The sequence below is a fragment of the Cucumis melo genome, chromosome 8 (genome assembly GCF_025177605.1).
Source record: "Cucumis melo cultivar AY chromosome 8, USDA_Cmelo_AY_1.0, whole genome shotgun sequence".
NCBI classification, from domain to species: Eukaryota; Viridiplantae; Streptophyta; class Magnoliopsida; order Cucurbitales; family Cucurbitaceae; genus Cucumis; species Cucumis melo.
This window is the reverse complement of record NC_066864.1, coordinates 22759459-22830284: the sequence shown is the minus strand read 5'-3', so window position 1 is coordinate 22830284 and position 70826 is coordinate 22759459. Positions and strand designations below refer to the sequence as shown.

Here is a 70826-nt window from a genome sequence, read left to right as displayed (position 1 = left end):
ACTAGTGAGTATTTCTAATTAAATTGAAGAATTTATCTTAATATGTTGTTGTTAATTAAATATCTATCTTTTGTTGTAGAAAATAACACATGATGTTTCCTATCGTTTAACTCTTTGGAAAGAAGCACGGAAAGGAAGAAATAATGATTATTTTGATGATGCTACTAGAGATTGTGCCTCTCGGATTGTAAGTATACTTATGATTACAATACATAATCTTTTGTTAACCTAACTGATGATGAAAATACTTGTATTGTTTTGTAGGATGAATTAGTTGCAACAAATAAAAATGAGGACATCTTGACCGACGCATTGGGTTCCAAGGAGCACGGTGAACGTGTAAGAGGTGTGGGTGGTTTTGTCTCTCAATCACAATATTTCAACACAGTAAAAGGGAAGGAGAAAATGTGTCATAAAGAAGAGGATGACTCGAGATGCAAAAGTGACAAGAAGAGAAGTAATCACTCGAGGTCATCCATTGGAAGTATTAATATAGATCTTGATGCCGATGAGGACACACCTACCAACAAAGGAGTGGAGGTAATTGACTTTGTTGTCACTTTTAGTTTTTTAACGATATAGCATCAATTGTTCTTAACTATGCTTTTAATATTTGTAAAGGGAACACCATGCCAATTGTCTATAGGATCCATTAATAATATTGTTGCAGTAGCCACGATAGTTGAGGATAACATTGGATGTCCCAATGTTAAAGTTCTAGTAGACGTGGTTACAGGAGAAAATTTGACTATACCCAATTCAGTGAAGGGAAAGATAGAGACTTTAAATCAAGCATTGGGTAACATTATAGAATGGCCTTGTCGGCTTGTTTCTACGATCAATGACAAACAACTGTGTATCTTTTTTTACTATTTAAGTTTTGATTTTATTTGTATATGTATTTTGAATTTAGAACCTTGGTTGTGATAGGAGCATTCAACTAGGAAGGATGTCGTATACCCTTCAAATTATACTGACGTTAACTGGATTATTAAGCTTTTAAATAGACATGCCATGAACAACATGAAGGATGTAGACATGATTCGCATCCCAATGAACGAGCTAATATTTGGAAGTGACAAATTTATTTATTTAGCTTGTGAAGATTTGTTGCATTACTGCGGCATGGTTGAAATCGGCTATATGTGTATACTAGCGTATATTACGTAAGTATAAGACAACTTATACTCATCTTTATCTCCAATACCACTGTTGTAGTTAGTTTGCTGATATTTTAACTATGGTTGCTTTTACTTAGATGTCTTTGGGATAAATGTGACTGTCCAAGGAATTTTTTTGTCATTGACCAATCAAAAATATCGTCACATATCAAAGATCGTGATCTTCGATCCAGAAATTTAGCCAACCAGCTAGAAGCAGTTAACTTGGAACAGAAAGTGCTAATTCCATATAATACCGGGTAAATAAAGAAGAGAAACACATTAATAAATTTCCATTGAGCTTAAATGTGTACTCACATTGAAGATGTTGTTTATTGTAGTTTTCATTGGATGTTGCATGTTATCGATCTTCGTGAAAATTGCGTTTATGTTTTGGACTCTCTTCGGAGTAAAGTCAATGAAGACATTCATGGAATCATAAATGTGTAAGTGTATTCACTTTATTACTTCTTATTTAACTTTATTGTCTTCTAATGTTTCAAAATATTTAGAGGGTTGAAGACATGGCAAGCGAAACACGATCTACAACACTATCGATCAACTCCAAAATGGAGACCTGTAAAGGTAATTTGCATTTACATGTAATTATTTTTTATGAAACATAAGATTAATTTGTATTCAATTTATATATATGCAGTGCCCTCGTCAATTGGATTCTGTAGGGTGTGGGTACTACGTGCAAAAGTACATACATGAGATAGTGCATAATTCTAGTACTTCTATTACTAGCCTTGTAAGTTTCTACTTTAACTTTTTACATATTACAATTTATGATCTAAACTCATACTTTCCATATCTTTCTCTTTGTGTGTAGTTCAATACCAAAAATGCATATAAGCAAGAGGAGATTGACGAGATTCGAACTGAATGGGCAACTTTTGTTAGCAGATTTGTGTAAGCTTTTAAATGTGTTTTTTGGTCGAGTTAAGTTAGTAGTTGCTTTTTGTAGTTAGGTTAGTAGTTGATTTTTGTAGTTAGGTTAGTAGTTGGTCGAGTTAAGTTTTTGTAGGGACGGGCAGTCCTATAGTTTTTTGAAGGGCAGGTGGTCCTGTACTAATTGTTGTTTGTTAGATAGTTTGTACGTATACTTTAGTTAGTGAAGGAACTTTCTATTGTACATATACATTGTTTATTAATCACGATCTTATATATTATCTTTATATTTTTGAGTTTTCACTTACAGTTGTTGGTTGTTTATTTAAATATGTGATTATATATAGGAGTTGGATGATTTTCTTTGTTGTAGTACTATATAGAAGGGTGGAAAGGTGTTCTGATATTTTAGGTGTTGGATGATCGTATTTGCTGTAGTACTATATGGAAGTGTGGAAAAGTGTGCTCGTATTTTAGTGTTGGATCTTATGCATTGTAGGTGTTTATTATTGGTTTGCCATGGATGGCAGGATGTGTTGTTTGATATGTGTGATTATATATATAAGTGGATATATTGGAGGATTTGGAGTAGTTGGACTTATAGTGTTGAATATAGTTGTGTTTATTGATATGTGATTATATGTAGGTGTTGGATGATGTGTATTTGTTGTAGTTTTATATGGAAGTGTATGCTGGAATTTTAGGTATTATTGTGTGCATTGCAGGTGAACTAGTTATAAGGCATTATAGTCAGTGTGCAAGCCATTTTTTTTTATTTTTTACAATATACGATGACGAACATTTTCGGACGTAATTCGACTCAAATAATATCGGTTTTGCCGTCATAAAAACTATTAAAAATACGACATTAAATGTGTCTTTAATGTAGGTTTAAAAACGACATTAAACGTGTTTAATGTCGGTTAAAAAAATTTAAAGACCTCTTTAATGTCGGTGGAAAAACGACATTAAAAATGTATCATAAGCGACATTAAAGACATCTTTAATGTTGGTTTATAAACGACATTAAAGACGGCTTTAATGTCGGTTCAAAAAATTAAAGACATCTTTAATGTCGGTTATCCACCGACATTAAATATGAACCGACATTAAAGGCCTTCAATAACACCTTCAAAGATGTCGGATCTTTGAAGGTGTTATTGAAGGCCTTTAATGTCGGTTAGGCCTTTAAACCGACATTAAAGACCTTTAATAACGCTTGCAAAGATGTCGGTCGCCAAGTGACATTAAAGGTCTTTAATGTCGGTTTTAAACCGACATTAAAGGCCAGATTTCTTGTAGTGTAAATGAATATATCTTAATTTTAATAAAGTGAGGTAAGTGATTGTTTTTGTTTTGTAATGCCAACAAGTTTACATGTGTGGTTCATAAATTTAAATACTTAGATCTATAACGTAACTAGTTGTTCCGCATAGTTTCTTAAAGTTTACTTGTATAGTTTTAATGTTTGTTACTAGCGAGAACTTCTATAGATTTTTAACTGAAATTTAAGTAAAAAGCTTGGAAATTATAACATATTCCCATTCTTTTTATTTGGTTATTTCTTTTATCGGGTATTTGAAAGAAAAAGAAATGAAGATAATAATGGAAACATTTTTAATTGACATTTGATTAATTATTGGTACTTAATTTTAGATATTGTTTTGTAAATGATATCTTTTAGGGATCTTTTCAAAAATATAACAAAACGGCACAGTATAAATACTATATAAAACAATTTCGAAAATAGAAAAAGCCTAGAGATTTATCGTGTAAAATACCAAAAATCTTGTCAACCACACGATCGTTTATTGTTTGGTACGCGATCGTTTAGATATGACTACAATTTATGCGATCGTTTAGATATGACTACAATTTATCTTTTCAATTCTATCGTTTAATTTTGTTACACGATCATTTAATTTGATTACGTTTAAATTTGGTTACACGATCGTTTAGATTTGGGGATCGATTTTTTTTTTTCAAAATTTGGTACACAATTTTTTTAGTTCTTTTAGTACACGATCGTTTAGATTTCTCTAAACAATAATTTATTTGTTTACACAATCGTTTACATTTGGCTACTCCATTCTAAATGTTTTTTTACTTTTTTTCTATACGATCGTTTACATTTGGTTACTCTAATCTAAATGATTTTTTTCAAGATTCTTTATATACGATATTTTATTATTTTTACACGATTGTTTACATTTGGCTACTCCAATCTAAATGATATTTTTTCAAAATTCTTTATACACGATCTTTTATTTTTTTACACGATCTTTTAGATTTTGCTATTTTTTGTATACGATCGTTTAAATTTAGTGATTCAAATTTAAACGACGTAAATAAAAGAGAAAATGAAGAAAGACGATGGAAAGAAATCACAGCAAAAAAAAAGGAAAAAAGAAGAAATAAGATGGAAAGATTAAACGACGTAAAAAAAGGAATCAGAAAAGAAGAAAGAAGATGGAAAGAAATCGCAACATAAAAAAAAAAAGAGGAAAAGAAGAAATACGATGGAAAGAAATCGTAGCAAAGAAAAAAAGAAGAGAAAAAGAAGAAAGACGATGGAAAAAAATCGCAGCAAAAAAAAAAGAAGGAAAAGAAGAAAGACGATGAAAGAAATCATAGGAAGAAGACGATGAAAGAAATCGCGAGGAAGAGAAGAAAGATGGAAGGATAAATATGGAATTTTTAAAAAATAGCTAATTTTATTGGCTTTGTTACACGAGCCGTAAATAGTTTGATTTTTTGTTACATTTATGAAAGTTTCCCTATCTTTCATCCATAACTCCTTATAACTTGAAAGTTAAATTATTTTAGTTCTAGGAATTTAATACGTGTTGGTTCTTTAAAGTTATATGATTATAAGTCTTCTATGCTCTAGTAGTTTGTGTAAATTAAATATAAGTTCTATACTTTGTTTAATTTCCTTTTGGTATGATTCATTTATTTTTAATTATTTATTTTATGTACTTAAGTGAGCATATCTTTCTTGCAGATAATTTTTGGACAACAACTCTATGATCCTTCATATTAGACAACAACTCTCTCGTTCGTTATATTTTGAAAACTTTGTGTATATATTGATCAAAGTAATTTGTTAATAGATTACTTAGCTAAACGATTTTCACTTTTTTTGTTGTGAATGAGATAACTTTTGTGTTTCTTGAGAGTTGTGTTGTATACAATAGAAGAAATATTATTGTTTATTGAAAAAAAAAAGATATTGTTGATTTGCACATGCGTAGACAATATATATCGATACATTTGATGTCGGTTTTTAAGTATTTGATCGTCATTAAAAATGGATTGGACAATGTGGTAGTTATTGAATAAAATTGGTGACAAATCGACTCAGAAGACATTGAAATGGTCTACAATGTTAGTTTTCAAATGACATTGTTGGGCATCTATAATGTCAGTTTAAAATCGACATCAAAGCAAAACCGACATTAAAAAGCATTAATAACATGTTCACAAATGTCAGTTAAGAATTGAAATCATACCTCTATAATGTTGGCTTTAAACTGATATTGTCTGCATCTTTAATGTCAGTTTAAAACCAACATCAAAGCATAATAACCGTTATTAAAACACTTTAATAACACGTTTATAGATGTCGATTGACAACCAACACCGTACCTCTATAAAGCCTAGTTTTGTTGTAGTGACTAAAGGTGGGATTCATTGTGCTTATGTGGAGAAGAATACAGTTAGAACTGTACCTATGTTGAGAGAAGTTCATCTTTTAACAATGCAGTATATCAATGCCAATGTTTCATGTTAAAAACGAGCTTAGTAGATGAATGTTGAAGTAAAGTTTATGCAATGTATTTCAAATACCTGAAAGTTTCAAGTTACATGTTCATGAAATGTCTTTCAATTACTTTAATATTTCTAAAAGCCAAGATCTATGCTAAACTATTTAGAAAAACATGTTTTATAAAATCATCACTCACTAAGTATTTCGACTTATTCTTTCAAATGTTTTTTCACTTTCTAGGTAGTGATCATTGTGCTAAGCTTGCCCTACATCTTTTATTCCGTATTGTGAGTTGAAGTTACTTTGCTTTTATAGTTATGAGTTAGGAATTATTGGCCTAGTCACTAAGTTGTTATCAACTTTACATTTCCACTGAGTTTCTGTTAAGGTTGTAGTTAGTAGTCTGAGTTGTTTGCAAAGCATATAGCTTGTGTTTTTTTCTTAAGTTATGTTGTGACTGCTGGTTGGATTAGTTAGATTAAATGGTTGGTGAGTGTTGTCAAACTATTGTAACCCTTGTTAACCATCGCACCCTGTTTTGGGATCAGGTTAGGAGTTAGAGAATGGGCTTCAAGAGGTGTTGCGACAGAAACTACTTAATAATTGATAAAAGCTAGAAGGTAATGAGATGATTAGATCGTATTTTGCATACTAATTATAAAAATAAAAATGTAAAGTCATTAGATAGCCACTAGTATCATTTGCAATTAAATAATAATCAATATTAAATTAAATAACAATGAGATGATAAATTGATATCATTAACAATTAGATAATAATGAACATCAAATAACAATCAGACATTAGTCAGACAATATTCAAATTACAATCGATATCATTGATAACTAGTGATAATCAAATGTCAATCTGATAACACAATTAGTCGATAATCAAATACAGTTCTCTGCATTTTTAACTATGAGAGCATTTTAACTATTCGATAGTTTTCAATGGGGTTAGGCTTTTCAATTTGTCATTTCTGCAAATTTTAAAACGTTGGTTGATGAAGTTAATTTTCATTTTATATTTTTGTTTTGAGTACAAGTGGTCCTAATTTTATTAATATCGTAGTTCTCCAACTTTTCTTTTTCCAATTAACTATTTATCACAATTTAGTTTTAGGATAAAAAGCAGTTGGATGTTGGTTGATGCAAATGAAATGTAAAAAAATGATAAAATTGTAACATCTCAGGTTCAAGCTAATTGGGTTTTACTTCGCTTTTAATTTGAAGAAAAATTGTATTAATTTGAGTAGGATAATTTTGTATGTGGTTGCAATGTCTTAAATGAAAAGGAATAAAAAAGGATAAAAAGAAAAGGAGATTTTAATGTTCTTATGAGTTGTGGAAGCTGAGGTTAGGTAAGTGGTCAGACCATCCATGCTTGAGGTGGGCCAGGGTTTCCTTTGCTGCAGACACACATGCATACATAAACACCCTTTTTCTCCTTACCTTCTACACTCTTTCTTAATCAATAAAGAAGCAAATTCCCACGTATGTATTCTATTTTATTTCAAATATTATTATGAAATTAAAATTTTCATTAAATATTTTCCTCATAAATTTGGTTCCCAATTAATTGAATTGCAGTGTAATAGGTGATTTTGGTTTTGATACATATATGTTAGTAGGCACAATAATAGTCCCCGCATGAATGAATGTACAGTAGATTAAAAGACAAATGGTGAAACCATCCCTATAATAGGAGGGTAGTTGTAACTATACTATTAAACTCTTTCACACATATTGTATAGAAATGAATGAATCAAAATAAAATGCGAAAAAATAAAATCACTTCCATGAATGCACAAATTGAAGATTAGAAAACAAAATTATACTATTCTCAAATACATTAAAAATTCAAAATTGGATGCTCATACTTATATAATTGTATAAATCGCATTGATTATATAAGTTGGAGGGTCCAATTTGAGAAGTCTAAATGCAACTATGGTGCAAACATTTTTGATATACGATATTATTAAAAGATACAATTTATTTAATTAGCATGTGACAAGTAGGTAGAGAGATGAGGGGTAATATTAGGGGTTGTAGTATGGGAGAAAAGGTTCAAAAGATTTGAATTCATACCTTATTCGGCAGCCTACGTAAAGCTCTAACAACTTGGCCACATATGTCCAATTAATTCCTTCTATGGTTTTAGCCTCCACCAAAAGATGATATAATATTCCTTCATGAGTACACCCAGGTTGAACAAAAACTTCACTTCTCAAACCATTCACCACATCCACAAACTCCAAATTCTCTCCTGTTTTCTTGTTATGGTCTTCAACAGCCAACTTTCCTATTATTGACTGCACTTGCAGATCATCATTTATATTCTCAATAGGTTTCGAAGTGTGATATGCTTCTTCAACACTCATTATACAGTACCTTTGGTGGCTAAACATTTTCTAATCCTTCATTAATTTACCTTTCAAATATGATATTAATATTCAGAAGTTTGGTATTTCTATATAATTGTTCGTTTCCAACGTCACATATATTGATAACATAGAATCTAATCCACATCTATGTAAACTCCCGATGGATGGATTAGGGGATAGTTTCGAATCAATTCATTTGTTTGGAGACAAAAGATTATTCTACCATCTTAGTCAAACAATTAATGCCTTTTTAGTGTGTCGGCATAAGTTCGAATCAAATTTTCATTTCTCTCTATGTCATCCATGATGTGATAACCATTTGGGTTATAATAAAGTTAATCTTGTAAACACTGTTTATACTCATAAGTTCTCTATGTTTTGTTATCTGATATTTTTCTAATAATTTAATTAATAGAAAAAAAATCAAGGCAAGTTTAGAAAACTGAGAAAACTAAAAAATAAAAAGGGTAGGAAATCAGGAAGAAAATAGACCGACAGCAAAATATCATAAATTTTGAAATAAGCATAAAATTTCCGTTGAAGTTTGATGAATTTAGAATTTAGTTTGAAATAGATAGTCCACTGTGAAATCTCCATTGATATGAGACAGCAAGTATTTGATAACCTTTTAGTTCAAATAGTTTTAGCTTGTGGGCTTGTTGTAGTATACTATCAAGTATGGGCGGATTTAAAAATTTTGTATGGGGCACTATATAATAAAAACACTAAAAAAAATGTAAAAAAAAATATTAATAGCTTCAAAAATTAATTAATTTAATACGTATTACAATTGTCCTCTACGAGTTTTTATGTTTTGAAATCGATCCATGATAAGTTTATTATCTAACTTATCCAAAAAAATCTTTCTCAATATAAGCTATAAGACAATCATTCATCCATTGATCTCCCATTTGATTGCAGTCGAGTTTTCACAATATCCATAGAAGAAAATATTCTCTCTACAGTAGCTGTTGCAACCGGTAAAATCAATGCCAATGTGAGCAACCGATAAACTAATGGGTAGACCTTATCTCTTTTCGTAACTACCATTTTTACTGCAAGATCACCAATGTTTTTTAGTTCAACAAACTCTGAATGCATATCAATAATGTAATTTTGAATTTGATCCTCAAGAGTAGAGAGTTCAATAGCTGAAAAGTCTCTTGGATAAAACTAAGCAAGTCAACTAAGTTTTTGTCTATCAAATGCAGCAAATGTATTAAATCGTCTTGACATTGCCCTAATTGAATGGAAAAGTATAATTTCGAGGTTGACTGACCTTTTTATAGATATGTTATACGAACTCTTGTTTACAAAGTCACTTATAAAGTTTTGACTACTACCATGCATCCAAAAGCTTTATTGTCTTCAACTAAAGGAAAAACTCTATTGATTGAAACAAATCTTAACAAATCATTTGTTGGTGTTCTAAAATTCCTTCTGTGGGACGAAGTTACAAAAAATTCCCACTGGGTTTTAGACAACGCTTTTGTCCCTCAAAGGAAAGAAAAAGAAGTTCTCATATCATTGAGCATCCTGATGGGAAAGTAGAAATCAAATTTGAAAATGAATCACATAGTTTCCATGTTGTTAAAGAAAACATGAGTTCTACAGATTTCATCGGTTCAAGACCAAGTATATCTAGTATTAGAAGTGAGTTGATTCCTAATCTCAAAATTAAATCTGTTAAAATAGATCAAGGAATACCAAATATTATTTATGAAGAAAATCTTTCAAATTCTTCAACCCAAACAGAAATGGATACTAGTTCTCAATTAAATATAATTATTTCAGAGTCAAAGTTTGAGCTTGACAAAAAAATCCCTTCAAAAGAAGTTTATGTCTAAAGAAAACCGTATTGAAAGAATTGCTTTTTTCAAAAACTACTTTGAAACAAAAAGGAAGCTGTTCAAAGAAGAGTATTTCAAAACACTTGAAATACTTCAAGAACATATTGCATTTTTTAGATGGTTTAACAAAAAAAAAAAAAAAAAAAAAAAAAAGAGTTTGACCATCTTTGTACAATAAAAAAAAAAGAATCATGGAAAACTCAAAGAGAAGAAATCAAAGCTGATTTTCCACCAATGGAAGATGTTGAGTTCAAAAGTTTTTATAACGAAAATGTTATAGCAAAACTCTTTCAAATTATCAAAGAATCCGAAGAGCATAAGACGCCTACAAATAAGGAAATAAAAAGTATCCAAGTTCAAAACAATTATTCTAACAGAATGCTTTCTTCAATTGCAAGCCAAGTTTTTAAATTAGAAGAAATTATCAATCCTCCTTCTCCAGAAGAAACACCTAGTCTCTTCCAATCCTCAGAAAAGGGTAAATAAAATCTAAAAAAAAAATCTAGATGAGATTAACAAACGCCTAGATAGTTTAAAGGGCGAAATTTCGATCAATGTCATTAATGAAGAAGATGCAGCCCAATTCATGGTTTTGAAAATCTCTCAATCAATAAAGAAGAAAAACAAATCAATAAAATAAATTTTAGAAGGTATATTAACAAAAGAAATCAAATTAATTTCTCTCCTTGACCTTCATTTCCAAGAGAAGGCATAAAGCAAAGACAAAGATATTCAATGAATACTGAGTTCAATGAAGAATCCACATATGTTTGGAACCTTGATGGAACTCCAAAATTTCATATCTATGACATAATAAATAATATGTTAACTTGTGTCATAGCCTATGAATCTAACGTTCATTCAAATAGAGAAGTTGTCATGCTTCTAATTAATGAATTTAGTGGAAGTCTCAAATTGTGGTGGGATCATGCCCTAACCACGGAACAAAAAGAAGCAATAAAAAGACATAAGACAAAGGTTAGAAGGACAATTAAAGTTGAAGAAGGAACTTTAGCAACTCAAGAGGTGGAAGAAGAAGTAGAGAACTCTGTAGAGACTCTTCTCTACGCAATTAACCTACACTTCGGTCTAAGAAGTGACATTGATGTAGAAAATCAAAGGAAAATAATACAAAATCTAAAGTGCTCCTCTGTGAAAAATTTTAGATGGTATAAGGATATGTTCTTATTAAGAATTTATATTTTCAAGGATTGCAATGCTAGACACTGGAAAGAAATGTTCATTGATGGACTTCCTAGCTTTATGGCAGAACGTGTCTAGAATTCTCTTAACAAAGCTTACCCCAAGCAAATACCTTGGGAGAACCTTACTTATGCTCAATTAACCTCTAAAATTATAGTGTGGTTTAGACATTTCCAACGAGATAAAGATTCAAACTAAAGTTCAAAAGCATTCCAATCTTCATAAGAAAGAAATGAAGACTTTTTGTTCTCAATATGGATTTGAGAAAGTCAAAGAACGAGGTTCTTCTTCAAGAAAAGTTCATCCAAAAAACTATAATATGAAACCCACACATATTAAAGAAAATCTCGAAGGTATAGCAAATCTTATACTCCCAAGAGGTATCACAAATATTCAAATTACAAGAAACCCGCTGAAAAACAATAAAATTAAGCTAAAAAAAGAGGAAAATCAAATGAAAATATTTTTTTGCTACAAATGTAGAAAAGAACATTATGCCAACAAGTGTCCATAAAGAGGTATCCATGAGATAAATGAAGAAGAATATTCTTCAAATACATCCTATATTTCTGAATTTAATTTGCAGGAAATTACAAATGAAACAAATTCAGAAGTTTCAAGCCAATCTTCCTCAGATGAGGTGCCAAGAGCATGCGGTTGTATCAAAGACCCATGCAAGTGTGTTTTATGAAATAAATGTTTTAACTTCCGAACATGATTTATTATTTCAAACTATTAACCATGTTTAATATGAAAAATTTAAAATAAATATTTTAGAAAAACTTAGAGATTCTTTAACAAATGAGTCATCTTCAAAACCATTTTAAAAAAAACAATTCCTTAAAAAAGTATTTCTGAAAATTTAAAAACTTCAAAAGAAGAAACACCAGTTTTTATTGATGATTGAAATTTGAAATCAATTGCTTAAAAAGAGAAATTTCTCAACATAAGTATGAAATTTTAGAAATTAAAAAAGAAATTTTTCAAATGAAACAAAATGATAATTTAGGAGATTTGGATTTAGGAAAAGATTTTTTAAGTAATTTAAATCATGAAATTAATTTAATTTCAAGAAAAAGTTTCAAGAATGGTATTGTATAATTACAATAAAGATAGAAGATTTCAAAATTACCTTAAAAGCACTAATTGACTTAGGTGCTGATCAAAATTGTATTTAAGAAGGTTTAATTCCTAAAAAATATTTTGAAAAAATCACATAAGTTCTTACTGGAGCAAATGGAAAAAGATTAAATATCAAATTTAAACATTCAAAAGTACATGTTTGTAATAAATAACATTATTTCAAAACACCTTTTCTTTTAGTTAAATATCTTCGCCAAGAATTAATTCTTTGACGATAACAGAAAAAGGATTAGTAACAAAGAAATTTAATGAAGAATTGATTTTTGAATTTATCACTCCAATTTTACCTCATAAACTTTTAGAAATTAATGTTTTTAAAAGAAAACAAAAACAAATTAGTTTTCTGAAAGAAGAAATTGATTACAAAAGGATTGAAGAAAATTTGAAAGAATTATCAATACAAAATAGAATAAAAGAAATTCAATTTACCAAATGCATTTTGAGAGAAAAAAACACATAGTTGATTTTCCATATTCCAAAGAATTCAAAGAATCGGATATTCCAACTAAGGCTAGACATAGTAGGAAAGAAATCTGATCTATTAGATAAACATCTAATAAGACCTTCAAAAAGTCCATGGTCATGTGCTGCCTTTTGTGTCAACAACGCTGCCAAAAGAAACGTGCAGTTCCAAGGTTAGTAATCAACTAAAAACCTTTAAATAAAGTTTTAGAATGGATTAGATATCCAATTCCGAATAAACAAGATTTACTCAAAAGAATTGCAAATGCAAAAATATTTTCAAAATTTGATATGAAATCTGGATTTTGGCAAATTCAAATTTCCTAAAAAAATAAATATAAAACTGCTTTTAATGTTCCGTTCAGACAATATGAATGGAATGTAATGTCTTTTGGGCTAAAAAATACCTCATCAGAATTTTAAAAAATTATGAATGATATTTTTAATAATTTTCAAGATTTTACAATTGTTTATATTGATGGTGTTTGGGTTTTTTCTCCAAGCATAGAAAAACATTTTAAGCATATCAATATTTTTATAGATATTATAAAAAGAAATGGTTTGACAGTCTCTCTACCAAAAGTTAAATTATTTGAAACAAAAATAAGTTTTTGGATTTTTAGATCCACTTAGGAAAAATTAAGCCTATTAAGAGATCGATTGAGTTTGCTTCAAATTTTCCTGACCAAATCCTAAAAAAACTCAACTTCAAAGGTTTTTTAGTTGTTTAAATTATGTATCTGATTTTATCCAAAACCTCAGGCCCATTTGTAAACCATTATACCAAAGGTTAAAGAAAAATCTAAAATCGTGGTCAGATAAACACACCCAAACTGTTCAAAAAATTAAGTCTTTAGTTAAATCAATCCCTTGCAATTTAATTAATTCAAAAGCAAATTTTATCGTTGAAATTGATGCCTCCGATATCGGATATGGAGGAATCCTAAAACAGTGTCTAGATAAGACTGAATCAATAATCCGATTCCATTTAGGAATTTGGAATGACACACAGAAAAATTACTGAACAGTAAAAAAGGAACTACTTGCAATAGTTCTTTATGTTTAAAAATTCCAAGGAGAATTGATTAATAAAAAATTCATTATCAAAACTGATTCTAGAGCCTCAAAGTTTGTGTTGGAAAAAAATGTAAAAAATCTTGTCTCAAAACAAATTTTTGCCAGATGGCAAGCCATACTATCTTGCTTTGATTTTGAAGTTGTGCCGATAAAAGGAGAACAAAACCCTTTAGCTGATTATCTATCAAAGGAGTTTCTAACTCCAAAACTTTCTCTCCTTTCTAAAAACTTTCTCTCGAAAGAAAATGAGTTCGGAAAAGGGAAGTGCTAGAGAAAGAACAAACTCTACCTCTTCAAAGGGCAATTGCCCATCTTCTTCTTCTAATTCTACACCTTCACCTATAAGTGTAGATCAATATGCAATGGATTTAGGGTTTACCACAGTAACCCAATCGAGATCAAGATCGTCCGACATATGGATTGGATCTCCCACAGAGTCATCAACTCCACTTAGGCCTTCACCCAATCTCATCCGTCGTTCAAATAAGGCATTCTGTCTCTCCTTCATCCAATAGAGAGTCTTCTACTCCTCCTACAACTTATTCTCAGGTTGTCACCCTCGATAAACAGTTTGTGCCAAGACCCAAGATCAAATCTTATTTTCAAAAACTTATCATTGTTTATGATCCTATCATAGAACCCAAACATCAAAGTCTCATTTTACAAGAGAGAGTTTCAAAAATCTTTCCTGAGGACTTTAATTTTCTTCTGGAAGACTTCAGAAAAACAAGAAAATTTTATGAGTTTATTCTAGTAGACACAAGTCTATAGAAATAGCTCATGTTCCAAACAAAAATGATCCTTCAAAAGTTGCTTATTCAAAATTTAAAATTTTCAAAGCAATTAATTCAACTCATTGGAATTAAGGAATTTTTACAGAAAAATCTCTTTCAAAACCACTTTCGTTCCTCGATCCTACCCCTACTAAGATTACATCAAAGCTTGGTATAGAGTATTTTTGTTTTCAAATCGGAACCACTCATGGTTTTTTTTTTTTTTTTTGGTCAAAATGACTACAAAATTAATTTTCCCGTATAAATTATTCAATGGTGGAATAATTTTGGTCTTACAAATGATATTCTACCAACTCCAATTCAAGAATCATCTTTTTATTTCTCAAAAATAATTCAAAAGAATTCTTTTCATAATTCAATGAGATTCTGCCTTTATTTTCAAATTCCATGGATATTTTGTTGGAGCTACTACACAGCATCATATCGTTAATATAAGATGTTGGTAAAATAATCTTAAAATCAAATGGTGGGAAAAATACAATTTTCAACGTGCCACCAACAAACACATAAAGGAATGATTCCCAGAGAACGAATATCTACAAGACATTGATCAAAGAAAGAATGCCGAGTTCTTAAATGAAAAATCAAAACTTTTTGCAACACTTGCTCAAGCCACAGCTGATGCAGATTTCCAGAGATTATTATCAACAACAGTAAATGCTTCAAAATCAAAAAGTGAGGACACAACCACTACACCAAAACCAGAGTTCAGTAAATATAGAGCATTATTTAATATATATTGTAATTTGACACTTCAAAATTAATATTAAAATACAAAAGTCGATAATGTGAGGGAGGCACGTGCCCCGCTGGTCCCTTAATAAATCTGCCACAGCTATGAAGTGACTATACAGATATTTGGTATACGATTGTTTATATTTGGCTACACGATCATTTAGATTTGCCTATACGATTGATTAGATTTGGGATTCCAAATCTAAAACAAAATCAAAATTTTGATATACGATCGTTTAGATTTGGCTACACGATCGTTTACATTTGCCTACACAATCGTTTAGATTTGACTACACGATCGTTTAGATTTGGGGTTCCAAATCTAAATTTTTTTTTCAAAATTTGGTATACGACCGTTTAGATTTGACTACACGATCGTTTAGATCTTTCTACATGATTGTTTAGATTTGGCTACCCCAAATTTAAACGATTTTTTTTTCAAAATTTAGTATAAACAATTTTTTTAATATTCTTTATACACAATCTTTTAGTTTTTGTTAATCTAATTTAAATGCCTAACCAATTTTTTCAAGATTCTTTATACACCATCTGCGTAAAAAGGAAAATAAGAAAGACGATTTTTTTCAATATTCTTTATACACAATCTTTTCGTTTTGGTTACTCTAATTTAAATGTCTAACCAATTTTTTCAAGATTATTTATACACCATCTGTTTAAAAAAGAAACGAAGAAAGGTGATAAATGCATGCAGTGAATGAAAAAAAAAGAAAAAGAAGAAATAGAAAGAAAAACATGCCTAAAAAAGACAAAAAAAACAAGAATGACGATAAAAAGAAATAGATTTGGTTACCCAAATCTAAAAAAAAAAATGGAAGAAATCGCATGAAGAGTACAGAGGAAGACAATAAAAAATCGCAGAGAGGAGAAAAGGATGAAAGGACAAATCTGGAATATTTAAAAAATGATTAAATTTATAGGCTTTCTTACACGGGCCGTAAATATTTCAATAGTTTGTTATATTTAGGAAAGATTTCCAATAATAAATGACAAAGCATAAAAAATAAATAAAAGAAAAAGAAGTGGATTTTGGTATTTGTCAAAGTAATTTATAAATAAAATGGACAAAAAAAAAGAAAAAGAAAAATAATAAATGGAAAGGGATTAAACGAGAAAGGAAAAAAGAAAGAGGAAGGAGAAAGGGAAAATTTTGTTTTTATTTCTTCGGTACGCTTTCTTCTCCATCGCCACATCAATTCCTATCTAATTTTTCCACCATTCTTTCGAAAACTGAGAGGAAGCAAGAAGAAGAAGATTTAGGGGTTTTCAGGTCGAAAAAGAGAGGGAAAACTCAAACAAGTGCAACCATGCCAGAAACTTGGTTCAATCTGCCCATCTCTGGTTTTTAATTCAGTTTAAGCTACACAAGAAGAACTAAAAGGTGAGGCTTGATTTATTTGAAATTTTACTCATAAAAAATTTCATGAAGAAAGCTTAAGTTAATTCTGATGTTAAGTTAACAATTTTTTAATAGAAAGATAGAGCACAGAATTTTCATGTAAATCTGAAGAGTCTAGTTTGTCGAATGTCTGAAAGTATACAGATTGAATTAGAAGCTCAATTAGTATGGTTGAAAAATTTATTCAATTTCCTATAACTTTCATGTGAAACTTGTGAGCCAAATATGACTAGAAGTAGGTTTAGTATCAGGAAAAAAAGTAAGAAGTAGTAGAAAACATGATTTTGAAGTAGCTGTATTTCGAGAGATTTTTGGATAAATTCATTGGAAATGTCATTTTCATTCCTCAAGTAAGTTGTGGAGGGTTCGAGAATGAAGAGTTTGATGTAAAGTACATTAATTTTGGTCAAGTATTGAGGAAGTTATGTGTGTTTGAAGTTAGGGTATTGAATTTGAAAGATTCTAGAAAAAGTGTGAAATGTGATTTTATTTCTAAAGTTTACAATTCATGAGTGATATCTTTGTACGTCATCTTAAGCTTATTATATACAGACAAGACTATTTAAGGTTCTGATGCTCGGTTTTAGTTTTGTTTGACAGGCCAAGAGGAAATATACATAGTTTACAGGCCAGGGAACTAGCTCAAAGTTGTGGTGACAAAACAAATTTTGAAAATGATTTATAAACTGTTATTTATGATTAAATGTTTTGCATGCTTGGATATGAATTTATGAATTATACATGATTTTTGTGAATAGTTTCAAGCATGAGTTTCAAGCTTAGATTTTCTAATGAAATATGAATCTATGTGTGAGCACGTGATTATTGGCTTTATGAAAAGTAGTTCAAACGATATCATTCTAAGCAAAGTATGTAAATATATTAGCGAGTATTGTTTAAGACTTTCATTTTTCCATTAACAACTTGAGTAAACTTCAATTTTATGAAAGATAAAGATAAGCAGACATGTTTTTATGTGATTTTTTTAGACTTCTATTGACTACATGACTAAGATATTTAGTCTGAGGTTGTATAGTACCGTGTGCAAACAAGTTATATTCCGTTGTTGACATTTTGTCTAGTCCATGACAACATGCTGTCGTGAGTGTTTGGCGAGCCTCACTACGACAAAGACAATGGGAGTGCTAGGCGGGTCCCATTACATCATAGAGCTAGTAAATGTTGGTTGTCCTAATTGTGCTTACACAATGTAGATTTGTCGTGTTAGTTAAAATGTTTAATATACTTGATATGTTTTACTAAATTTTATTGACATACTTGCTGAGTATTTGATAAAGTTGTTATCATTACACGTTTATATTTAATGTTTTGATTAAAAAGATTTATATATTTAAGGTCCATCATGTGTTCTGATTTGCAGATGAACAATTTTAAATTTAATCACTCACTAGACTATATAGCTCACCTTTTAAAAATATTTTCTCACTTTCCAGGTAGAGATCGAGCTCCCAATGCCTTATAGGCTGTTATAGTCTGGTAAAGCTCCCATATCGATTTCTAGTACGTGGGTGGAGTTGTACATCATGTCTGTTTATGTTGTAAATGTCTTTGTAAGAATTGAATAGTTATGGGTTATGTAAGCTCTAGATGTTATGGTTGTGTAAACCTCAATTGGATATATTTTTGGTTGTGATGTCTCTATCAAGTTTATTTTCCAAAGTAAGTTAAGTCAGGGTTACACTTCATGTATGTCTATAGGTTATCAAGTTTTTGTTGTGTTGTGTTGCATGTAAAGTATTCCATATATAAGATTAACATGTTTATCAGGTTCAAGAGTTCAGTAGAGTCAGCAGGTATGTTAGAGGAGGACGATATTCGTTGGCTTCACGTTGTCTTTCGAGCTAAGCTAACAGGTATTTCGAGAGATGGTGTGACAAAAGTCTTGTGTGGTGCAGCCAAGAGATGTCAAGATGCTCTATGAGGCAAGGTGTGTGTGCTTTGAGACAGACGGCCAAGCTTTTTAGCCCAACGCAAGATTGCCATGTGAGACAAGTAGACAGTCAAGATGTTAGGTAGCCTGGTATTGCACAAGAATCTCTATGCATCAAAGGGCTTGCATCATTGTCTAAGTAAAGGTTTTATGAGTTGGGTTAGATGTTATGCGACCAAGTGAAGCCTCATCAAGGTCTTGGAACATTGTCTAAGTAAGGGCTTTGTGAGTTTGATTGGATGCTATGCGACCAAGTGAAGCCTTAGACATTTTAAAAGTGTTTAGTGGAGTAGAATCCAAGTGTCAAAGCATGCAAAGATTGAAAAAGCGACGAGTAGGAGTTGTCATGAGGTAACCATGCAAGAACTAGTATATATGATAACTCTGATAGATAAGTTCTCTCATTTTACTCGTGTGTTTTAGAAAATTCCAGTTACAAAAGAACCCTGATAGAGTCTTCTTTGTAAGGTAGGGTTGTCGGACAAATAAGAGGCAAGGAAGACATTCATTTGTTTAAGAAAAGCTACAAAGGTCATTTCTGAGTTTATTTTGGTAAGGTTGATTGTTCAAAGGCTATAGAGCTCATTACTTTGAATTTGATTCTAGAACTTTGAAGTAATATAGTTAAGAGGCTAAGGAATATTTGTAGAAGGAAGTTTCTTCATTTAAGTTCTTGATATTTGGTGATAAATTTCTAAAGTTGAAACTGAATTTTCGAAGGTTAAGCAAAGAGCTTTAAGCCATGAACAGGCAAGGAGCTTGAGAGCTAGGCGGCACAAAGCATGAGATATAAAACATAAGATTTAAAAGCTAAAGTTCTAAGTGATTGAGCAGGCATGTTTCTAAAGTTGATTAATGATTTGATTTAAGCAAGTCTTTATTCAAGTATGCTTTCTAGTTAAGTTTTTAAAGAATGTTTTACATCAATCTATACCAAATTGTTTAGAGTTACTCTCTAACTTATTTGAGTTGTGCACGCATTTTTTCATACTGATGTAAAGGCAGTGAGAGCTTAAATTCCAGTAGATCAATAAGGGTACAAAGTATTATGCCTAGAGAAAAGGTTATAGTTTGAACTGTGTTTAATTAAAAGAGTTATGTCAATGACAGTGAAGTGAATGGTCACCCAGTTTCAGTTATAGATGGGTTATAAAGTAATGTACAGAAAGCTTTATGAAATGCTATTTAATTTATATTTCTAGCTAAGAATTGAACATAACTATTCAACAAAATCATGTTTTATATAAATGTCACTCACTGAGTTTTTCAACTCATCCTTTCAAAATGGTTTCTCACTTTCTAGATAAAGATAGTTGTGCCTAAGTATGTCCTACAGCTACTTACCTACTATTAGTGTTACAAGGTTCTTCTTCTTATAGTTTTAGAATGTTTATGCATTTAACATGAGTTAGAAGTCACCGGCCTAGATAGTAAAGTTGGATTATAAGTTCATGTTTCCATTGAGTGTCTTTAGTTGTGGCAGTAGAATTTTGTTTAAACTTGCAAAGCATTTAGCTTTTTATTTTTATCTTACATACCTAGTATGCATGATTAATTGTCGAGGTAGCTAAGTTAGCTAGGATAGTTGATTGGCGAGTGTTGTCAAAGTATCGCAATGTTTCTCAGCCTCACACCCTCTTTTAAGGCCAGAGGGAGTGTTACACTCTAATTACAACCTGATTCAAATTTGTTCACCTTCAAACTTGATCATCTCAGTTTTTGTCATATGTGCCACCTCTAGCTCTGATCTGAACCAGATCCAACACCTCCAAACTCAATCTACTCATATTCAATCATTCGTGCCACCTGTGATTCGAATATGGTTAAAGACTGTTATGCTCAGCTTTCATTTTCTTGTCGCTCAAATCTAGTTAAACTAGATCTCAAATTCATACATCAGTGAGTTTGTTCGTAGGCATTCTTTCCAACACTTCTTGAAGGAGATATTTGTTTTTTTATTTTTCTTTTTGCATTGGTATTTTGACCACCTCTTAATAAAGGAGATTTTTGTTATTCTTCTCCTTCGCATAAGTGGTTATTTATTTATCATTTTCTCTCTCTAACCATTATTTACAATGGAGAAAAATGATGTATCTCGTCTTATTAACACCATTTGAAATGGCACAAATTATATCACTTGGGCTCATCACACGAGATATCACCAAACTCGTCAAAAAATATTCCTCTAGTAGCTCTAGTGGCTAACAATAATATAAATGTTAATGTGAAACATATCAATAATGTCACTGGTTAAGAGGCTACTAAAAAGGATGTCAAGTATTTTGAACGACTGGAGGACTGGGATCGCAAAAATCATCAAATCATCACCTGGTTAGGTAAGACTTTTATTCCAGTTATCCATACCCAATTTGATGCATTTGATACTACAAAAGAACTTTGGGATTTTCTATTCACATATTTTTAATCTATTAGACTTACTCACTATTATCAACTACTCTTGACTAGTTAGTCTCATAAAAGTTCGCATTGGGATTCCACCAAAAATATGAATTAGTCTGTGCTGCTCTATTACATCGCACCTATTTTTTGTCTTTAGATGTCGTAGTCCAATAAATTTTCTTTTAGGTGAAAAGATTTCATATTATCTCCTTCCTATCATCTGGTGTCGCTCTTGCAACCACTCATTCTTCGATCTGCAAATGAATCCACTATCTACAAAAATTGTAAACTTCATGATCAAAAGTTTAGTAACTATCCTACCACTAAGTACAAGTATTGTGATAAGCGAGGTCATAATTTGGAGAGTTGTCTTATTCACCCACCTCGCGCTTCTGATCACACACATAAATCCAAGTACTCTCCTAAATCAGTTCCTCATGTATTGTTGCTACTGCCACCCCATTTGACATCAACACTATTGTTGTCAACCCAAGTACCCCTCCCCCTTCCCCAAGTTTTCAATTAAGTGATCTTCATGATTTACTGAAATATGTGATCTCTTCGAACTCTACTGCTCTTACTATCACCTAAGGTACTTCTTAGCTCATATACCTAACTTGTGGTAATTATATGACTTTTGACAATTTATTATTGTCTTCCCCTATTCTTGTTCAATCCTTTCCCCCAATCCACTCAGTTAATGTCCTATTTCTCACAATGGCACTGTTAATACACCTACCATAAACCTCTATAACACTTATCATATTCCTAATTTAGCATTTAACCTTATCTTGGTTGGTCAACTATGTTACCTTGGTTGTCAGGTTCAAGATCCACAAATGGGACGGGTGACTGGTAGAGACTGAAAGGTGGGAACATTATCTAAGCACGCATCTCTCCAGCACTCTATGTTTTCATCTATCTCTACTTCAGTCACTCATAACACCATATATTATTGGCACCTTCAGCTTAGTCAAACATCTTCTATTGAAATTCATAATTTAGTTTCTATTGTTACCTTTGATAATATTTCTAAATTTAGTCTATTTGACTTTTCAATTTGTAATCTTGCAAAACGACCTACTTTGTTTTTAACTACTTATGCATCGTTATGTGATACACCATTTGGCCTAATCCATTATGACACTTGGGCCTTGTTCCCTCTAATACTGTCAATGGTTGTCGATATTTTATTTTATTTAATGATGACTATTCTCATTTCACTTGAACATATTTTCTTAAACATCGTTCTTCCTTATCTTAAACTTACATTGATTTTGTGAATATGGTTCGCACTCATTTATCTTGCACCATTAAGATTCTTTGGACAAATAATGTAATGGAATATAAAGATTTCCGCCTTCCTTCTTTTCTTGCCGAATAGGGCACATTGGTACGATGTTAATGCAAAATACCATCGATTTTGGAAAAAAAAAAAGGCCACATTATGGACTCTATTTGTGCTCAACTTCTCTCTACTTCCTTTCCTGAGAAATTTTGGGATGTGGTTGTTGTCGCCTTTGTTTATGTCATCAATCGTCTTCCTTCACCAGTCATTTATAATGTTTCCTCCTTTAAACGACTCTATGGTACTCCCTTCTATTAATCTAACCTTAAAGCCTTTGGTTGTGCATGCTTTGTGTTATTACATCCTCATGAACATACCAAACTTGTTGGGATCCAATTTCTTAATGTTTATGTATCTCTCACCATGTCACTTTTTAGGAACATCGTATATTTTCTAGTCTTTCTTCGTTTCATACCTATCTATCTAGCTCTCACTCATTTTTCACTTATTCTTCCATTGATCTATTCCTCACTATTGATTCTCCACATGACCTAAACCTCATACTTTACCCATCTCGAAGCTCACTCAATCTAATCCGATCTCTATGCTTCTGAATCTACCATTTGTTCCTTGTGCTGAACCTGAATTTGCACATGTCTGCCATTCCACCCAGATAAGAAAAACTCCTTCTCATATCAAAGTCACCATTGCTTTTATGTTGTTATGTCTTTCATCGAACCTTCCTCTTATAAGAAGGCCAATACTAACCCTCTGAGGCAGCAAACAATGAACGAGGAACTTCAAGCCTTAGAAAGACACATCTTTGGGACTATATCTATAAACCCTAAATCTTTGGGAGAGGATATAACAATGTTGACTTATCTCATAGAAAGGAAGCTATCGACTGTAAGTGGATTTATAAAATCAAAACTCATTCTAATGGATGTATTGAATGTTACAAAGCTCGACTAAAAGCCAAAGGTTATTCTCAAGAATATGGCATTGATTATGAAAAGACATTTGCTTTAGTTGCCCGAATGACATTTGTTTTTCAGTCTTTTAGCTACAACGGCTACCAAATGGATGTTAAAAATGTTTTTCTCAATGGCACCCGATTTGAAGAAGTCTATATGAAACTACCACCTCAGAAAGTGTATCTTTCATTGTGAAGGAAATGGTCTAAAATAAGCTTCACGAGCTTGGTTTACAACGTTAAGTTCTACCATCACTCAACTTGAGTTTACCTTCAGCTCTCACAACTCTACCTCAACTATTTTTTGTACATAAGGAGTAAAGGCAGCTATGTAGAAAAGGACTACATGGTGAATTGAAGTTGACTAATGCTTAAAAGGAGCATATTGAGCTTGGCGACCTGAGCAACGGGAATTTGAACCAGGAAATTCTCCAAGAGATATGCTATGGATGAAAAGGATATCATAGTAGTCTATGTGGGGGAATGATTCATGTGCTTGGAAGAAAGGGATATAAAAGATTAATGTGTGTTTAAGTTTTATGAAATGAGGTGATGAAAGTCATGTTTATGAAAATGATTTCATATATTGTACGCTCTAAAAGGTTTTCAAAAACTATCACTCACTAAAGTTTTTACTTATGGTTTAAAGTCGTCGTTCTAAGTTTTACTTGTAGTTTATGTATTTAAGGAACTGTGTAACATGTGCATTTGGGTCGCATACTATTAAGCAATCAAAGAAGTCTTTGTTACTAATATTTTGCATCCTTTATTCTCTTATCGACTAATGACTAAGTTAATTGAATTGAAACTAGGCGATTAAGCATAAGTTCATGACTTTAGGTTGAGCATCTTGGCGTTTAATCTAAGGTGTCAGGACTACTCAAGTCGCGTCACGTGCCACAATGCGAGATTTGGGTCGCGTGTGGGGCGGAGCATGACACAACCTTTCTAACCAAAATGCGGATCTTACAAAAATAGAATGTCAACCATATGACGTTAGCTACTTCATGGTAAAGGAAACTCACATTGCCTCTCATCTCAACACATAGCTAGAACGCCTTACTCAGCTTGCACTACAACACTTCCAGTTGCCAATTCCCATCGCATGTCATCAACGCATAGTTTAGAAAGCGATCAGGGTCACACAACTTTAGTTCCTCGCTAATCCAAATGTAATTTCAAGTAGAAATTACAATAAAGGAAGACATTTCTTGATGAATGGAAAGAGAATTTTTATTAATCTTGAAAGAGATAAAGAGAATTGGGTAACTAATGTGTGTTTTTTTTAAAATGAATTGAATGATTGAAGTTTCCAACTGAAAATGACTTAAATAGTCAATCTAAGTTAGTCACCTCCAAAAAAGCAAGCGACATACTTGAAGCGAATGCAAAACTTCATAATGTCGTGTACTGCATCAAAATGATGCTCTCTGGTGTTTGGTACCGTAGCTTCGCATTGCAACGTTGAGGGTGACACTGAACTCCTTATTACAATTTTGCCACTTGTTCTTCGTTTAACCCGTTTTCACTCGTTTTAGGTCGAAATTGAGTCATTTTCAATGCTTTGGATTCTTTGGCTTCTCAAGATCATAATTTCCTATAGAATAAGAGAATTAATTAATGCATAAGTGTGCCTATACCAGGAGTTTTAATCACTACTACAAAATCTACTTTACTTGACACTAGCTACTTTTACATACTTGACGTTTTTATTAAAATAACATCAAATATTGACCATCTTAAAGGAAAAATGTCAAATATAGTTTCAAAAAAGCGAAGTTTTTACGAAAATTTTCGAACTATTTTACGTTGGCTTTTACTTGACGTTTTTTTCGCGTTAAGTATAAAGGAGAGTTTACTTGACGTTTTATTCGTGTCAAGTATAGTTTACTTGACGTGAAAAACGCGTCAAGTATAGTTTGAAGAAAAATAAAAATTTGGAATTATTTTACGTTAACTTTACTTGATGTTTTATTTTACATCAAGTATAACAGAGATTTGACTTGACGGTTTATTAACGTCAAGTATAGTGCAGAGTTTACTTGACGTTGTGTTCGTGTCAAGTATAGTTAATATTTACTTGACGTGAAAATAACGTCAAGTATGGTTTACATTTTTATTTAAAAATGTTTTCAAAATGTCAAATATAAAAATAAAAAGTATAAAAATACTATTTATTCCATCCTTTCATTAAATAAATTTATTAAAATAAACTTAATAAAATAAGCTTATTAAAATAAACTTATTAAAAATTATTTTAATAAAAAATTTTATTAAAATAAATTATTTTATTAAAACTTTCCCTCCAACCCTTTCATCTTCCCTCTTTCTTTTCCAAGTACCCTCACCATTGATCTCCTCATGCCTCCATCATCTCTTCACACTATCGAACCTCCACGTTGCTCATCGATCGTCACAGAACATTGCTTTACGTCGGTCGCACCTACTCTACGTCGACCGCCCCTGCTTTACACCGTACTCTACGCCGAATGTCGCTCCTATCCACATTGCTCTATCTAAACCACTCCTCTCCACGTTGCTCTACACCGACCGCCGCCACACAGACGCTAAAAATGCCAACCGCACAGCCATTTCGCTAGTATGTCTCTTCACCTCTATGAACTTCAAGTTTTGTATTAAATACCTAATATCTTGACTTAGGCCTTAGATAATTTACTGTTTGTTTGGCTTCTATGGTAGAGATGCTACTGATCTACATTTGAATGTGATGTTTGACTAAAATGTTCATTGATTTTTGTTACTGATGTACATTTAAATGAGATTTACATGAATTTCAATGTGATATTTGACTGGTGTATGTGAAATTCATATGTAGAGCTCTAGATTTGAGTTTTAAAGATGTTTAAAAGTTTAAACAATATTGTCAATTAAGTTTGAGACCAATTTAAGTAAGATTTTGGTTGTGTTGCTCGATTTAAGTTTTGAAGTGTTTTTAGATCAAACCACGTGTTGGGTATGGTGAATAGAACTTTTTATAAGTTAATTTTATCTTTTAGTTTGAAGTTAAGTTCGTTTATGTTTTATGTTTGGATCCTTGATTTGAGACTACTCTAAGGCTTGACGAAGAGTAAATTGCTTGTTAATTTGAGCTTTGATTTCGATGTAAATGATCTTACTACTAGAACACTTAAGCTAGATTAAGATTTGTTTGTTGATAGGATAGTAAGTTGCATGAGTTGCGTAATTTTGAATATTGTAAATTTTTTTTGTAGATCCAAGATTAGCAAATTATAAGTATGGATAAATCATGGATGTCAAAGAGTGGATTATCTAAAGAGTTTGAGTTTGGTGTAGAGAACTTCATCAGATTTGGATTTTCCAATACAACTAATACTTCTATATGTTGTCCTTATTTAAAGTGTGGAAATTGTCAAAAACATAAAGCCAATGATATTATAGATCATTTATATTATAATGGCATAGTCTTTTGAAGATGTTATAAGATTTGGTTTTGGCATGGTGAATTCATCCTTCCATGGAGAATTATGTAAGTGTATGTATGAAGAGAATGACATTGGAAATATAAAAGAAATAGTTGAAATTGCTCATGAGCAATATTCAAAGGATTCAAGTGGTTTTGAGAAATTGCTTAATGATGTTGAAAAGACGTTATACGAAGGATGCAAAAAATTCACCAAATTGTCTACATTAGTGAAGTTGTATAACTTAAAAGTTAGACATTGATGGGGTAACATTAGTTTCTCAAAACTACTAAAAGCGTTAAAAGACATCTTACCTTCTCCTAATGACCTCCCTACATCAATGTATGAAGCAAAGAAAATGTTAGGTACATTAGGAATGGAATATGAAAAGATTCACACATGCCCTAATGATTGTTGCTTGTATCGAAAGGAATATGTCAACGCAATTGTGTGACTTGAATGTGGTGAGTTTAGGTGGAAATATGGTAAATATGCAAATAAGAAAAAGAAAATCCCTGTTAAAATAATGTGGTACTTTCCACCTATTGCATGATTTCCCTGAATGTTTAGAAGTGTTGCATGTGCTAAAAACTTAACTTGGCATGCTAGTGAAAGAGAAATTGATGATAAATTATGGCACCCTGCTAACTCTCTAGCTTGGAAGTTAGTCGACACCATGTGGCCAAATTTTAGTTCTGAACCTAGGAATCTTCTTGTAGCGTTGTCAACAGATGGAATAAATCCGTATAGTGATATGAGCTCCAAGTATAGTTGTTGGCCAATTATGATGGTGATTTATAATCTTCCCCCATTGTTGTGTATGAAATGAAAGTTCATGATGTTATCAATTTTGATTTTGGGTCCAAAGCAACCAGGAGATGACATTGGGATATACTTACAACCATTGATTGATGATTTAAAACTTTTGTGAAAAAGTGGTGTGCAATTTTACAATGTCTATTACCTAAGAACTATTCTATTATGGACGATTAATGATTTTCTAGCATATGAAAATCTTAGTGGATGTAGTGTGAAAAGGTATAAGGCATGTCCAATTTGTGAAGATAACACATCTTCAACACAAATGAAATATGGAAAAAAAAATGGCATACCTTGGGCATCGAAAATTTCTACCACATAATTATCCTTTTCGTCGTCAAAAGAAATTGTTTAATGGTTAGCGAGAACTTGGAAGTATCCGAAAAAACTGATAACCTTTGTCTGAGAAGGTTGTATTTGAAAAAAACTAAAGATCTTGACTTTCAAAGAGGAAAAATAAACAAGAAAAGAAAACACTCTAAAGGAAGCACCAAGAGTTGTTAAAATAGGAAGTCTGTTCTTTTCAAGCTCCCATATTGGAAGCACTTCATGTTAGACATTGTTTAGATGTGATGCATATGAGAAAAACGTTTGCATGAATATTTTAGGTACACTTCACGATATTCTAGAAAAAACTAAGCACGGTTTGAATGCTAGACGTGATTTAGTTGATTTGAAGATTCGACCTAAGCTTACTCCTATTGATAGGGATAAAAAAATTCCATTCCCCTGCTTGTTATACACTTACTAAGAAAGAAAAGTGGTTTCTTTTGAAGACGTTATCAGAAATGAAAGTTCCTCGGGGTTACTCATCCAATGTTAGGAATCTTGTGTCAATAGAAGATTCAAAACTGAATGGTCTAAAATCTCATGATTGTCGTGTCCTCTTACAATAATCGCTCCTCGTTGCCATCAAATCTATGCTTCCAAAACATGTTCGATATGCTATAACTCGTCTGTGTTTTTTTTCAATTTTATATGTAACAAAGTTATAGATGTTACACAAGTAGAGAAGCTGCAAGAGGACATTGTGATTACATTATGTTTACTATAGAAGTACTTCCCTTCTTCATTCTTCACGATAATGGTCCATCTCACTGTACACCATGTTAGAGAAGTAAAATTTTGTAGGCCCATTTATTTGCGATGGATGTATCTATTTGAAAGGTTCATGAAGGTTATAAAAAACGTTGTGGGGAATAGGGTTGTATTGTTGAAGTTTATATATTAGAAGAAGTTGAATTTTGTTCAGAATTTTTATGTGGAGTATATACTATTGGACTTGGTAGTCAAAAGTTAAGAGACAATTTTGACAATTCAGAACTTGGTAGACCATTGTTAAGTGGAGTTAATAACATACCTGAACGAGAGCTTTTACATCAATCTCATCGATATGTTTTGGAGAATACCGTTGATTTGCAACCATATATAGAGTAAGTTCTTTTGTCTATAATCCATTTTTTGATTAAAATTCATGAAACTAAAAGTAATTACATTTCAACATCCATGTTGTACTTCACAAGGAAACATTTAATCACATTGCAATGACAACATCGAAGTAGATCAAAAAACCAGAAATTGATTCAAGATGAACACAATCGAGCCTTCACATCTTGGTTATGAGAAAATGTATAACATGAAATCAGTTATTTAACATTATCCTTTCTCATTTATATTCTAATTGTCCAAATCATTGTCACTTAGGTTGAAACAGAACTTGCAATAGGAGATATTGAGGTTTCAGATAACTTGCGGTGGATTGCTTATGGCCCTCATCCAGTTGTGACCACTTACAATAGTTACGCTATTAATGGATGTCACTACCACACAAAGTCGCATGACAAAAATAAAACTGTACAGAATAGTGGAGTCAATTTAGTTGCAAAAGCAATGCCAGTATGTAGCTCAAAAGATAATCCTATAATCGGAGAAATGTCCTTTTATGGTGTGATAGAAGAGATTTGGGAACTTAATTATAATTCATTCAAGGTTGCCATTTTTAAATGTGATTAGGTTGAAAATAGTGGTGGTATTAAAACTGACAAGCTTGGGTTTGTGTTAGTTGACTTAAGTAGAGTAGGACATAAGAACGATTCTTTCATACTTGCAACCCAAGCAAAACAAGTGTTTTTTGTTAAGGATCCAAGTGATAGTCGATGGTCTATTGTTCTTACTCCACCATAAAGAGATTTCGAGGATCAATACAATGATGACGAACTTGGAGATACAGTTCTAAATTGTCAAGGAATTCCTAAGCTACATTAGATATTGAATCTAGACTTGATTTAGACGAGAACACTCCAACATATGTACGAGCTGATTGTGAAGGCACATGGATTACTAATTAGTAAATGTTTGGGTGGGATTTTACTTATTAATTTTTATGAATATTTTGCGTCTTACACTTAGATAACTAAACTTATTAATTTTTTTTCTCAAATTGATTCTTATACAATGGAGCTACCAACTGATGAGGACTTAACACTTTGATTGACGAGGTTGAAATAGGTTTGAATAATGCACATACGGATGAATTGGAACAAGTTGATGCATCGAAGAATGAGAAAAAGAAAACAAGAGGAATAACATTGATGCATGATGTTACAAGAATTAAGAGTACAGGGGAGAAACAGTAGTTAACTACAATGAAAATGGAGTACCAATTGGTGAGAACAGACATAAACTACAATCTTTTATTGGATCTTGTGTGCATCATTATATCCATATTACACATGCACCTTGGAAGGTAGTGTCGACTGAGTTGAAAGAAAAAATATGCAATATGGTTGAGGTATGTAATAATCTTTTCTCTTTTTGAAATCATGCAAATATTACACATTTACTCTATAGTTTGAGTTGTACTATGTTGTGGTTATCCTGCAGCTATGGTAGTTAATCATGCATATATTGATACTCAGTGCATATAGGTTTTTTTTTTCTTACGCATTGTTTGGTTTGTCTAAAGAGCATTCGTAGTTGATGGTCCAAGTAAGAAGGTCATTATGAAAACGGCTGGAGTTGCATTTCATTAATTCAAGAGTTGGTTGACGACGCAATGTATTATCCCTTTTGTAGATGAACCACAACACTTGATAGATCCACCTTCATTATATTCTCACGTAATTGATACACCTGTTTGGCAAGAGTTAGTCAAGTCAAGACTCTCTCCAAAATTTCAGGTATTAACCTTTTTTCTTGTAATCAAATTAATCATAGTATAAACCACATTTGTTATTTTAATCTTTTTACGTAAAATTTGTATAGAAAGTGAGAAAGGAACAGCAAGATCGAAGAAAAAGGAGCAAATACACTCATAATATGTCAAGACGAGGTTATGTGAATCTTGTCGAAAATATGGTAATTAAGAATGTTATTGTCTTTTACAGATATTCTTAAATTTAACTATGGTGTGCTTAATGATATGCAGAAAAAGAGTCCTCCAGACGAACAGGATTTTGGACGAGCTAATATGTGAAAAAAAGCTCGAACGAAAAAAATGGAGGATACATAAACGAAGATGTACAACAAGTTGCCAATAAAATAGTAAGATTCCCAATGTTACATTTACATCAAATCACATGAATATATTTATAACATATTACTAGTCATATTTAACCTTTTTTAAGATGAGATTTTGGATTAATCACCTACTGATGAATCACCTAATGATGCATTGACTCAAGCTTTGGGTACTTGAGTATATGGTGGTTGAGTATGTGGTGTAGGTGGTTTCATTACACCTACTGTTTATTTTCATCAAGCAAAACCAAGAAAGTTAAACAAGGTGGATACAACCCAACAAATTATTGATGAAAATGAAGCACTTCGTAAACGCATTCAAGAGTTGGAAGAAAAAATTCAAAACATCCTAACATCGAAACATGGTAGTTGATCCAAGAGTAAAGTCCAGGAGAAGGTAAAATGTTTGTTTCTAAAGTAAAGTTACAATATTAATTGTTTATCAAAGTGAAGCTATCATTTACTTGTGCTTTGAAAATCTTGATGATTTTAGGAGAAAGTTTTAGAAAAATGTGGTGAAAGAGAAGAAAGGGATTACTACTAGTGTACCACCAATATCTCTTACATAAAAGAAGAAGGTCGTAGAAGAGGAGGAAGTGAAAAAGGAGGAGTGATTGCTACTAGGCCATCGATATCAAAGAATGAGGTAAATGTGAAGGTGGATTGTAAACAAACAATTTTACGTATATGAGTTCTTAGATCGTTACTTACTTTTGTTATGTAAAAGCTTCAAGGTCGGTGACAAAGAAGGTGAAATTTACTAGTGAACCATCAATTGAAGTATATGCTTAGATATGCTGAAAAGATAATGGTTGATGGGTCTAGTTTTTCATTTCAACTACCTCCTGAATTATTTGGTATACCTCGAAAGAGTTACGTTTTGTGAGAAGATGTTATTGATTTTTGCAACATGCAAAAAGTTAAGACTTTATCGATGGTGGCTTATATTACGTAAGTAAATGTTGCTTTTTTATGCTATATATATTCACACTTTTTAATTAGTAGTAAATTGATGTGTGCAATTAATTTATTGTAGGTACTTATACTCACTCATTATTGATTTGAAGAAGGTTTCAAAGTACGTTTTTGTAGATCCATCTCTTATTTCAGCTAACCATAGTACCCGAGAGATTAGAGCTCGAAAACTTTGTACTAGATTAATGGCTTCTGAACAAGATCAATTGGTTGTTGCTCCTTATAATCATGGGTAAGTGTAATTTTTATCAATTTAAATTTGCATTAGTACCAAAATACTAATTACTTGCATATATATTTCATTTAGGAATCATTGGTCATTAGTAGTCATTAATCCATATGATGATGTGGTGTATCTTGACTCATTGAGAATAAGCTCCCGAGATGATAGCAAATACGTAACGAATATGTAAGCTAACTATGTTTATGTTTCTTTTTTTTAATCGTTAAAGAAATTAGTTCTTTTTTATTTATACTATAATTTAGAAAATGTAGGCCTTGACGATTTTTCAATCTCAGAAGAATTTGAAAAAGACCAGAAAACAACATTCTGGAAAACGGTAAAGGTAAATATATTTATAAAATTATTTACAATTTAATTTAGCACATAATCTAATATGCATTGTTATTTGGTTTTGTGTTATAGTGTCGTTTACAAGTATGTACTGTTGAATGTAGATATTATGTCATGAGATACATGCGCGAAATCGTGAGTAAGGACACAAGCATTATTACTGATGCGGTATGTTTTTAAACTACTTACATTGTAACTTTATAAATAGTATAATATGACAAATTTTTATTTTTAACAAAGTGTCTACTCGACATTTTATATTTTATAGATTCATACAAGAAACTCATACTCACAACTTGAATTAGATGAAGTACGAGTGGAGTAAGCTGAATTTTTAACTCGGTACATATGATAGACACACCTAGATATGATCTTCTTAATTTTGTAAATGACTAACATATGAAAATGCCCATAATCTTTTTTCTGTAAATGTTTTGTTCATAGTCATTATACTTACATACATGAAGCAATAGATGTAAGGAGATAGACTTCAGTTTTGGTATACAACACATGATTTTGGTTATAGGCCATAGATAAGAAATTTTAGTTGGCTATATTTGGATTGGAATTATGTAATTGTTGATGACATTGCTGAGAAGAATGAAATTATTGTTGGTTTACTTATTATACTCAATTCTTTGTCATTTTTTTGTTGTGTAACTACTGGTTGGAAAGTTTATTTTGTTGATGGATTTGTTTTATTGAAACAAATGTACCTGATGCAGGAATGCAGGAAACAGAAAATGGAAAATTTGTATATTTAATATATTAATAAAGAGAATACATGACGTTAAATACATGTCAAGTATACTATCTTACTTAAATCAAATATACTATTTTACTTGACGGTTTTTAGTGTCAACTATACAATTTTACTTCATGTGTAAATAGTGTCAAGTATATTATCTTACTTGACGTGTAAAAACGTCAAGTATACGTTTACTTGACATGTAAAATGCGTCAAATATACGTCCTTACTTGACACATAAAAAGCATCAAGTGTGATGGATTACTTGATGTTAATAGAGTGTCAAGTAAACGTATACTTGGCTGTTTTTTAGTGTCAAGTAATCTGACTATACTTGACAGTCGATTACTTGACGCTTTTAAAAACGTTAAGTAAAGGTTTACTTGACACTGTATTAACGTCAAGTAATCCAATTTCTGTAGTAGTGAATCTATAAAATCTAGCTCGTTTATGAAGATATCAAACACCCCCAATTTTAGCTCTTGTTCGTCCCGGGTAAGGAAAAGAAAAATATGCTAACATATACTCAAGCATCAAGCAAAGAAGTCATGCATTGTTTACAAAAATTTAAAATTAATCAGTCATGCATTGTTTACAAAAATTTAAAATTAATCAATCATGCATAGTATATCAATGTTGTCAACAGTGGCCAAGTACAAAAAACTCTAGTTCTAACAATTCGTCTATCCTTAAGTTTGCAATCATTTAAACACTCAAAGAAGCAAACATTCAATTGAGAATTATTTTAAAAGTATTTTGTTAAAGTGAAATCATGCATAAGTTGGATGGAAAGCCTAGTTATTTTGACTCACTAAGCATGCTCGAAAAGGTTAATAAACTCTTAATTTGTGTTTCTCCCTACACTTGGTTGGGAAGGATTTCACTTGGTTGGGAAGGATTTCTCCTTATATCACTACAACAAATATTACTTGCGATAGCATCAAAAAACGCTATAATAAACTTTCCATAGAATTTTCAAAACGTGAGAATAGCCCATGTTATTGAAAGTCCATTAATTTTCAAAGTGTTTTTTTGGGCCCTATAAGTAAAGCCATGAGAAGTCCATTTTCAAGAACTCGATATTACTGCTGTGAAATTTTTTCATAGCGTTGGAGAAAACCGCTCTAGAAACCAATTTTTTTTTTTTTAGAATTCAAGAATTTCAAAACAAGATTTGCAACATATTGCCTAGAATCTCCAGCAACAACGCCATTTTGTCGGTCTCAAATACAAGGGTATTGTTAAAGAGAATCAAAAAATATGCAAACTATATAAAAGATATACAAAACAAATGGGTTAAAGGAAGTAGAGAAATCTTTTTGCACTATCCTTCGAGAAAGGAAATGCCCCCAAATTCAATTGTTCTTCAGTGATGCCATGCACTCTCATAGTCACATACGATGGCAAAGTCTTTAAGATGTGTGAGGGTCCTTTCTCGAACTTCTATTGAAGATTGGGAAAAGATGTATTAGTTCGAACTTCAATTCAAATGAGATAGTTATTGTTGGAATTACGATGCATAGTGGCCTTTGCATCAGATCGGGCTCGGCAAGTTCTCTTGAGGTCTTCTCACGTACTTCTCCCATTCTTTCTCTTTCTTGATTTTCTTCAAACTCTCTTTCTTGATCTTGATTAAGAATTTGATCTTGATAATATCTTTCTCCTCTCCTCTCCCTTTGAAGTCTCCTTTCCTCCGGGTTATATCTTAAAAAAAGTCAAACTCACTATCCCCAGAGGAGCAGGTCATGCAATAAATGAAGGATAAAAACATAAACAAACTATTTTTGGTATTTTTTTTTTTTTAGAATTTCATAACAAGATTTGCAACGTATTGTCAAGAATCCCCAACAACGACGCCATTTTATTGGTTAATGAAAACAAGGGTGTCATTAGAAAGAATCAAGAAATATGCAAACGGTACAAAAGATATGAAAAAATCAATTGGGCTAAAGAACTTCTCAACCAAACAAAAGATATTTATAAATCAAAATAATGATAAAAATGTATTGTTTACTAATAAAGTGAGGAACGAAGCATTCCTCAAGACTTCGAAAGTTTCTTCTAAAAAAAAATGATAAAAATGTATTAATTAAAGAGCAAGTTTGGGATCTAACCAAAGATATTCAATTGTTAAGGAAGTACAAGTCTTGAATTAAACATTCAAGAGCTCAAGTTATACAATCGAGGAGGATTTAATCCGACAAAACAAGAAAAATAGAAACAAAGTAAGTACATATTTTTGTATTTTTTTTAGAGTATTTCTAGCACAAAAGAAGATAAAAAAATTCTCCCAACAAGATTAAAAGTGAACCTCGTTCATTCTAGCAATTTTTATCATAGAACAAAGAGATGCTTTGCAATTCAATTCAATTCCCAAGTAATTAGTTCAATGAACAAAAAAACAAGTCTAATTCATACTAAATCCAAAAAAGAACTAATCTTTTTCATCTTAGTGGTTTCCATGAAATCTTTAGAATTTGCATTAAGATGGTAGGTTTTAATATTGTGATATTCAAGAGTAAAGAATATCTCTATCTCAAGAACGGTTAATTAGTTGAAATTTTAATCGAAAATCAAAGAAAGATATAAGGAAATGACATGCTAATGATAAAATCAACCATTTTCAAACATTCATGCTTCAAAGAATGATGCTTAATGTCATTAGAATTTAAAGATAATTCATGTTAGGATGAGTAGCTAATTCAAATAAATAAGAATTAATTACAAATGAAATTTCAACTAAAAATTAATCAAGAAATCAATTTAGACACTGTTTTCAAGAAAAATATGCTAACAAAGTACCTTAGATGAATATCATCTTCAAAGTTTCTTCAACCAGAGATTTTTCTTTAGAGTGGTAAATTTCAAAAAGTGAAGTGCTAGCTTCCTATAAATGTAGGGTGTTTATGAAATTTTTCAACTTGAAAAAACATTTTTCTCTTTATTATAATTGATGTTCCAAATCACTTTTTTGTTTTATAATAAATTCATTTTTAATTTTTTTATAATATAATTAATTATGAATCTCTCTCACTACTTTTTGAATTAATTATACTTAAGTTTAGTAGAATTAAAGTAATTAAAGTATGTAATAAGTTGGAAGGTAAATTTAATTTACATTTTAAAAACTAATTAAAAATTAAATATCTTATAAAACCATTCACATCCCTCTATATCCCACCTATTGATATTCCATTCTCCCATACTAACTATTTTGTTTCTCGTTTAACCTTTCAAATTTTTTTTCCTTTCCAAATCTTTGGGTATAAATATGTTATTCTTTTTTTTTCTACTTATATTCACAAGTCACAACAAAAAGTTAAGGGTGCGAAGAAAAATCAAATCATGTTTTTTATTATCTTCTAATTTTTTCTTAATTTTATTTTGTTCACTATTTTTTATATAGAAATATGTTTATGTACATTCCTTTGTTTATAGATTTTCGCGATGCCTAGGAGCAAGCAATGGACCAAATAAAAAAGATGTAGAAAATTGTTGAGGATTCAAAAATGAAGTATGTAAAGGTGGGAGACTAAAGAAAGAACAGTCAGAAGCGTCATTTCCAAAATATAACAAAGTGGCATGAGGATGCCAAAGAACTAAGTTTTTCTATTTTTTTTATTATTGCTTTGTAATTAAGTATGCTTTTGATGTAAAGATGTAAGATGTGCTTACCACTATAGTACATTATCGATCTTATTATTGAGGGTTCGAAGGAAAAAAATTGTCTTCTCTATTTGTATTATTTCAATGATATATTTTCATTTAAACTTAATTATTCATTTCAAAACAATAACTAATTATAATTCTTAAGAAATATGTTAAATAATTATACTTCTTGAATAGTATAGAAATACATAAAATATATAGAATTAGTACAAATGTCCAAATAACAATCATGTCAATGTTGATGTCCAAAATTTCTATCCATTTAAACATTCGATATGTAATTGTGATGTAAAAAAAACTACTCATCGATCTAAAGTTTGATTGAATGGATTGTTTCATAGTCATACTATCAAATTCTTTATATCTTTTAGTTCATTTGATTTATACACGCACACATAACAAGGCTTGAGTAAGAGGTCTTTTATGAATGAACCTGAAAAATGTATTTTCAAGAATCATGAGTAAATAAATATAGTTTCATACTATTTGTGTAATTAATTACTCTCTTTTTATTTTGTCAAATAAAATGAAAAATGAACATGCATAACACATGTTACCAACTAGCACAAATAAATGACCAAAAATTTGCATCTAAGGTTGGTTGGGGGAAAAGCGTGCATTAAAGTTCGTAGCGCCATTCAACGGTGTCGTGGGACCAGTTTTAGTTTTTATTTACAAAAATGCCCTTATTTCTTGTTTTGGTCTGTTTTCACCCATTTTAGCTCTGAATTGAGTGATTCTTAGTTATGTTGGACTCCTTGGCTCGTCTAGCTTATTATTCCCTATAAAACAAGAGATTTATTGAGTAAGTATTTCTATCTCGAGAGCCTTGAGATAAAAAAAAGTTAGCTCATTTATGGTTTTATCTAGCACTTCGAATTTTAGCTCTTGCTCGTCCCAAGTAAAGAAAAGAAAAAAATATATGCTAAAAATTCCATCAAGCAAGGAAGTTATGCATTGTTACAAGAATTTAAAATCAATCAATCATGCATAGTATGTTAATATTCTCAAAAGTAGCTGAGTGTTGAACTCAAGTTTTTACAATTATTCCGATGCTTAAGCTTGTAATCAATTAGATATTCTAAAAAACAAACACTCAATTGAGAATCATTTTAAAATAATTTTGTTCAAGTAAAATCATGCATTGGTGGATGCAAGACCTCGTTATTTTGACTCATTAAGCATGCTTAAAAGGGTTAATGACCCTAAATTTGCTTTCCCCCTACTCTAGTTCGAGAGGGATTTCTCTCTACATACAAAGCCCTCGATTGAACCATCAAGCTAACTAAGGAATGTTGAGACTTTGAGATGCACTTGCTTTACAAGGTAAAAAGGAAGTTTTCCCCCATAAGAGCTCATACCACACTAACATTGGACAACCTTTACTGCTCATAAAGAAATAACTAACACTTCAGCCTAAACATGCAGTCACCCATGTTTTTTTTTTTTTTTTTTTTTTTTTGAGCTTTTTTTCTCTTTTTTTTTTCTTTTTTTATGCTGAAACCTCACCTTTTCTAAGCAAGCATTTGCTTTGCTTTTTTGTCACTCTGTTCTTTTTTTGGTATTTTTTTCTCTCTATGGCTAGCAAGCTTTTTCTTTTCTCCATTTTTTTCGGTTGGAATTTTCCCTATTCTAGATTTCACCTTAGAGACAAGATGGAAAATCGACCTTTTCAAGGTGACGACAAATAAATTAAGTAGTACTACACTTTAAAGATGGATCGAAGGTTCAATATAACTTAACAAAGTATTCAAAAATGCATAAGATGACAAGAGAATTTGTTTTTTTAAAATGGGCTCAAAATTGTGAGTACTCTTTTCTTATTAAAATCATGCAAGCTAAGACAAGACAAGAAAAGTATATCATCAACTATCATGACAAAGCACCAAGCTACAAGAGAGAACATCCATTCAACTTTTTTCTTTTTCTCAATCATGCACCAAAACATACATATCAAACAGGCTTCATTCCTGCATTCAAACATCATGAAAACCACAAGCCCAAGCTTAGATGCTCAAGGTTTATCCAAATATGCACAAACCAAATATAATAGCAAGACTAAATTCATCATATGTAAAACGATTTTCTTTAATTTGATAAAAAAAAAAATTGCCCAAGAATATGCAAGTAGGTAAAGCAAGAGACCTAAACCCAACCACCCCAACTTTAAAAGCATGGTTTGTTCTCAAAACATAAGAACAAGAATAAAAGTACAAGAACAAAAATGAAGGAAATAGAAAACTCTCCTTGAATCAACTATCTTTTCACAATTTTTATCAAATCCAAAATTTTCATTCAAAGTCAAATTGTCGAAGAGAATGAACATCATGCATTATCATCGCTGGACAAAAAATATTCAGTCAATCTTAAGATCATCATCAAAAGTTTCAACATATCATCAATTAAATTATGCTTCACATCACATCAAGCAAATATATATTACATTATATCCAATTAATGAAAATATCCCCAAATTTGGACAATTTTGAAAATAAGTTTTGAGAGTGTATTTAACATCTAAATATCCCGTTTTTTTAGGCTTCTAAACGATCTAAGTAGGAAGATACTCAAGAAGAGGAGAAAAAGTGGAAAAAATTGAAATGATTAGGCCATATATTCTAAGTAGGGAGCTATCAATGCAACGTTTTGCAAAACATTTTAGCAAAACAATAATTCAACAATATTAGAAAAACAAGTTATAAACTTGAAAATATTTTCAATAATCCAACCTTAAAAAACAGTTTAACAAATTCCAAACGGATCATAACACTCTATACTCAACCATCCTAAACTTTAAGGATTCTTGTCTACGTAGCATCCAAACAATACATCACATATCACATGTTAATTGAACACAAATTTAATGATTCGCATCAAATTTAACTTACCAAAATTAAAACTATACAACATCAAAAATAAAATTGGAATTTTAGAAGGTGAAAAACACTTCGGCCATGCACATAAGAGTAACAATACTATAGCACCTAAACTTCAACTTCAATCATTTTAGTCTCTATACCATTCAACCGCAACAACTTAGTCCCTAAAGTTCAATATTTAACAACATAGTCCATATACTTCAAAATTTAGATAATACAGATATAGAGAGAAGATAACAGAAAAGGGAAAGGGCAAAAAAATTCTATATAAATTGAAAGATTGTCATTTTGTGGGAGCAAAGATGAATACACATAAAAGAGGAGAGAAGGATGGCTTTTGATTTTTCATATCGAGCCAATTCACATGGGGGGGAGGGGGGCGCCACATTTTCTTTTCCAATGAAATAAATAAAAATACAGGAGGGAGTAGATCAGGTCAGAGCATGGTTCCTGTTTTTAAAGAATTACTTGGAAACACAGTATGCTGACCAATCTTATCCTTCCCTTCCAGAACTTAATCTGTTTCCAACACCATTTCATTGCATCTGCCTCGAGTATCTCCAGATCTATACCACAAATAACCATCAATACAAGAATTATAACACTGTATATATAAAACCAAACACACAAACACACATATTTCCTCTCTATAATTACTATAGATAATAATAGTAAAAAGGGGATTCAACACCTTCAATTTTTATGAGTAACTAAAAAACAATTAAATACGAATTTTTTAAAAACCAATAACTTTTGTTTTATGTCTTAGCAAAAGTTAAAACGCCTAAAAACGATTCATCTCAATTTTCCAAACCATTAACTTGAGGAGCCAGCCCAAGATCATGCTGATCACCAATTTCAAGTTTGTAGAAAGCTTAAACTACATATATTACTTCTATAATCAGCAGACTTACCATCCAGAACATAACTAGAACTCTCAATTTAGCTTTAATCAATAAGCACAAACACAAAAACAAATATGGATATAGATACGATAGGATACAACGATATGCGCATTTCTAAAAAACTAAGATACTATATGTTTCTTTTTTCCTTAAAATAATTTAGGATATACATAAATTTAACACAAGTATACTAAATGTAATCTACTCCACAAAAAATCATAAAATGTCAAGTTTAATGACAATAGTACAAAATACATACAAACACTAAATACAATACAAAAAGCAACATTAGAGACATTGAACTACAATAATAAATAGAATGCAATAACACAACAAAGAAAAGGAAGATTAGAGGAAGTATGAAGATAAACAAAGAACTTATTTGTTGAATTGTTCAAGATATTCGGCTGGGTTACATTTTGCAGGACTTTGTCAAGACTGAAACGTGAAGATGAAGATTTGATGATTTTAGGCTTTAGTCTTTTATTTATCTATTTTCTTTTAGTTTTGTATTGGAGGAGTGAACTTTCTAAATAGATTAGTTTTGGACTGGAAAAGATTAGATGAGTTATTATCTTCTTTTTAATAAAAAGGTCAACATAAAAATAAATTGCCCAATTGCGTGTCAGATATGTATCCAGAAAGTATCTAAGAATATTGGTATCTCATACATATTCTTCGATTCACATGAATTCTTTGACTTACATGAAGAATTTGTGCTTCATAGGCTTTAATCAACGAGAGATTGATAGCTAAAAATTGTCATGATCACAATAGGAAAGAAGTGAAGTTGAATATGGAGAAGGACGAAAAAATGGAAATACCTGCATCAAAGTATCAGCGTCTAATTCGAGGCTTGCAGCAGAACTGAGCAAGTAGGGCCACATGATCAGAAGACCACTCTGGGGAAGGAAGTGCTGTGTTTTTTCTCATGCTTTCCTCATCCAGAAGCTCTAATAAAGACTCAACTGTTAAGGAGTCCACTGTAAACAAAAAGATACAAGAAATGATGAAACAAATGGAAATTATTTTTAAAGAAGTATCATCAATACAATAAGAGAAATTAACGAGCAGAGGCAATCATACTTGGTGGCTAAAAGCTTACCGGTATAAAATATGTAGTCTAGGGTGCCAATGAAATCTCTTGTACAATTTGTAAACAAGGGCTCATTTGTTGTTGGGTCAAGTCTCTTCCTTTGCTTCTCTGACCCAATACTAGCACCCATTCTTGCAAAGGATGAATAAGCACTAACCTGCAACAGTTTTCTGGAAAATTAGAACAAGACCATAAGCCTTCTAGAAGAGGAATGTAAATGTAGCCCCAAGATAACGTCTACCTGATCCATTGTATTTAAATCATTTTTTTAAAATAAATACAGAGAGAGAGAGAGAGAGACAGAAAAATGAAGAGTAAAAACAAACAACACTAAAATTACAAAACATTACCAGTTGAAGCTTATGAATCAACTTGCTAGGTGGGCGAAATAAATTGAGAGGATCGATGGCCAGATCTGGATGTGATGGCTCTACCTTCCCCATTGCAAGAAGTGAATGAGGAGCACTGTAACAAATTTTGGTAGTAAAACTGAGCAGCGAAAAAATATCCACAAAGACCACAAAGAGAGCGTCAGCATTTTTAGGGAGCAAAATTCATTAGTGCCGTAGACAAACCTTCCAGGAACAGAATTGAAATCACCACAAACCAACATTGGAATGTCAGCACTAACAGCTATTTTCTCCAGTCCTTTCAGAAGAGTAGATACCTGATTTCCAATAAATATTTAGAGCAAAAAGTTTCTAAGTATTTCCTCTTTTTTTTTTTTTTTTTTCCTTTTTTCAGTGAACCGAGGGTTGGGGGAAGCACCTGCCACAGCTTAACATCTTTTAAATCCTGATGGTCATTAACATGAGTATTGGCCTGAAAGGAAGAATTCATCAAAAATGGTCAAATTATATTTGAAAAGGTATCAGCCAGCAACAAGCTTTCAATAGTTGAAAAAGGAGTTGCACATGACTCGTAATAAAGGACCAAGAATAAAGATCATAAACATGTATGACAGATACGCAACTATTTAAAAGTAGTCTCCAAATTATTTGGTTAGTATAACAGGAAAAAGATACAATTATCATTCTTTCGTGGATAGTATTAAATGGCAGTCTTAATACATCGGAAGTTCTTCAAAGGAAACTTCCTTTTTTCACTCTCATGCCTTTAATTTGTTCTCTCCTCGGAGGTAGTGGAGATTATCTTAACCATTCATTCTTCATTCTTTAGATGTTCATATAGTCGAGTTGCAGGCATAAGTTGGTTTCTACATTTACGTTTTCTTGGGTGGTCTCCCCCTGTTTGGAGGATAATATTTTTCAGTTATTCTTCCGTGTTCTTTGGCTTCCAACCTCATTTATTACAGATCAACATGATTAAGCTCTTCTCTTGGAATTGTGGATGGAAAGCATCAAACATGGAGTTCTCTTTCCGGGGCCTTTACTACTTTCAATTTACAAGAAATTAATCTAAGTTGGGAAGATTTTATCTTTCCTTAATAACCAAAAAATTCTGAACCACCCAGAAGTTGTATATCATTGGAGGCCAAACAAATATTAAAACAAAAAGAATTAATCATAAAGTACTTTTTCCTATAAGGTAAACACTACTTGACTAAGTGTATATCATCATCAGTTGGGAAGATCCATAAGTGAAAAGGCAAAAAGAAATCTCACCACACAGAGAAGCTGCCTTTTCCCCAGATTATCAGCTCCCTGATTACCAAATTTTGCTTCAAGAACCACTATTAGTGCAACATTGTCCTACACAGAAAATATGGTTGAACCGATAATGGCTAGAACAAAAACAAAGTACATGAAAATAAAACGGCAATCACAGACTTAATTCAATGATCAACCTAGGAACAAGAATCTACCTTAGCTAATCGGGTTAAAGTACTCTTCTTTTGTGCAGTGGGAATTTGAGCATCAGTCAACGACTGGGCAGCCTTATTAAACTCAACCTGAACGCAAGCATAAAGCTCTTTTAAATATAGAATGAACATAAAAACTGGAAACCGTATAGATAGAAAATAATTACAAAACCTCATATTTCTTGACATGTGCAAATCTGTCTCTACGGAAAAATGTTGCACAACCATCGATTGTTTGTGTGTTTCCACTGTAAACCTAAAAGCAACAATAAGGATCGTGAGAGGACCAAACAGAACAGGAAAAAGAAGAAAGATAAAGCAAAATAAAAAATAAAAACCAAAAGAAAAATAGGAAGTTAAATGTAATAAAACAATTCAAACATAGAAACCTCATTTGTCTTTCTCTTATACAGAGCTTGATAGCCATGTTTGTCAAGTTCAGGTGCAAAAAATGATTCAAAATGATTGCTTTGGACCTGTAAAAAAAATACATATTTTACCATGCGTAGCATCCACATAATCCTATCAGATCACTGCTTCAGAAGTTCATAAATTCTAGAGATGGAGGTCATTCTAACAAATTCCATGCAGTAAACCCCAACCATACACCACAAAAAGGGTAAAGACATAATGGAATTTAACTTTATGGTCTCTTTCAAGAAACAGTATATTTTTCTTTCCAACACAACATGAGAAAGGAGTTCTCTTCTGGGTGCTAGTAAACAAAACCCACTTGATTTTAAAAAACACACCGAGTATGTCCCATCATACCTCCTGAAGACAAACAATATCTGCATGATACCCAACTATTTCTCGTAACAAATTCTGCCTACGGTATGGCCAGGAAAGAGCCCATGAAGGACAATAGCTGTATGATTCACTTGTTGCGTACACATCAGCAAGAATGTTGTAAGAGAGCACTGTGAAAGAACCGGACGATGAAGCACGACCACTGGAATCCAGTTGCCCAATTGCATCAACACCGCTAACAGGGACTAAACAACGTGGACTGGGGGATGGAGCTGGAATCACACGAGAAGTTAGTAAAGTGTTGACTGGTCCTGATGCCAATTTTGACTCTGCATCTACTACAACACACTCAAACTTGAGGACATGGCCAATATCATCAGCTGATGGTGTGTATGTTTTAGACCGACCAACTTCAAACCAAGTTTCACCACCACTCCTTTGAGTGGATGAAGGATAAAAAGGAGTTGAACCGTTGGTCAAGCTAGTACTTGACACTGCACCAGATAAGTTAGCATTGATCACTCCAGGACCTGCACTATTGTAACGTCCAAATAACTCTTCATCCTCATTTACATTATCATTCACAGCACTTGTACCACGATCATGCAGCACACGGTGATGTTGCCATGCATCCGAGAAACACTTGGTTGAGCAATGATAACTTTTAGCAACAGGTACTTTTGCCTTAAGACAACCTAAGCATTGCAAGGTTGCTTGCACAGAAGGATGTACACTACATATGGCAACGTTTCGATCATTTTGAACACGGTACCTGCAACAGAAGAGAATTGCAAACAAAAATAGTGAGAAATAGATTACTTTTTTTCAACAGGAAATGGCCTCAAAAAGTGCACATAGCATATGAATGCATACTAAAGTAAGGATAGTCTATCCAATCCGAGCCCTATTCTTCAGTATGAAATTTTAATTTGAGAACATTATGGGTAAACAAACAGCAAAATTCTGTCGTAATGAAAGTGCCCATTAGTAAGCATATCTTTTCTCAGAAAGCAACAAGGATTTTCATTGCAGACACATATATGTCCAAGCTCTAAGCTTAGTACATTCACAATTGGTTGGCACCCAGGACATGAAGTTTCTCCCCAACCATACAAAGAACTAGCAAGAAAAATACTGAAAATGGAATAAACGAAAAAGGGATCATCTTTTTTTTCTTTTTCTTTTTTGATGAAAAGCACAAAACTTCAATTGAGAAAGAATGAAAGAATACCCGGCCACAAAAAACCAAGTCCGCAAAAAAAGGAATCCCACTATAAGAAGAGACTCCAACTATACAAAATAAAGTTTACAGAATAATTACAAAATATCTTTGAAATCGAAGCTTAATAGAAAACATGAAAGCGAACAAGAGACCATAATCTGTCACTCCCCCTCTCAACACCCCTAAACACCCTACCATTTCTCACATCCCACAACACCCATAAGAGAGCACACACACACTGGCACAGCAGAGAAATCGGACTTTTCCCCCAAATGGCGGATTGAAGAGGAACTCCTCAATCATATCTCTAACAACTCTACGACAAACACAATTCAAGCCAAACGTTTGGAACTTTGGAAGAATTCCAAATGCAGCTTGCCAACTCAGAATGCCAAAGGATATGGTCCAAGTTTTCCCCTGCCTTCAGACACAAAATACAGCAAAAAGCCCCAACCAATGACGGCATCTTCCTCGAAATCTTGTCCACCGTACTGATATGGCCATGAAGGACCTGTCAGGTAAAGAAATGGACCTTTCTAGGGACTTAATCCTCCAGACCAAAGAAAAAACCGACTAACCCAAAGGGGAAGGGTTGACCAAGCACAGGAAGAAAGACTTAAACAAAAACCCATCCAAAGGACTAGGATTCCAGACTCTCACATCTCTCCTCCCTTGACAAAAAGGGTGACTTTTGAGACGCGAAAGAAGAGACATCACATCCAGTATTTCCCTATAGGGCTATCAGTGAGAGCAAAGTGGAAGCCAAAGGAAAAAGAGCATGAACTCCCAGTCCACACAAGAAAGAGACAAAATGATTTTTAAGCAATAACAGATTGAACAAACAAGGAAAAGCCACAGACAGGGAACGACCCCCCACCCAATGATCCTCCCAAAAGAAAGTCTCTCTACCCTCTCCCACCACACAAAGGAACCAAGGAACAAAGTCAGGGAGCTCTTTGGAAATGACTTTCCACGGATTCCAGTAAGTGCCTTTAAACCCTTAAGCCAACCAGTTAAAGGGATGGGGACCGTGGTTACTCACAATAATCCTCTGCCAAAGAGAATTGAGCTCCGCATAAAGCAGCAAAGCTATTTGGCTAACGGGGATTTGTTACAAATCTTTAAATTCCCAATTTCTAACCCCCCCCCCCCCTGAAGATACCGGTTTATATACCTCAAATTCATATCTGTGAAGGAAAAATAAATGTCCCACATATGCCTATATAAAGGAGCCAATTTAACCTTCATACCAGGAACACAGTATATAAAAGGATGGAAAAAACCTGATGAAATACACCAAAAGATTTCTATGAATAATCTAATTATTGGAGGAAGATAGGTTGACGGTAACAATGGAATGTAGAAAAAGCACAATGACGTCAACATGAAACTACATGGACATCTTGAAAAAAAAATTATCTTCAATTGAATGGCAAGGGCTGAGGATCTAAGTTCCAGCATGCTTGTTAAACTTCCCATATAGAAATAAACAGTAAATCAGTATTCAATCTCAAATCTCTTATGCTCCAATGATCTTCGCTAAAAATTATCAGAAGCTCTCGGAACCTACCAAGACATAAGCTATCTCAGTGATCCTAGTTTTAACTACTGACGAGCTTCATAGTCTCAGGTTAATCAAGAATGTCTTTGCCATTTGGAATTGATGCATTTCCATTTGAATTTCAAGCTTCAAGAAATATTCAATATTAACCCAATACAACTATAGGATGGCAGAAAACGAGTGAGTATAGAACGTTCAATATGAAAAAAAGAATCAAAAAGCGTGGCTTGAATGAAAAAGGACATGTCAGGCACAGAAATATACAAGCAGAAGTGAAAAAGCTCTAAACCCAATCGTGAACAAAGCATGCAGCCATTGACAAAGATAAGAAAAAATTTGGGCAACACAAAGTTGAAACCTCGATGACCAACCAGCATCAGGGCACATCAAATACAAACGCAGAAGTAAAAAACTCAAAGAAAAATGATATGAAATGGAGGGGGATTACCATTTGTATTTCAGAAAATAGCCATCAATCGGAGCAGACTCAGGCACATCATCAGTAATGACGGAGGTGTCTGGGCGGCGAAGGAGCAGGTAGGGCGTGAGTTCACAGCCTACAATGGGGATATCAGAAGGAAGATGCACTCGTAGCACGATCAACATGCTTTATTGTTGGTGAAACGTCGCAACAGGTAAACCTTAAACACCAATTGATCAAAAAGAGTGATAAACAGGCAGATACTTGGCGGATCTGCCATTTAATAGTTGTTGTTCATACGAATACTCGCCAGCTTAGGAGAGGGAAAATCAAAGAATGAAAAAACCAAATAAAAAGAAGATGGAAGCAGGCTAGGATGGAAATCTGGAAACAACATCAAACTCCGGAATTGGAAAGAAGGAGTGAAAGAAACAGTGGGAGTGAACACAAAATTGGGTGTTGGGGATTAAAGGGAAAGGGGAGGGATAAAGAGTTGAGGGGGGGAAATGGATTGATTGATTAATTGATTTCTAGGGTTTCAATACATAGGAAGTGAATTTTGGTTTCTCAGGTTCATATCTAAGATTGATTGATAGAGAGGGAAAAGAGGAATTTTAGTTGCAAAGAATTTTTCTTTCTCCTAATATTTTTATTTTTATTTTTTCTTTTGTAACAGAACTCCATATCCTTTGCAAAATTGCCTAAAAATAAACCCAGATTTTTTTTTCTCCTTTTTACTACGTTGATTTCTTTGAGGTAAACAAAAAGTTGGTTTAAATTCCACTTTTCCTCGTCTACTTTCCTTTTTATCTTTTACCATGATTTACAAATTGATTAACAATACTTTTCTATAATGTAATAATTTAGTTTAAGAAATGTATATATGTATTTTACTTCTTTATCTAACTATAAATCACATCATTACAATTACAATCCAACATGTAACAAAACATCAATGGTAAAGTTAGCTATTTTTTAAATATTTCAAATTTGTTATTCCATCTTTCGTCTTCGTCTTCGTCTTCGTCTTCTTATTTCTTTCATTGTCTTTCTCGTGCTGCGATTTCGTCTTTCTTCTTTTAGATTGGAGTAATCAATGTAAACTTTCATTTACTTCTTTATGTAACTATAAATTTAAAATGTAAGATAAAAGTTAAGTCATTTTTTAAATATTTTAAATTTGTTCTTCCATCTTTCATTTTCGTCTTCCTATCCCTTTCATTGTCTTTCTCGTGCTGCGATTTCGTCTTTCTTCTTTCTTTTTTTTTTTTTTTGTAATTTCTTTCTATTATCTTTCTTAATTTTTAATTATTTATTTACGAAGTTTAACCTTTTCATCATTTTTCTTCTTTTTCCTTTTATCGTGTAAAAAAAAGTAAAAAATTGTGTAAAAAAAAATAAAAGATCATGAATAAAAAAATATTTTAAAAAATGAAAAAAAATCATTTAGAATGAAGTAGCCAAATGTAAACGATCTTGTAAAAAAGTAAAAAATGTGTATAAAAAATCTTTAAAAAAATAATTTAGATTGGAGTAATCAATGTAAACTTTCATTTAGAAAAAGTAAACAATGGAGTAAAAAAAATAAAAAATTGCATATAAAAAATCTTGAAAAAAATCATTTGGATTGGAGTAGCGATCATATAAAGAAATCTAAACTATAGTGTACCAAAAAAATTAAAAAAATCGTTTATCAAATTTTGAAAAAAAAAATCATATCTAAACGATCGATGATCGCTATAGATTGTAGTCATATCTAAACGATCAATTGTAGCAATATTTAAACGATCGCATATCAAACAATATCCATATCTAAACAATCGTTTAGATTCATATTACGCGCTTGTTGACGGCGTGGTTGGCGGGACATTTTTGGTATTCGGCCTCTAAACCTTTTCTGTTTTTGGAATTATTTAATATAATGTAAATATTTTGTCGCTTTTTTATATTTTTGAAAAGACTCCTAATTATAACATACATTGGTCGTAATTAGTTAGATATAATAAATTAGTAGGTTTCCAACTAACTTTTCGCTTCACAAATTATGCTAAATAAAAACTGTTTGTTCCTTTAGATACAAAAATAATTATCAGTAGAAAAAAAATCTTAAATTAAATTATGAGTTTTGTTGTATATTGTTAATAATTTTAATTTTATGTTATATTTAAAAATGTCTCTTAATTTATTATTTATTATCGTACAAAAGGGATGCATTTTCTTATTCTTGAGATTTGACGTTCATTGACTGATCCAAATTGTCATGTTAGGGATGCATAATTACATTTAAAGTTTGACGTTTAATCCATATATTTCTAAATTTGTGTTTGTATATATGGTCTCCCATACAAATGTTGAAAATTAATTATAATATCATGTATAAAATTTAATTATGTCTACTATAACATATTTTACATTCTTTAGGGAAAAAATGTAATGTCTATTATTTACTAAATTAAAATCTTAAAGCTCAATTAGATAAAAGTACGAGGGCCTTTTAAAAATTTTAAAAAGTCGAACTATATACCTTTTATAGAAAAAATTACTAAAAACAAAAATCTATTACACTTGATTTTTATATGAATTGTATATATTTTATTTATTTTTATATTTTTTACAATTTTCCTATTTATATATATACAAATTCAAAGATATTTTGTACAGAGCTGAAAATATTTACAAAATATAATAAAATTTTAGAATATATGAATGATAGACACTAATAAACTTTTATTAGTAGTTATCATTGATAGATATAATTTATAAATATTTTAGTATCAAATAAAATACTTTTAATTTTTTTATATGTGTCAAAAACCTATTAAATATAAAATTGAAAGTTAATGGCTTTTTTTTTCTTGAAAGAATAGAAAGTTAATGGTTATGTTAAACATTTTGTGATTTATAAGACAGAATTAAATTTTTGATATTTATTAGACACAATTTTAAAAATTTAGAGACTAAATTTATAATATAACATTTATATAAATATAGGTAGATTGATATTGTTATAACAAATGTCACGAAGAGTTCTTGTGTTCTGGAGGAACCACTATCTTGGAAGCAATTACGTTGTTATCTTGAAAGTGATTACGTTTCTACTTTAATGTTAATCGCTATGTCGGTTGCTCCCTATGTTAACACAACTTCTAAGTTCATGCATACACTCGAAAGAAAATGGATTGGATTGAAAGAAAAGTTGCTCATATAACAGAAGAGAAGAATATTGAATGAAGGAATGCACTAATAGAAAAGTTTGGAGAAGAGAAATGATCCAAAAACTTTGGTGAAATAACAACTCATTTAAATAATAAATATGTTTAATTTTTTAATAAATCAAGTTACAAAATTAAGTGGATGAGTAATAAATGTTTCTCTCTTTTTAACCTAAGCGCGGTACTTGAACCCGTCTATCCGACAAACAGTATGGTTCCACCACCAACACACTTTAGACCCACCTCTGGCATCCTTTGGTATTTATACCCTTTTAGGCATATTTCTAAATCTTCCAATAAAGACAGTTTAAGCCCAAAAGTCATTTTCAACAATCTCTCACAAATAATTATTACAACAAAGTTAACAAGTAAACACAAAAAACAAAAGTTTGAAGAAATTGTTCTGAGTAAAGAAAGAAGGACAGACTTAAACATTAATCTAACTATTTGAATTGATGTATAGTGAAGCAAGGCAACTATTGAAATTTATGTCATAAACCTCGTAATTTGTCCTAAAACTCGTAATTTGCAATTTAAAACCATATTCTATTTAATAAAGTCGTTATTCAAGACTTATTAGTAAAAATGAATATTATAATCTTAAATGCAATAAAGTAAAGTCCCAAGGCTATCTTGCGTAGACTTAAACTTTATGAAAATGGTCTATAGTACATGGATCAAGTTCGAGTATACAGGGTCTATAGTATATGCATAAGGTTGGGTACCTTATTATAGGGACACTATGGATGTGACAAACAATGTGATCCTAAATCATTCATGTAGAGACATGGAAATAGAGGCATCCTATGTAAAGAGTTTATATAAGCCTAGAACCATGAAATAATCACTTTTACATTGTAACATCATTTACTACTTAAGAATGACGAATTCGTTTATTGATGACCTGGGTAACAAAATCTTAATTTTAAGCTAATTATGAACTTCTGTTAACAAGAGATTATAATTAGATCTGCATATGTGAGGGCAGCTCATCTGCATATGTGAGGACAACTCATCAACGTTGGCCCAATAAACCTCTCATTTCAGGGGGTAAAATCGGGTGAATAGTTAGGGACATATGGTGCAAGATGGAATTCACTCATGCCCATTGTATGGTTAGTAGATAGGTTGTTAACTTAAAACTGAATGCAGGTCTTGAACAAGGGGCCTCACTCTCTCATTGGCTCGAGAGAGATTTTGTACTTTATAAGTTAGACGTTAAACCAATTGTTTAATAATGAATCAGTGAGACTTAAGGACTAAGATGTAATCTTGGGGATAAATTGATATTTTGACCTAGCCAAGATTACGAACAATCTTTGAAGGATTAACTTATCATGGTTATATCAGATGGACACAAAAATATCTATAGTGAGATGAGTGCAATTACGGGACTTTTTAGTTGAATGACCTGTTAGTTAACGAATGTTGATTAGCTCGGTCTAGAAGAGTTTAGTCAGTCAATCTCGGATTATTAGAGTTCATGAACTATATGTCCATTAGGTTCTCTTGCTAGCTCATATGAAATAAACTTAGAAGAGTATGTTGGATTAGTTCAAATAATTTGAATTAGAAAAAGAGAGAAAAACCGACAAGTATATTTGATATAGTTATCAATTACCTTTTAAGAGATAGAGCTTTATGTTTAAATGTGATTTGAATATCAAGAATATGAATGTAGATTCATATTTAGAAGCTCGAAAATAATGGAAATTGTCAAAGTTGTAAAAAGTCAAAGGATTGACTTTTGACTAAGAAAGTCAAACTTTAATCGGCTTTCTATTCAAATGTGATTTGAATTTTGAAAAAAATGAATGCAGATTCATGTTCAGGAGATCGAAATTAGTCAAGAAGTACAAAAATGGTAAAAAAATCTAAATGTTAACTTTTTTTTTTATTAAAAAGCCAAAGTTTGACTTTGACTAAAATGGGATAAAAGGTCATTTTGCCATTTGACTAAGTTAGTGAAAAAATCCAACATTTTGTTTGATAATTCTACTAACTCTAGTGAGCTATGTGGTTGCATGATATGTTGACACCAAGTCCACTAATAATCACTAGGTTAGTGGACATTGAGGTGTTGGGCTTTGTTGAATTAATTACTAATATGTGGTTGCATTTTTTTTCATGTAATTAGGTTATTTAAAAAGAGGTTTTTCAAATGTTGAAATTTTTTTGGCATTCTTTTGATTTTCTTTCTAAAAATTCACCAAATAAATTATTCCAAAAAAATGTGATAATACTCTAATTTCCATCATATATCTCTCTCAATCCTTCACTCATCGGGACCCACAACCTGGTTCTAAGTTCGGAGAACAGTGAGCGAGCACTAGTGGTAATCTGGATTCGAGATCGTGAGAAGATTTCAAGCAAATAAAAGCTACAAAGGTATGTTACTTTAAACCCAAATTTTGGTTTAATTAAGTCCATGCATATTCATTTCTAATTAGATTACACATGCAATTAGAGAAATTAGGTCTGAATTCCGCTGCCCTTACCTATTATTTCCAACGTGTGGTACCATACAACCTTGTTAGAAATAGTGAATTATCTCTTAAACTTTCAACAACACTAGTTGAGACCTCCATAATACATTTCTCTCCTAGTCATTTTCTTGATTTTGCGATATAAAGTATGCTTATTATGGTCATGCACATAAACCTCAGGTCACCATGAAAGCTCTAGAAAGAAAATTTCAAACTCTTTCGTAAAAGACAAGCACACCTTCACTATGACGTTAGATGCTTCATCAAGTTTGTTAGAAACAAACCACTTAAAATTGAGCTATAAAGATTTCATTATTTAGTTCGTTAGAGCAATCTTCATCAAGTCATAAAAAAAACAAACATCTCAAATATTGAGCTATGAAGATTTCATCATCATCCATCATCCATATCAAGACCACTAAGAGAAAGGACTAAGGATCGTTAAAAGGTTTATGTATTATCCATCAAGTCCTTTACGACTACTCACATAATGAGCTATGGACCATCAAGTTTATCGTAACAGACCACCCAAACAAAAAGCTATGGATCATCAAGTCTATCACAACAGTCCACCCAGACAAAAGGCGATAGATCACTATAAGGGATTTTGCCCATGTTCACTAAGGATTATAAGATTATTTTCCTTGTCAGGCCTTTATTTAAAAGATCAACCAAATTCTTCTCAGACCTTACATATTCCAAGGAAATAACTTCTCTCTTTAACAATTGTTTCACAACTCCATGTTTAAGATGTATATGTCTCCTGTTGCCATTATATACATTATTCTTTGCAATAACGTTGAAAGACTTAAAGTGTCAAAATGTGATCATGAGAGTTCAATGCACTTAAGTGTAATATATTTGTTACTAAAGCTTAATCATTTGTAAGTTTATCGTTAAAGATTTTAATCAACAACTATTTGAGGCGATGACTTTACAAACATGCTATGAAAGATATGTAATAATGTAACTCAATTTCATTGCTTAAACTTCTCAAGATTTGTCTATTGTGTACAAGTTTTCCTTTATTTCACCCAAGTATAAATAAAAAGGGAGGTTTCCTAGGTAAACCAAGGTCAAACTCAAGAATTTAGTGGTTACAAAGTTGGACGCAATGCTTTTTATCTTTCATCGGTGATTGTATAACAAATTTATATTCACATTATTTGTTTTCTCTAATTTGCGTTTGTTATCTATAGCTACTGGTGGGATGCGATGAATGACATGGAGATGGGTGAGTATGAATGAAGTTGAACTAACGCTGACTTAGTACAAACATGAGAGATACGCGAAAAACTTTTTTATAAAATGATGTGAACTAAAAAGACTTAGAAATCATTTGAAACGATAATGAGTCTCATACTTAACTTCTAATTAAGACAAGCAACCTCTTAGTGTCTACACCGTATATATTTTCCTTTCAAGATATAAATGTTGAAGTTAAAGTGTAACGCCCCAGTAGATTAGAGTTCCATTGTTCATCTCAAGAGTATTTTTTTTATTTTTAAAAGTGGTTATGGAATGAGATTATTTTGACTTACACTTAATTAAGGTTAAAATTTTCCTTGGTTGGTTATTTTAATTGTTGAGGTTTAAGGGTGAAATAAATTAATTAATTGTGAAGCAACAAATTAATTAATGCCTTGGAAAGGGTCAAAGGTGGCTTTAATGAAGAGAGAGAGAGGAGAGTTGCCATTGGATTAAAGTAGAAAAGAAATTAATAATAAAAGAAGAAAAGAAAGTAATTTTGTGTGGGTTTTATTTTATCTTTTTTTTTTATTCTTCTTTTATTCTTTTAAAAAGGGGGCATTGGGAGGCGTGAAACTCATCACCTTCCCAAGAAAACCCTAACCCCAAGTTGCTCCCACCATAGCCGCCGCCGCCGAACGACCGACGCACGCCATCGAGCCGACGCCACCCTCCCAGCCGCGCCGGAGAACTTAAACCGAGTCGAGCCACCGCACGCCTAGGAATAGCTACGCACGCCGCGCCGTGTCTGCCAGCCGAAACTCGTCGCGCCGCTTCGATCCGAGGCAGAGCAGCCGAGCCGAGCCGCATCGCGTCGCTTCAATCAGGCGCTGAGGAGTCGCAACCGATCCGTCAGCCAGCCGCGTCCGCATAGCCGACGTTCACACGCCCAGCCACGTCGCGCCGCTTTGATTCGACGCAGCGCAGCCGGAACGTCCGTCTGAAGCCGTCGCGCCGTCATGCCGTCCAAAACCCAGAAGCCAGCGCCTCGCGCGTAAAGATCCGACCCGGCCGAAACCACGCTCCACGACCCGATCCAACGCGTGCCTCCGACCCGAAGCCCGGCCCGCGCCGCGTACACCCGTGAGCCGAGCAGCGCCTGCGTGCGAGCCGCACGTGCGTAGCCTCTGCACTGAGCCGAGTCGAGCCGCGCCTGCCTGCACCACGAGCCGCGCCTGTCTGCGCCGCGAGCCGAGCCGATCTTCAACCTCCAAGCCGAGCCGATCCCTGTCCTTTTTCCAGTCGAGCCGCCAAGACTAATTTGGCTCCTTCCACCTAATTTTTGGTAATTAAATTAATTATTTTAGCATTACCCAGTAAGATTCAATGTTTTGGGCACTAAATAATTTAATTTGGAATTAAATTAGATAATTTCCTTAAGGGACGTCTTGGACCAAGTAACCGCTGCAGCGTGAGATTTCTTCAGTAGGGGCTCAACCATTGCAACCTCTTTCTAGGGTAAGTCATTTCAACTGAGTTGAACCGTTAGTCGTTGGTGACTTAATTACGAATTTTGGCGTATTAAACAGTTAGGACCTCGTTGCTTGGAAAGCACGCTTGCCTTGCGGTTAGAACTCGCCAAGTAAATCTCCAGGTAAGAGATTCTACTACTAGCTCCATGTTTAGAATTATGAGATCACGTATACCTTCAATTGTGCATGTTGAGGACTAGACTGTACGATGCATGGAATCAATGATAGTATGATGCAAATGATGATATGGTTATATTATAGCATGTTGTTGTGATGACGAGAACTGTTATGGCTGTACGACGGGTGTCGAGATGGAGAGTGTAATGATGATTTATCTGTTATGTTATATGATGACGCCATGTGTATGTATACTGCGATTAGGGTACCTGTTAGCTTAACCTGTTAGAGTCGTACCTGCATGGGTGTCCTTCGGGATCACCACCTATTTAGGACTGTGCGGTCCGACGGGACACCAGTCTAGCATGGATATAGATATGACTCGAGTGACTCGACGGGATCCTCGCATCCCGATTGTCCTAGGTGTCCCCGGGGCACCGAAGACCAGAGTTACGTTCCTACGGGAGCGCATGTTGCACGTGTTCGGGAACGTGCCAGAGATTGGGTACCAGTTACAGGACTCTGACAAGAAGTTAACAAGCACCTAGTGGGACTAGTAGTGGGTCCCTTACTGAGTATTTTATACTCACTCTCTTCATGTCATGTTTTCAGGTAGAGGACGAGGCAAGGGCAAAGGCAAGCTGGCGAGCGACCCGAAGTGACCGTGGCGAGCCATAGGGACTTCTGCTTCCGCTTATTCTTGTTTTTGACTTTAGTACCTGAGTTTGAGTATTCTTCATTATTTACCATCTTTTTTATGTAGATAGGGCCCGAGTAGGACTTTAGAACGCATTTCATTTTTGCATAACTACCTTGTTTGGATTTTCATAAATAAAATTTCTCAAACCTTATGCGTTTTACTAAATTTATGACTTAAACCACTTGTTCTATATTTAGTAATGACTTCGATTCAGTATAAGGAGTTGGGTCGTTACATAAAGTACTTGATTTTTATTTAAGTAAAATAAGAATGAGACTTTCATGTTACAACATTTATTTAAGGCAAGCAACCTTTCGGTGCCTAAATTTCATACACACGTACATTTTTTATATGTATGATAATATTCAAACCAAAGAAGTAATTTTATTTCTAAAATCACCCCTTCACTTGATTAACCACCAAAACTTAATCCATTCCCTCGATTGAATTGGGTGTTGAGTATAACTCATATTAAACAAAATGACTATTTTATTCATAGATACTCTTCAAAGAAATCAATTTATCTTTCTATTTCACTCATAATATTGATAGCTTAATGCATGATAAGTAAACAAATGGGAAAAAAATAATGAGATATGTTTTCTTTCATAATAAACTCTAGGTCTTTGACCGTCCAATTCATTATACAAATACAAATGAAATTAAAAAAAAATTGCATATGAAAGAAAATAAATATGTGCATGTTTATATGTTCTAAGTAGTGTCACGAGAATGAAAATGACGGATTCTATTCCTGGTTTCAGAGAACAACTAAGCTCTCATCTAGAACTTTAAAGAAAATAGAGAGGCAATGTGATGGATTAATGGAAGTGTAGAGCTTCAAGAGGATTTTTGAGCACTTGAGTTCTATTTATAAATGTTGGAAGTAGAATATCCAAAGTATCTTTGATTTGATGGGTTCTAACATTTAAAATAAATTCTCAGTCTCGTTGCGCTACTTCCTTGCATCATTTTGATTGTTAACTATTATCTTACTGAGATTTCACCAACTCATTTGTCTTGTAGTGATTTTCCTCGCGTAGTTCTCTTTCAATGTGTTGCTGGTTATTTGGAAGCAAGATTTGATTGCATAGGGAACTCGCACTTCATGTTCTTCTCTTCTTTTTAAATAGTCCAGCATTGAGAACATAAGAATTTTCAAATAAACATGCATATTGATTCTTGTAACTTGGTGATGGTAAAGTTGATCTATTTCCTTGATTTTATTGCAATTTAATCCATTTTTCTCTCAATTATCTTTCATTATTCTAAATAAAAGATCATTATAAATTGTGTATTTATACAAGTTATCACACCCCACAGATTTAAAATAATGTTTGTTTTCAAGTATATCTCTGGAGACTAAATAATTTTTTCCTATATTTGACATAGCCACTAAACTTCTCATCATAACTCCTTATCTTAGTTCTACCATCCGTGCTATCAATTCCTTGGTTTTATTCCACTGTCTACATAAATATTTTTGAATTCTAAACACAACAAGTTTGTGTCTAAAAAATATCATTGCTCATTTTCAGATGATCTTATTTTCCTTTCGAAATGATCCTATTTTCCTTTCCTAAAATGCACTTATGTTTAAGAGAATACTTAGACCTTTCTTGCTAGTTTTATTTTATTTTATAGAGCGTTGATTGAGAAATCTTTAGTATTCTATGAAATTTTCCCCTATACGACTTTAACTCTTATCATCACTTTGTTTATTTTCATTGTCTAGACATTAGGGCTATGCTCATTGTTTCTAACTACTTGCAAGTGTCGTTCACATCATGACTCATAACTAAGCCTACATGTAATGACACTGGAGTTTATTTTTTAAAGAAGATTTAGCTAAATGAATTAGTTGGTTTTTTTTAATGGAACATTTTTTAAAGTTTATTTTAGATCTTTGAACTCATTAGCTCAAACTTCATACACCTCCAAAATTTATAGTGCATTTAAGGCCTTCATCATTGAAATGGAACGATAAGATTAACTTAAAAAAGTTTTGCAAAAGAATGTTGAGATAAAGTTTGCTTGATTAGTAGTTTTCAGAAATGTTTCCCAAGGCAATTGCTTAAGTCGAAGGTTGAATGCCTAAATTACTAAAGCTTAAACTTACAATGAACATAAGTATTATCATTCAAGTTATCCTTGCGAAAGCATCATAACTAAGAAAAAGTTACTTAAGTTCAATGAAGTTAAGTAAGCAACATGTAAAAGAAAGATTGTGAGAATAGTGAAGAAAATTTGTAATTTCGTTTATATATGAAAAGAGATGACATAATTACAAGTTACAAAAATATTAGAGAAAAGATAAAAGTAATTCAAATAACAAACACTGCACATTTTATTCATTTCTTCCATTGGTATCATCGGTTGGTTCTGGAATGAGGATTTCCAGGCTCAATTGGAAAAGGTTGTTGGTATTTTGGGGGAGTGATTGGGGGAGAAACTGTTACACTCCCTCTAGATCTGCCCTCACAAACCTGATAAGAGATGTGACTTAGGCAAAACAAATGTTAACATCCTAGATTAGGGTGACATTTGACGCCTTGTTTACTTAAACTTCTTGGTGCTATGCTATGTGTCTAGACTACACAACCTATTATGTATATTAAGCTAAATTATTCATTTTATGCGACAAAAATTCAGGATGGCAAGCAAACTTAACTTTATTTATCAACAATCATCTTTACAACGCATGCTTTATGATTTTACATAAGTTCTAACTTAGACTCATCTCAATTGCCTATGATTCATAGCACATTTATACTTATGTGTTTTAAAATTCTAATCGTCAAGTGGTAGGGGAAACAACATGAAAGGATGTAATTATCATGGAGTGGAAGCAATTGGATAAAAAAACCATCCTAATTACATTGATCGAAAGGATTAAACATGCTTTCTAAAAGTAACTTTGTAGCTCAAAATTTACAGTTGCTTAATGATGTTGTTGATCATAAATCTACCAAGGACAACCACCTAAGTTTTCTATACTATTCTCAAGCCTTAGAACAAGGTTGTGGGACCAAATTAGTGATCAATTTTGTGAAGCTTTTGAGTGAGAGAGAGCTAGGAACGTGTCACACTCCCCAAACTCACTTCATGTAACCAAGGAGAGGTGTGTCGCTTAGACACTCAACGTATATCTCTCCGTGAAATAGCAAGCTGAATGCCTAGTAAGTAGAAATACTTCAACAACCAACCACAACACAACTTTGATAAACACAGCACAGTAGAATCACATAAACAACTTTTCTTTATTTACTTAGCAACAAGTGTTCTACAGATTACATTATTCATACATCCTTAATACAAGAATTATAACAATTAAACTTAAACGCCTTGCTTAGCTTCCTCGTGTAGCAACCTATCTCACATTTTCTTACTTTGCCTTAACACTTGATCACCTGAGGAAGGAAACTTAAACCATAAGTCAAATACTTAGTGAGTGATGCTTTTAGAAATCCTTTTGAGGAATAAAATTCAATTAATAAATGCATTTTTATTTTCATAAACAGGCTCTCAACGCCACTTTTCATAAAACATATAAATCACACATTAACATTTACTTATTCCTTTCCTCTATGAACATGAGCTCCAACGATTTGAGATTAACTGACTAAACTCTTTTAATTGAGCTAATCAATGTTCGTTAACTAATCGAAACTGTTCACTATATATAGTCTCGAATTGTACTCTCCCCACTGTAGATATATATGTATCAATTTTATAACCATGATTAGTAAAGTAAGTCAGCCTTTCGCAGGCTTTTTGTAATCTCGACGGTCAATTTACCTTTTTACCCTCAAGATTATATTTGGTTTCTAAAGCCTCAGGTGATCCTCAAATGAATAATTGGTTTAAGGTTCAACCTATAAACCGAATCCCTATAGAACCAATGAGTGTGTGATGCCCCTTTGTTTAAGACCTAAAGTCTATCTACTAAACCTAAAAGCGAACAAAAGGGAATTTCGTCTTGCTCCTTATGTCCTCAGCTATCCACCTAGTTTTATTTCTAAAATGGGATTCGGCCAACATTGATGAACTGCCTTATTGCATAGGACACCTCCACTTGCATGTCTCTTCATGAGTGTCTCGAGATCACTTCGCTTGTACGAAATACAAAGTGGGTCGCATCCATAGTGAAATGAGTTTTTATGGGATCGTCAAAAAACAAGGAACGCAAGAATTATCACTATTGCAAGTATGAATTAATAGAACATGAGAAAGTAAATTTCATGCAATAGCCTAAGAAACAATGCAACTCAAAAAATGAATTAGGTAAAGGTAATGTTCCTCAACCAAAGAAACTTTTCAACAAAAATACCCAATTTACTAAAGAAAAGATTAGTAGGATAGAGTAAAAGGGGTCAAATCCCAAAGATAATTTGATGATAAGCTACACAAATCAAGAAGTCAAAGAATGTTAAAAAAAATAGGAATTCAAGAATCAAGTAGTAGTATAATGTGAGATGAGGTTGATAATAGGCAAGAAAGTAGAGAAAGGAAATCAAATGCTTTTTCTTTTAATTAATTTTCTTTGCAACCAAGAATTAGAACAATGCAAGAATGTAGATTCTCTCCAGTTTTAAAAGAATGGAATTGAGTGTTTTAGTACAATTCTCATTATTGAATCAAAAAGATAATTGCTAACATGATCAATCCTCAATGAATTGGCCTTAGAGGACTAATTGGCCTAAACTAATAAACTAATGATATGCATCAAGATTATACTAACTCTAATGATCATGCTTTCATCTTAGCGATTTCCACATAATCAATTAAAGTTACGTAAATAATAAGGGAACTAAATTGGGACTTCTTAAAGCGAGGCTAGCCTCTATCTAAAAGAAGATTGTTTTGAGAAAATTTCAAATCAACAATTAAAGGCAATTCAATAGGATGTTTTTATGCTAAAGAATTTATCTAAAATCATTAAGAATCATACTTTAACTTTTGTTTAGCACATCTAAGATCAAGATTAAACCCTAAATTCATTGGGTGATCAATCTAACAATTAAAAGATTTTTTTATTAAAAAACAAGAAATGAAACAATCCCAAAGATGAATCAAAGAAAGCAAAATTAAACATATATTCTCAAAGAATAAAACTAAAAACACCAAAATCTCCTAGAAGTTACCTTTTGTTCTTCATGGTTTTGGAAGTAGCATCAAAAGATTGGGAGGACAAAGATAGACATTCTTGAAATTTATTGAGAGGATTTTGTTTAATCTTGGAGAGATTTTACAATTAAATTGAGAGATTTTTTCATGGAAATCTAAAAAATGAAGACTTTGTTACATTTACAGTGAGAAAATAGGCTAAAATAAGTTACATTAGCATTTATTTAGGAAAGGCACAAAAAGGTCTTTTTTTCCCATCCAAGTTCGAATCATCGCGATGCTTGACCGACTTCTTCATAGGTGATCTAATATTTCAAGCGAAGTTTTATATCATGCAAATGAATGGACAACCTAGTAGAACATCACCCACTATCTTTCTAGGTAGACCTTTTCTTAAGACTGCTAAGGCTATTATCAATGTTGGCAAAGATTCACTTAGTGTAGAATTTGATAATGATATTGTCTCTTTTAATATCTTTGATGCCATGAAATTTTGGAAGGAACATTTATCTCTTTGTTATATTGAAATGCATGATGATATTGATGAGAATGTTGATGAGATTGTTACACCTCCTGTTAACTTTGATTTTGATAATTTGAATAATGATGAAATTTCTTTTTCTCTACAAGAATGGGGGATTGAGTGGTTGTTCGCTAGGCTTGCATATGTAGATTTGTGATTTTGATATTTCCTTCACAACCCTCTCTTGGTAGAATCAATGGATTTGATGATGTGTCATTGAGGTTCTATATATCCGACTACGCTACGCAGAAGACATGGTCATTGCCTGCTGTAGGCTCGGTATGTCTCTAGGTTGATTGGACAATAAAAGGTACACATCCTATTTAAGGTGAGCTACCTCTCGGCGCCTAGACACCACACTTGTTCTCCGTTCGAGACATAAATGTTAGAGGACAAATGCTATATCTGGGCTTGTCGCCAAGTCCTTTTCTATGCATGTGTAATGTGTTCTTCGCTACTTATTCTCTCGAGTAGTTGGCAAACAACACTTGATTCCTTCTCTCGAAGAGAATCAGGTGAAAGAATGTAGTTTAGACTAAACTTGGTGAACCTTATAAGTGAAAATCCCTTATCAAGCACTTATCACATACTTAGACTACTTATAACACACATCAACAATATGAAAAGTAAAGACATGTAGAATGATAGTGGATAAATATGTATTGTATTGACCAATGTAAACCTCTCAGACATAAAGATATAAAAGCCAAAACAAGACATTTAAATATACAAAAATAGTGAGTAAGAACTGAGCCGATCTGCAAAATACATAGATATGCATTCCTTGGCTCTTTTAAGTTAGGGGAATGATTGGTGAGGTTCTTTCTTTAAGCTCTTACTCAGAAGTTAACCAGAGAATAGGTGAAAAGGGCAAGAACTTCTACATAAGGGAAAAGGCTATTCCCTTTTGTCGGCCATCGGAGAGTCATGCCTCCTTAGAGCCTCTTTGAACACCTAGTATCATTTAGAGGAATAGAGGTAAATAAGGCTAAAATTGATGTGATTTATATTTTTCCATATCCTATACATTAGATTCTTCTTAGGGAGTGCATGCTTTTATAGGCGCTTCAATAAGGAGTTTTCTAAAATAACTTTGCCTCTAACTGCTCTTTTGCAAAAAGATGTATCTTTTAATGTAGATGAAAAATGTCGTAAAGCTTTTAACTTGCTTAAAGAGAAGTTGATGTTGGGATTTATGTCCGAAAACTCGTAAATAGTAAATATAATCAATTGACTGCCATTAATAAAGTGTTTTATTATTATAATTTCAATAAGTGTTATTGATTATATTATTAGTTTTGTCTTAATAACCTAAATCTAATAAACTAACATCCTAAGCTGTTTGATGAGTCTTGAACAGTATGTAGAGACATACGGGGATCAATGTTCAAGATCAGCTTAAAGGGTCTAGTATAGGGTTAAGGTTGGGTACCTTATCTTGTTAACACTATGGATACGACTCACTTTGTATTTGATAAAAATACATTGATTCAATGTGTTCATGTATGCGACATGCGAGTGAAGGTATCCTATGCAATGAGTTTGCATAAGATTGGACCACGAAATAGTAATCACTAGATGTAACTCCGTTAACTAGTTGGATTTCTATTTCATTAGGATGACCTAGGTGACTTAGTCTTAATCCTGAGTATATTATGAACTCCTTTTTGCGAGGGATTGTCCTTTGATTTGTACGGGTGAGAGTGGTCAAATTGCCGACTCAATATGCTTATCATTTTGGGGACAAGACCGAGTGGGGAGCTGGGAACATAATCACACAAGATGGAATTCACTCCTTCCCACCTTTAGGGTAAGTAGATAAGTGTTCCCTTAAATGGTGTCTCCGGGACTTGAACAAAGGGTCCTACCCTCTCTATGGCACGAGAGGGTTTTCTGTTTAGTGGTTGGACCATAAACAGGTTGTTCATTAAAGGAGCACTGGTATTTAAGGACTAGAGGTAACCCAGGGGTAAAACGGTAATTTGACCCAGCTGGTGTTACGAACACTTGTGAAGGACTAACTTACTGGTATTGGTCTATATCCGTGGACACAGAAATATATCTACAGTGAGTAGAGTTCAGCTGTGAGTCTTTAGTGGAGTGTACACACAGTTAACGAATATCGATTAATGTAGTTAATGAGTTTAGCTAATTAATCTCATATCGTTGTACCTTCTGATCTGTAGGTCCATTAGGTCCCCTTCCTAGCTCATAAAGAGTAATGACATTTATTTATATTGGTTGTAATTCAATGTTCAAATTTACTTTGGGAATTAATATAATGTATATTGATACATTATAATATAAAGTTTATTAGACTTTATTATATAAATTTAATTTTGGATATGATTCAAAATTAAATTACGAGAGAATAAAATATTTGAATAAGTTCAAATATTAGTTTAATTTGAATTAGATTCATATTAAAACTATAAGTTAAAATTTAATGTGTATATGATACATATTAAAACTATAGGTTATGAGAGAAATTTATATTTGAATATGATTCAAATTATGGATTAAATTAAATATAAGATATTTAATTTAGAAATTAATTAATTGGAGAATTAATTAATAGTTTAGTTTAATTTGATTTAATTAAATTTGATTTAATTAAATTAATTAAATTAAAACTATAGGTTATGCGAGAGATATTCATTTAAATATGATTTAAATGAAAATATTAATTAAATATGATTTAATTAATTATTAAATTAATTAATTATTTAATTAAATTAAATAATTAATTTAATATATATATTAATTTAATAATTATTATTAAGTTAATAGGGAACGTGGGTGGTTTTCCCACGTTCCCATTTATTATCTCCAACTTCCCACTTCTTTCGTCAGAAGAAGTGGGAATTCTTTGCGTAACAATCACAACAGTGAGTTCTGCGAAGAAGACTTTCCATTCTTTCTGAAAAAATTCTCTCCATTCCCTTATTCCAATTTTGGTTCCCACAAACCATCTCAATCAGAGAATATGAAGGTTTCCAAGTGGTGGTGCCCTAAAAATTTGGTGATCGGTAGATTTAGAGTCGTCAACGAGCGTAAGTTTTTCTTCTCTGTATTTTTTCAAAGCATATTTAACCATAAAAATTGTTTTTCTATTTTTTCAAAGCATGTTTAACCATCAACCCCCATAGTATGCGCCGATATAGTCAACTACTTGGTAATGGGTAATCTTCCTTTTGATCTCTCTTTTGTTCAAAAATGTAAATTACGTAGTGATGCAAAGTATTATTTTTGGGAACCTCCTCATTTATGGAGATATGGTTCAAATCAAATGATTAGGAGGTGTGTTCTCGAATATGAACATGAGTCTACCTTATCTTTTTGTTATGAGTTCACATGTGGACGTCACTTTAGGGTTTGTTTGGAATGGTTTTAAGATGGTCAAAATCATTTTTTTCTCTTGCCAAAATCACTTTTCCTTTAAAATGGAACATAAACTAAAATTGATTTTAGAAAAATATAAAATCGTTCAAGTTGATTTTGGAGGAATTAGGCGATAAGTGATTTTTGTTAGGTGATTCCCAATCAATCACAATTATCTAATCTAGTTTTTGTGTAAAATATTGTTGGTTAGCCATCTATAATCTTAAAGATTACAGACATTGTTTGTCATTATATTGTTGATAAAACAAACAATTACTCTAATTGGGAACTCTAAATTAACTTTTGGAACTGAACACAAGGATAAAAAATCAATTATAAACATATGAAAATTTGGTACCATACATAAATTTGATTGTTTAAGAATCAATCTTACAAAATCAATTGTACCTAAATCTCTTTTTCTAAAATCAACACTTTAACTATCACTTCTAAACACACCCTTAGTTCTAAATGAACCGCTAGGAAAACTTTAGATAGTGGGTTATTTTGGAGAACTCTATTTGCTGATGCATACTTTTATTCCAAAACTTGTGTGAAATACCAAAAAAATCAAATCACTATCTAAAAGGAATAAAAAATGTCACTACAATCAATATTAATATGTGAAATTGATGCTTAAGGAATGGATTTTATTGGCTCGTTTCCTCCCTCTTGTGGTTATTTGTACATTCTTCTTGTAGTTGATTGCGTTTCGAAGTGGGTTGAATCAATCCTCACTAGGACTAACTATGCTTCTACTGTTTCAGAATTTCTTGTTTCTAACATCTTGTCTAGATTTGACATACCGAGGGTGATTATTAGTTACCAAGGGACACACTTTTGTAATTGTACAATGGAAGCATTAATGAGGAAGTATCGTGTCCAACATCAAATCTCCACTCCTTATCATCCTCAAACCAATAGTTAAGCCAAGGTTTCTAATAGAAAGGTAAAAAGCATACTTTAGAAAGCCACCAACCCAAGGAGGAAAGATTAGAGTCTTCGCCTCAATGACGCCTTTTGGGCATACTGCACAACATTCAGAACTCCAATTGGCACTATTCCTTTCAAGCTTGTGTACGGTAAGTCGTGCCACCTCCCCATGGAAATCGAGTGTAATACCCCAAATTTCATGGTAAATTTTAACATTTTTATGATAATTTTTGGGGATTTAAAATTTAGGGTGTTAAATTTTATTTGGTTTAGAAGAGAAAATAAAAAGAAAATGAAGGGTATAAATTTTAATAATATAATATAATATAATATAATATTAATAATATAATATAAATTATATTATATTATTATTATTGTTATTATTAATTATATATATATTTTAAACCCTAAAAGCTATCTCCCGCGTGCCGCCCCCCCTCCCGTTTCTCTTTCTTCTTCTTCTTCCTTCGGGCGACCACGCTGCTTTCCTTCGATCTCCATTTCGCTTCATTTCGACACACACAGTCGCCCTCTGTCCCGACCTTCTCCTTCATTCAATTGGCCGCGTCTGCACGTCCCCGTCTCCGTGGTAGTCTCTCTATCTCCGTCGTCATCGGCTTCGCAACGCCGACGTGCAGTCACCGCGGTAGCCCATCTCACGTCCTCTCTCCTTCTCACGCCACCTGCAGGTTTGTCGATCGTCTCTGCCTCAATCGCACGTCGCGTTCCCTCCTCCGTACGCCATCCGACACAACCCAGAAGAACCGAGCTGAACCACAGACAGTCGTCACTGTCGCCATGTGTTTTTTGTCCGTCAACTTCTCCATCTTCATCTTCTTCGTCCCAGAATTGTCGTCGTGTGTACGCCGGCTACAAACGATCGAGTCGAGTTGAGTCAAGCAAGCCAAGCCGAATCAAGCAAGCATAGCCGCAGTTGAACCAAGTCGAGTCGAGCTGAGTCGAGCCGCCTCCCAAGCCAAGTCAATCTCCTTGTTCACCGAGCCACTTAAGCCATGTCCATCCGTGCCGAGTCTGGTAAGTTTTGGTAAGGACAATGTAAGGAATTCCTAACATTTTCTATAGTTAATGCGAGTATAAATATTATATTAGAATGTTGGACTTATTGGTTGGGTTAAATTTTGATTCCTTGAAGGTGTTAGAGAGGTGACGCTCGAGTTCTGCGGTTTTACAGCAAGTATAGTTGGAGCCAACTCTCCTCTACTTGGGTAAGTCGGTAGATGTTGCTTTGGAGCGTTTTTAAATGTGGACTTTGGTGGAGTCGTCATCTAAACCCTTATGTTTGTGTTTAGGTGGATTCGTTTGAACATTGAATTGAACAGGGATTTTAGCTACATTTCAGGTAAGGGATTTCTTACTACTGGACCCCAGACCAAGACTAGAAATGTAGTAACCGATATGAAGGTTATACAATAGCAACTGTACTTAATTGACTGATGCACGTATGCCTAGAAAACATCACTAGTATGCATAATTGGCGACATGATTGTTAGTTGTAGCTTATATATGTATATATATGTGCTTGGGTTGTTCTGCTGATGGAGTACAGATGCCCGGACGTTCTGCGTAAATTAGTTATGTTGATGGGTCGTGCTGTTAACTGAAATAGTGATGTCGAGGGATTATGGAAATCTTAATGTTATGTATAGTTGAGGTATGTTGTTGGGTTACTTATTATCGAGTTATGTCGTTGATGGACTGTGTTATAGACTGAATACGATCGTTATGCATAATATGGACATTATGCATAACATAGATTACCTGTAGTTGTGCTAGGGTTTGAACTGAGACGAAGTTACCGTCAGATGATTTTTACAAAGTGATGATTTGACTAGTTGGCTGGGTTTAGGTAATGTCACGATGACGTGTGAATTGGATGTACATATAGCGATTGAGGAGACTGTAGATTAAACCTAAACTGTCTGACTGGCTAAGCTTATTAACTGAACCGTTAGTTTGAACGTTTTTATGATGTGACTATTGTAGACGATTTAGTATGGACTGAGGGGTAACAGTTAGCTTTATCTATGGGGTAGTGTACCTTACAAGCACGGTGTCCTTGCGGATTCCTCGACTGATGTGTATCCTTCGGGATCACTAGACTAATATGTGTATCATTCCGGATCATTAGACTGATATGTGCATCCTTCGAGATCACTAGACTGATAGGTATATCCGACGGGATCACTAGACTGATTGATGTGTGCACTCTACAGAACCAGTAGACTGTTTATGTAGGGTACCCCTTAATAGGAAGCTAACAGTTATTACCCTAACGAGCCCAGTAGTGGGTCCCTTACTGGGTATATTCTTATACTCACCATTTTCTCTTTAATATTTCAAGTAAGGGTAACGCGAAGGGCAGACGGACGAGATGCAAGAAGGATGTATGAAGGCCATATGGACCAAGGGACAGACCGACAAGAGGCAAGAAGGATGTGTGAAGGCCATATGGACGCGTCTGGTTTTCTTTATGCTTTCGCTGATGTATTTGTTACTTCCTATTTCTTTTGATTATCAGATGGAGTCATGGTTAGAAAATCTGTTTTACCATTTTATTTTGATGACTTTGCGAACTATGTTTTGGAAATTTTGGGAAGGTGACTTAAAATAGGGCCCAAACTGTTTTTGTGATATTTTGAATGTTTCTAATGAATCGTAACATGTCTTTTATGAATTTGTGTGTTTTACTGTCGAGTCTTAGTAGTAAGTAGTGACCTCAACTTATTTCGGAAAGTTGGGTCGTTACATCGAGCATAAGGAATATTGGGCGGTCAAGCAATGCAACATATGTCTAGAAAAAGTTGATGAACAAAGAATGTTGAACTTACAAGAACATGAAGAATTGAGGTTAGATGCTTACGAAAAATTCCAAGATCTATAAAGATATAACTAAGCTTTTCCATGATAGCAAGTTTCTTAGAAAGAACTTTAAGGTAGAACAAAAAGTTCTTCTTTTTAGTTATACAATGAAAGTTATGCATAGTGAGTTGAAATCGAAATAGCTAGGTCCCTTTGTTATTACTAATGTGTCTCCCTTTGGTGTAGTGGACATAAAAAGTTTAGACACGGTAAAATTTTTCAAGGTTAATGGACTTGGATTAAAGTTTACAATGAAGGGGAAATTCGATGCTACTTGTTTAAAGATGATTCCTTCTTTCCTCTCTTAGAATCCAAGAAGATAGTCAGGCGTTAAAATTTACCACTTTCTAGTTTTTAATTTTTGCTTTAATTTTTACTTTTCAAGTTCTTTTACCTTTCTAGTTTAGTTTTTAGTTTACAAATAATCTAGGATAAATTTGAATGCATTTTTATTTACAAGATAAAAATACAAAAAAGAAGAAAATCAAGCAAGGTCAACCGAAAAGCACTCGCCCAAAGATCAAAGGAGTATTTTTGTTCCCTTCCTTTTGTTCTTGTACTTTCATTTTTGGTTTTATGCTTCAAGGACAAAGCATGCTTTTAAAGTTGGAGTGGTTGGGTTTAGCTCGTTTCCATATGTGCTTGTATAATTTTTGGGTTATTTTCTTTTCTTTTTTTCGTATGTTTTGCCAATTTTAAGATTTTTCTCTTTGCATATGACAAGTTAAGTCTTTCTTTTATATTAGACTCTTGCATGTATGAATGACCCTTGAACATTTGAGCTCAGGTTTATGGATTTTTAAAAAATAATTGAATACATGAATGGAAATCATGATTGAAAT

At 32.6% G+C, this 70826-nt stretch overlaps 2 protein-coding genes across 3 annotated transcripts in view; one reads left to right on the top strand and one right to left on the bottom strand.

Moving 5' to 3' along the window:
- The window catches only part of LOC127150746 (uncharacterized), a 1654-nt gene extending 1580 nt beyond the window's left edge, over nucleotides 1-74 (top strand). The window contains exon 3 of the mRNA XM_051089343.1: nucleotides 1-74. This exon is cut by the window's left edge and continues 89 nt beyond it. Coding sequence (XP_050945300.1) covers nucleotides 1-22 — 22 coding nt within the window. The 3' untranslated portion in view covers nucleotides 23-74.
- Nucleotides 75-40374: 40300 nt separating this feature from the next.
- On the bottom strand, nucleotides 40375-48664 carry LOC103486050 (carbon catabolite repressor protein 4 homolog 1-like). 2 transcript variants are annotated; one of them, XM_008443867.3, is made up of 12 exons: nucleotides 47933-48664; nucleotides 44723-45473; nucleotides 44341-44427; nucleotides 44124-44207; nucleotides 43955-44041; nucleotides 43755-43841; nucleotides 42898-42951; nucleotides 42705-42796; nucleotides 42480-42594; nucleotides 42139-42286; nucleotides 41858-42016; nucleotides 40375-40694 (listed from the first exon to the last, which is right to left on the bottom strand). In XM_008443867.3, the coding sequence occupies exons 1-11, from the start codon at nucleotides 48088-48090 to the stop codon at nucleotides 41871-41873; spliced, it is 1809 nt and encodes a 602-aa protein (XP_008442089.1). In that variant the 5' UTR covers nucleotides 48091-48664; the 3' UTR covers nucleotides 40375-40694; nucleotides 41858-41870. The 2 variants fall into 2 exon arrangements, with proteins under 2 accessions (XP_008442089.1, XP_050945299.1); XM_051089342.1 differs by lacking the exons at nucleotides 40375-40694; nucleotides 41858-42016 and having other exon boundaries at nucleotides 42150-42299; nucleotides 47933-48563.
- Between the last annotated feature and the right edge of the window lie 22162 nt (nucleotides 48665-70826).

Coding starts and splice junctions, on each gene's coding strand:
- LOC103486050 (XM_008443867.3), bottom strand. CDS start 48,090: ATGTTGATCGTGCTACGAGTGCATCTTCCTTCTGATATCCCCATTGTA. Junction 44,208..44,340: donor ATAAGAGAAAGACAAATGAG/GTTTCTATGTTT, acceptor TGTTGCTTTTAG/GTTTACAGTGGAAACACACA. Junction 42,595..42,704: donor TTCAATTCTGTTCCTGGAAG/GTTTGTCTACGG, acceptor AATTTGTTACAG/TGCTCCTCATTCACTTCTTG.